The sequence below is a fragment of the Oncorhynchus nerka genome, linkage group LG4, assembly GCF_034236695.1.
Source record: "Oncorhynchus nerka isolate Pitt River linkage group LG4, Oner_Uvic_2.0, whole genome shotgun sequence".
Lineage (NCBI taxonomy): Eukaryota > Metazoa > Chordata > Actinopteri > Salmoniformes > Salmonidae > Oncorhynchus > Oncorhynchus nerka.
This window is the reverse complement of record NC_088399.1, coordinates 88,441,497-88,513,585: the sequence shown is the minus strand read 5'-3', so window position 1 is coordinate 88,513,585 and position 72,089 is coordinate 88,441,497. Positions and strand designations below refer to the sequence as shown.

The 72,089-nt window shown below is 43.5% G+C and overlaps 4 protein-coding genes and 1 long non-coding RNA gene across 14 annotated transcripts in view; 4 read left to right on the top strand and 1 right to left on the bottom strand.

Annotated features, from left to right (window-relative positions):
- LOC115128828 (CUB and sushi domain-containing protein 3-like) overlaps window positions 1–3,305 on the top strand; it is a 997,580-nt gene extending 994,275 nt beyond the window's left edge. The window contains exons 68-70 of the mRNA XM_065018010.1: window positions 104–191; window positions 315–450; window positions 1,725–3,305. Of these exons, the coding sequence (XP_064874082.1) occupies window positions 104–191; window positions 315–450; window positions 1,725–1,884 (384 nt within the window). The 3' untranslated portion in view covers window positions 1,885–3,305. The remainder of the gene's footprint in view (window positions 1–103; window positions 192–314; window positions 451–1,724) is intronic.
- A 29,567-nt stretch (window positions 3,306–32,872) lies between these two features.
- LOC115128733 (lipid scramblase CLPTM1L-like) lies at window positions 32,873–48,701 on the top strand. 2 transcript variants are annotated; one of them, XM_029658863.2, is made up of 16 exons: window positions 32,873–33,449; window positions 33,569–33,663; window positions 34,167–34,356; window positions 34,763–34,917; window positions 35,635–35,831; window positions 39,053–39,147; window positions 39,447–39,531; window positions 41,889–41,992; window positions 45,319–45,384; window positions 45,493–45,543; window positions 45,691–45,773; window positions 46,110–46,144; window positions 46,385–46,440; window positions 46,556–46,600; window positions 46,823–46,938; window positions 47,854–48,701. In XM_029658863.2, the coding sequence occupies exons 1-16, from the start codon at window positions 33,267–33,269 to the stop codon at window positions 47,942–47,944; spliced, it is 1,647 nt and encodes a 548-aa protein (XP_029514723.1). In that variant the 5' UTR covers window positions 32,873–33,266; the 3' UTR covers window positions 47,945–48,701. The 2 variants fall into 2 exon arrangements, with proteins under 2 accessions (XP_029514723.1, XP_029514722.1); XM_029658862.2 differs by having other exon boundaries at window positions 45,493–45,773.
- A 2,418-nt stretch (window positions 48,702–51,119) lies between these two features.
- Window positions 51,120–52,212, top strand: LOC115129067 (uncharacterized). The gene is made up of 3 exons (XR_010463722.1): window positions 51,120–51,229; window positions 51,396–51,512; window positions 51,779–52,212. It is a non-coding gene; the product is annotated as an uncharacterized LOC115129067 (long non-coding RNA).
- Window positions 52,213–54,816: 2,604 nt separating this feature from the next.
- On the top strand, window positions 54,817–58,191 carry LOC115128732 (large ribosomal subunit protein P1-like). The gene is made up of 4 exons (XM_029658861.2): window positions 54,817–55,036; window positions 56,041–56,115; window positions 56,368–56,473; window positions 58,067–58,191. The coding sequence occupies exons 1-4, from the start codon at window positions 54,965–54,967 to the stop codon at window positions 58,144–58,146; spliced, it is 333 nt and encodes a 110-aa protein (XP_029514721.2). The 5' UTR covers window positions 54,817–54,964; the 3' UTR covers window positions 58,147–58,191.
- A 4,010-nt stretch (window positions 58,192–62,201) lies between these two features.
- Window positions 62,202–72,089, bottom strand: part of LOC115128731 (focal adhesion kinase 1-like) — a 302,242-nt gene continuing 292,354 nt past the window's right edge. For all 9 annotated transcript variants that reach the window (XM_029658857.2, XM_065018005.1, XM_029658858.2 and 6 more), the window contains 3 exons: window positions 63,491–63,646; window positions 63,254–63,334; window positions 62,202–63,118 (listed from right to left, as the gene is read on the bottom strand). In XM_029658857.2, the coding sequence (XP_029514717.2) occupies window positions 62,900–63,118; window positions 63,254–63,334; window positions 63,491–63,646 (456 nt within the window). In that variant the 3' untranslated portion in view covers window positions 62,202–62,899. The remainder of the gene's footprint in view (window positions 63,119–63,253; window positions 63,335–63,490; window positions 63,647–72,089) is intronic.

Here is a 72,089-nt window from a genome sequence, read left to right as displayed (position 1 = left end):
TGATTGACTGACTGATTGACTGACTGACTGATTGACAGACTGACTGACTGATTGATTGACTCACTGACTGACTGATCATATCTGTCTCCCTGTATTCTCCTAGGTGTCTGCAGAACCTGACGGTGCCACCTATGTCTTTCAAGGCTTCATACAGGGTAAAGACTACGGTCAGTTTGGACTGCAGAGGCTAGGTAAACATCACCACATATCCACTGTCATTTCAAAACATAGAAATAAAAAGTGTATGTCAGAAATATTTGATATAGACTGAAAGGTTACTGTGAGAATATTGATGTTGTTCCTCTCCCACACAGGTCTGAACATGTCAGAGAGTAACAACTCCTCCAATCCACCTCATGGTACAAACAGTAGCTCTGTGGCCATAGCAATCCTTGTGCCTTTTTTCGCCCTGATATTTGCAGGCTTCGGGTTTTATCTTTACAAACAGAGGTAAGTGTACCTACCTACCTACCTACCAGCTATTATTACCTACCTACCTACCAGCTATTATTACTGACCGACCTACCACCAGCTATTATTACTGACCTACCACCAGCTAGTATTACCGGTCTACCACCAGCTAGTATTACCGACCTACCACCAGCTAGTATTACCGACCTACCACCAGCTATTATTACCTACCTACCAGCTATTATTACCGACCTACCACCAGCTATTATTACCGACCTACCACCAGCTATTATTACCGACCTACCACCAGCTATTATTACCTACCTACCTACCAGCTATTATTACCGACCTACCACCAGCTATTATTTACCGACCTACCACCAGCTATTATTACCGACCGACCTACCACCAGCTATTATTACTGACCGACCTACCACCAGCTAGTATTACCGACCTACCACCTGCTATTATTACTGACCGACCTACCACCAGCTAGTATTACCGACCTACCACCAGCTAGTATTACCGACCTACCACCAGCTAGTATTACCGACCGACCTACCACCAGCTATTATTACCGACCGACCTACCACCAGCTAGTATTACCGACCTACCACCAGCTATTATTACCGACCTACCACCAGCTAGTATTACCGACCTACCACCAGCTATTATTACCGACCTACCACCAGCTAGTATTACCGACCGACCTACCACCAGCTATTATTACCTACCTACCACCAGCTAGTATTACCGACCTACCACCAGCTATTATTACCGACCTACCACCAGCTATTATTACCGACCTACCACCAGCTATTATTACCGACCTACCACCAGCTAGTATTACCGACCTACCACCAGCTATTATTACCGACCTACCACCAGCTAGTATTACCGACCGACCTACCACCAGCTATTATTACCTACCTACCACCAGCTAGTATTACCGACCTACCACCAGCTAGTATTACCGACCTACCACCAGCTATTATTACCGACCCGACCTACCACCAGCTATTATTACCTACCTACCACCAGCTAGTATTACCGACCTACCACCAGCTAGTATTACCGACCTACCACCAGCTAGTATTACCTACACAGTATACTGTGCTACTGTGTCAGGAGCTACAGCATTTGTGTTACATACTGGTTGTTGTTATTCACATATAGGACCATGAACCATTCCTGTGTTCCTCCACAGGACTGCCCCTTAAACGCAATACATATTCTTAGAAAAGCTACATGTTGACTTCATACTGACTTCGTCTCTTCCACTGAGTCTGAACAATGTGTTGTTCCTTCTCTAGGACTACTCCTAAAGCCCAGTACACAGGCTGCTCCGTCCACGAGAACAACAACGGCCAGGCGGCCTTCGAGAACCCCATGTACAACACCAGCGCCAAGTCGGTGGAAGGCAAAGCTGTCCGGTTCGATCCTAACCTGAACACAGTCTGCACAATGGTATAATGAAGTCCGCTTGGCGACTGCATCGTTTTTTTTCTTATTTTTGTATCGGGGTAAAAAAAAAGAACAGGAAAATGCTTTTGCGAAACGAGCGGATTTCATTGAGATTTAGACTGGCGATAAGAGATGGAAGACAGTCCAGTCTAGGTGTGTTGGCCATGGTGGAGACAGAGGTAGAAGAAACAAATCCTCTGGTACTTAAAGCACACTCTTCAGGAACTTTGACTGGTCATGTGTGTCGAGAAGGACACCTATTGGAGACTGAACTGAGAACTGAGAAACATAAAAACCCAAATGTTCACAGTGGTCGACGAGTGACTTGGAGTTCTGACGTTACCTTATTATATTGCACTCTGCGAGTGTTTCTTCTTCACAGTCGACTGGGTCTTTTTTATCAATTGAAAAGGATCTGTAAATCTTCTTCTTGCATATATGAGAAGCATTCACCACCTATATTTTTGTGCTATATATTATCACGTGGGAGGGGCCAATGGCAGTGAGATTATATGAAGCGTTTATAGAAAAGAGAAGAAGAAAATAAAATATTTCAAAAATAATTCTGTTCACAACAACAAAAAAACACAGAAGTATTTTGGGGTTAATTTTTAAAGTGTTAAATCGTTTTTTTAAACAACGGTTTTGACCGTAACTCCTCTAGCTTCAGTCCCACGTTCTGTGTTTTTTCCCAACTGAGCCAATCAGAAGTGTTTGAAGTACTGATGTTAACTGTGAGGTGTGAATAGAAGGGGTTTTCTGGATTATTTAACTCTTATTTGCCATTTTGGATCATGACCCAAAGATCGAACTTTCCAGACAACATTTTCATTTGGACTTTTCATTATATTGCACTTCTTTTGTTAAGATTTTCTTTTGTTTCAATAGTTGTTGCTCTATTCGTTGATGTATCCAAGTGGGTCATTTTTACACAGTGCCTACCAAACACCATGTGAATCAGGTCTGCTGCTCTTTCCTCTTCTCCTCATCCCCCCCTGTTCCTGTCTTTCACTTTTCTAATCTACGGCCTCATTCCCTCTCTCCTTCACCTCACATGACTTTATGTGTTGCTGAACACTTAACACTGACACACCACAGCTCCATTCCACTCATTAGGTGCCGTGTTCTTTTTAGCCTTCAATCTATTTTGCCACTTAGTTTCTCCTATAAAATTTACTGCAATAAAGAACCCATACAATTCTAGGATTGGACTGTAAAATTGAACTACTATTTGCAGTACAGTACAACTGGGTACTCCTATATTAAATGCATTGAAAATATATAACAAAAAAAATAGAAAAAATGTGATTTAAAAAAGTGTTTTATAAAGAAATATATTTTTATGAACAAATTATTTGTAAAATGTATGAATCTATTATGTACATTTTCAATGCAATGTAAGATTAAAAAAGGCAAATTGCTTTTGTAAAGTGTTGTCTCTTTCTTAACTGCTATTTGTTTAGTTTAGATTTGTTATATATAGATATATATTTAAGTGATAATGCCCTCGAAGCCGTTGTTTGGAGCATATATTGGCATGGGTGTTGTTAACCGTGACAATATATCCTCTAAACACCAGCTTCACTTTTTATACAACGGTTTACCAACATACTCAATAATGACAGTGGATTGCGCAGTCCGATGGAACGAAGTAAATAGGCATTTTAACGACAAATGAAATGTTATTGGTCAAGTACACATTTTTAGCAGATGTTATTCCAGTGCATAGATTTAGCTGGTGGTAACTTGTGGAATAGACATGGCTGGAATATGGTTTTTCTATCATTTCCCTCTGGTTACAGTTAACCTTTGCATGGATTGGCTTCCATGATGAATATAGCCAGTCAACCAACACAATCCAAACAATCCCTCAACACAGACAGAGATCCAGAAATAGCCTTAAGCCACTGAACAAATATCTGTTGCACTAATTCTCCTTCCAATGGAGTCATTACAGCCTTGTTTGTTTGACCACTGTCATTGTTTGGTTCATTGAAGGCTGTATGAAAAAACCCAGGAATCCCTGCTGGGTATAATAGTTACGTTCTTTCCTTTGCCACCGCCTAAAAGAGGGTCAGTGCTACCTGGCATCCTTGGGATGTCCCTACCCCTAAACCCTAGTCATAAACCCTGTTAAATTTCAACTTCAATGGGGGTAGGGTCGTCCCAAGGATTGCACAGAGCCCCTAATGAGGTAGCATGGCCGTCAGTAATACAATGTAACAGTGAGCTCTGCCCATGACAGCTGGGATTCCCACTCACTTTCTTTCTCGCTCTGTCTCTCTCATTAGTGGCCAATTTCTTTCTCTTCCCTCATTAGTGAGCCAATACTAGGCGGGTGGGCTGATTTTCTATACAGTATACCCACACAAGAATAGGCATGTCGAACAGTGACAGTTGAATGGAGGGCTTATCTATCCATGTAGAGCATTCTAGTGTTACTATCACATTAAAGGTAAGACCCAGATGCAGACAACATTGAAGTAACAACAGTTTATTAATCAAACAGGGGCAGGCAAAAGATGGTCAAGGGCAGGCAGAGGTCAGTAATCCAGAAAGATGGTGCAAAGGCACAGGACGGCAGTTAGGGTCAGGGCAGGCTGAATGGTCAACACTGGGGAAACAGGAACAATCGAGAGATAGGAGCAGAGGGAAAAACACTGGTAGGCTTGACGAATCCCCTCTCCCTCCGTCGTTCCCGTAGTCGCCCATTGATCTTGATGGTCAAGGCGATGAGGGAATCGAGATCTATCGGTAATTTCCGGGCTACAAGCTCGTCCTTGACCTCCGAGATTCCGTGTAGGAACATGTCGACCAGCGCTTCCGGGTTCCAGGCTGCCAACGTCTGGAAATCCACCGCATGGTCTGCCACACTGCAGGAGTCCTGCCGAAGCTGGAGTAGCTTTCGGGCAACCTCACTCCCGGAGAATGGGGCATCAAAAACCTTTACTTCTCCCATGAACTCCTCCAGACTGACGCATACGGCCGGCTGTTGCTTCCATACGGCTGTAGCCCGGGCGAGCGCCCTCCCGGACTTCAGCGTGATGAGGTACGCTATCTTCGAGCGGTCCGAGGGGAAGGAGGAGGGCTGCAGCTCGATGATGAGAGAACACTGAGCTAGAAATGCCCGACAGGTGCTCAGCTCTTAATTGAAGCGTTCCGGGGGAGGTAAGCGGGGCTCACGGGAAGGTGGAGTGACCGGTGAGGCGGCACTGCTAACAGCTGAGTTACTGAGTGGCTGTGAGGTTACTGTTGTAGCAGGCTGCCTCCCAGCCAACCCACAGAATTGCTCCAGCAAGATGTCCAACGCCCGGTCATGGCATTCGGCCAAGATGTGGACCCCCTCCATAAGGTCACGAAGCAATTCCTTGTGCCTACCAATGGTGGCTCCAAGGGAGGAGGTGGTGTTGCGCAGCTGATCCGAGTCTGCTGGGCCAGTCAGGGCCAGTTCGTACTATCACGTTTCAGGTAAGACCCAGATGCAGACAATGTCGAAGTAATAACAGTTTATTAATCGAACAGGGGAAGGTAAAATATGGGTCAAGGGCAGGCAGAGGTCAGTAATCCAGAAAGGTGGGGTAAAGGTACAGGATGGCAGGCAGGGTCAGGGTCAGGGGCAAAGGTACAGGATGGCAGGCAGGGTCAGGGGGGCAAAGGTACAGGATGGCAGGCAGGGTCAGGGTCAGGGGCAAAGGTACAGGATGGCAGGCAGGGTCAGGGGCAGGCTCAGGGGCAAAGGTACAGGATGGCAGGGGCAGGGGCAAAGGTACAGGATGGCAGGCAGGGTCAGGCTCAGGGGCAGGCTCAGGGGCAAAGGTACAGGATGGCAGGGGCAGGGTCAGGGGCAAAGGTACAGGATGGCAGGGTCAGGGGCAAAGGTACAGGATGGCAGGCAGGGTCAGGGGCAAAGGTACAGGATGGCAGGCAGGGTCAGGCTCAGGGTCAGGCTCAGGGTCAAAGGTACAGGATGGCAGGCAGGGTCAGGCTCAGGGGCAGGCTCAGGGGCAAAGGTACAGGATGGCAGGGTCAGGGTCAGGGGCAAAGGTACAGGATGGCAGGCAGGGTCAGGGGCAAAGGTACAGGATGGCAGGCAGGGTCAGGGTCAGGGGCAGGCTCAGGGTCAAAGGTACAGGATGGCAGGGTCAGGGTCAGGGGCAAAGGTACAGGATGGCAGGGGCAGGGTCAGGGGCAAAGGTACAGGATGGCAGGCAGGGGCAGGCTCAGGGTCAGGGCAGGCAGAATGGTCAACACGGGAAACAAGGAACAATCAAGAGCCAGGAGCAGTGGGAAAACTGCTGGTAGGATTGCCGAAACAAAACAAACTGGCAAAAGACAAAAAGAGAACACAGGGGATAATAGGGAAGATGGGTGACACCTGGAGGGGGGTGGAGACAATCACAAAAGACAGGTGAAACCAATCAGGGTGCTGCAGTTACTGTGTCTGTGTATGTCAATTAGGTGTGGAGAAGCTAGTCAATAGATCAATACACTCCCTATTGACTTAATTGATTTACTGTTAAGACTTCTAAGTGGATATTGACAGTACCTTTCAGTTACTCATCTAATTATTTCACATGGTTTTACTATGGCAAATCCATGTCAAGCTATTGTACCTTGTCTTTTATTTAGCTGTTCTCTGATCCCATATACAGAAATAGGAGAGTAAAGGTAGGGTATCATGGGGGCATAGGTCATGATGTTTAACCCCAAAATAACATTGAAATATACAGTGTATGTCAAGCAACAAAGCGAGCATGCTGTGTAATAGCCATCATTAATCTGTGTAGGCACCTGACAGTCTGACGCTACAGGTTGTGTTTATAATAAACATGACCACGGCGCAATACATAGCACTGGATCAAAGCACTGGAACATAGCACTGGAACACAGCACTGGAACATAGCAGGGGAACATAGCACTGGAACACAGCACTGGAACATAGCACTGGAACATAGCAGGGGAACATAGCACTGGAACACAGCAGGGGAACATAGCACTGGAACACAGCACTGGAACATAGCAGGGGAACATAGCACTGGAACATAGCAGGGGAACATAGCACTGGAACACAGCAGGGGAACATAGCACTGGAACATAGCAGGGGAACATAGCACTGGAATGTAGAACTGGATCATAGCACTGGAACATAGCAGGGGAACATAGCACTGGATCATAGCACTGGAACGTAGAACTGGAACATAGCAGTGGAACATAGCAGGGGAACATAGCACTGGAACATAGCACTGGAACACAGCACTGGAACATAGCAGGGGAACATAGCAGGGGAACGTAGAACTGGAACATAGAACTGGATCATAGCAGGGGAACATAGCAGGGGAACATAGCACTGGAACATAGCACTGAAACATAGCAGGGGAACACAGCACTGAAACATAGCAGGGGAACATAGCACTGGAACACAGCAGGGGAACATAGCACTGGAACATAGCAGGGGAACATAGCACTGGAACATAGCACTGGAATGTAGAACTGGATCATAGCACTGGAACATAGCAGGGGAACATAGCACTGGAACACAGCACTGGAACATAGCAGGGGAACATAGCACTGGAACATAGAACTGGATCATAGCACTGGAACATAGCAGGGGAACATATCACTGGAACATAGCACTGGAACACAGCACTGGAACATAGCACTGGAATATAGCAGGGGAACATAGCAGGGGAACGTAGAACTGGAACATAGAACTGGATCATAGCAGGAGAACATAGCACTGGAACATAGCAGGGGAACATAGCACTGGAACATAGCACTGAAACATAGCAGGGGAACACAGCACTGAAACATAGCAGGGGAACATAGCACTGGAACATAGCAGGGGAACATAGCACTGGAACACAGCAGGGGAACATAGCAGGGGAACATAGCACTGGAACATAGCACTGGAATGTAGAACTGGATCATAGCACTGGAACATAGCAGGGGAACATAGCACTGGAACACAGCACTGGAACATAGCACTGGAACATAGAACTGGATCATAGCACTGGAACATAGCAGGGGAACATATCACTGGAACATAGCACTGGAACACAGCACTGGAACATAGCACTGGAACATAGCAGGGGAACATAGCAGGGGAACGTAGAACTGGAACATAGAACTGGATCATAGCACTGGAACACAGCACTGGAACATAGCACTGGAACATAGCAGGGGAACACATCACTGGAACATAGCACTGAAACATAGCAGGGGAACATAGCACTGGAACACAGCAGTGGAACATAGCAGGGGAACATAGCACTGGAACATAGCACTGGAATGTAGAACTGGATCATAGCACTGGAACATAGCACTGGAACATAGCACTGGAATGTAGAACTGGATCATAGCACTGGAACATAGCAGGGGAACATAGCACTGGATCATAGCAGGGGAACATAGCACTGGAACATAGCACTGGAACGTAGAACTGGAACATAGAACTGGATCATAGCACTGGAACATAGCAGGGGAACATAGCACTGGAACATAGAACTGGATCATAGCACTGGAACATAGCAGGGGAACATAGCACTGGAACGTAGAACTGGATCATAGCACTGGAACGTAGAACTGGAACATAGAACTGGATCATAGCACTGGAACATAGCAGGGGAACATAGCACTGGAACATAGCACTGGAACATAGCACTGGATCATAGCACTGGAACATAGCAGGGGAACATATAACTGGAACATAGAACTGGATCATAGCACTGGATCATAGCCCTGGAACATAGCACTGGAACATAGCACTGGAATGTAGAACTTGATCATAGCACTGGAACATAGCAGGGGAACATAGCACTGGATCATAGCAGGGGAACATAGCACTGGAACATAGCACTGGAACGTAGAACTGGAACATAGAACTGGATCATAGCACTGGAACATAGCAGGGGAACATAGCACTGGAACATAGAACTGGATCATAGCACTGGAACATAGCAGGGGAACATAGCACTGGAACGTAGAACTGGATCATAGCACTGGAACGTAGCAGGGGAACATAGCACTGGATCATAGCACTGGAACGTAGAACTGGAACATAGCAGTGGAACGTAGAACTGGAACATAGCAGGGGAACATAGCACTGGAACATAGAACTGGATCATAGCACTGGTGGAACATAGAACTGGATCATAGCACTGGAACATAGCAGGGGAACATATCATTGGAACATAGCACTGGAACACAGCACTGGAACATAGCACTGGAACATAGCAGGGGAACATAGCAGGGGAACGTAGAACTGGAACATAGAACTGGATCATAGCAGGGGAACATAGCAGGGGAACATAGCACTGGAACACAGCACTGGAACATAGCAGGGGAACATAGCAGAACACTGAAACATAGCAGGGGAACATAGCACTGGAACATAGCACTGGAACACAGGGAACATAGCACTGGAACACAGCAGGGGAACATAGCACTGGAACATAGCACTGGAATGTAGAACTGGATCATAGCACTGGAACATAGCAGGGGAACATAGCACTGGAACACAGCACTGGAACATAGCAGGGGAACATAGCACTGGAACATAGAACTGGATCATAGCACTGGAACATAGCAGGGAACATATCACTGGAACATAGCACTGGAACACAGCACTGGAACATAGCACTGGAACATAGCAGTAGGGAACATAGCTGGAACATAGCAGGGGAACATAGCAGGGGAACTGGAACATAGAACTGGATCATAGCACTGGAACATAGCAGGGGAACATAGCACTGGAACATAGCAGGGGAACATAGCACTGGAACATAGCACTGAAACATAGCAGGGGAACACAGCACTGAAACATAGCAGGGGAACATAGCACTGGAACATAGCAGGGGAACATAGCACTGGAACACAGCAGGGGAACATAGCACTGGAACACAGCAGGGGAACATAGCACTGGAACACAGCAGTGGAACATAGCAGGGGAACATAGCACTGGAACATAGCACTGGAATGTAGAACTGGATCATAGCACTGGAACATAGCACTGGAACATAGCACTGGAATGTAGAACTGGATCATAGCACTGGAACATAGCAGGGGAACATAGCACTGGATCATAGCAGGGGAACATAGCACTGGAACATAGCACTGGAACGTAGAACTGGAACATAGAACTGGATCATAGCACTGGAACATAGCAGGGGAACATAGCACTGGAACATAGAACTGGATCATAGCACTGGAACATAGCAGGGGAACATAGCACTGGAACGTAGAACTGGATCATAGCACTGGAACGTAGAACTGGAACATAGAACTGGATCATAGCACTGGAACATAGCAGGGGAACATAGCACTGGAACATAGCACTGGAACATAGCACTGGATCATAGCACTGGAACATAGCAGGGGAACATATAACTGGAACATAGAACTGGATCATAGCACTGGATCATAGCCCTGGAACATAGCAGGGGAACATAGCACTGGAACATAGCACTGGAATGTAGAACTTGATCATAGCACTGGAACATAGCAGGGGAACATAGCACTGGAACATAGCACTGGATCATAGCACTGGAACATAGAACTGGAACATAGAACTGGATCATAGCACTGGATCATAGCCCTGGAACATAGCAGGGGAACATAGCACTGAACATAGCACTGGAACGTAGAACTGGAACATAGAACTGGATCATAGCACTGGAACATAGCAGGGGAACATAGAACTGGAACATAAGCACTGTAACATAGCACTGGATCATAGCACTGGAACATAGCAGGGGAACATAGAACTGGAACATAGAACTGGATCATAGCACTGGATCATAGCACTGGAACATTGCAGGGGAACATAGCACTGGATCATAGCGCTGGAACATAGCAGGGAACATAGCACTGGATCATAGCACTGGAACATAGCAGGGGAACATAGAACTGGAACATAGAACTGGATCATAGCACTGGAACGTAGAACTGGACCATAGCACTGGAACGTAGAACTGGAACATTGAACTGGAACATAGAACTGGATCATAGCACTGGACCATAGCACTGGAACGTAGAACTGGAACATTGAACTGGAACATTGAACTGAATCATAGCACTGGAACGTAGAACTGGAACATAGAACTGGAACAGAGCACATAATAAGAATACATCTGAAGCTGTGGAAGTAGAGAAGTTGTGGAACTATCAACGTTCCATCACGGCTTGAGAAGAGAGATGAAAGGAGAAGGGAGAGGAGATGAAACTAAGCACAAGGTGCTCTGTGAGCGCTGAGAGGTTGAGAACAGACATCTAACCGTACTACAGGCTGAGACAAAATTCAGAAAAGCAAGACAGCCTCCATTATGGATGAGGATATAAGCCAGGGTTTTGGGGAACGAGAAAGGGAGGGAGAAGAGAGCGAAAGAGGGGGGAGAGAGAGATGGAGAGTGAGAGACAGCCCTCTGGTGGGTTCTGAGGACAGCAACTGACACTCGAGCAGATTAGGGGTGATCACACACACACTGAGGTCTGATATAATGAACTAACATACACACACACACACCCACACAGAGTATTGTATAAATAACCTTGTGGGGACACACAATTCAGTCCCATTCAAAATCGTATTTTCCCTAACCCTAAACATAACCCTAACCCTAATCCTAACTCTAATATTAACCATAACCTTACCATTAACCCGAAAACCTAAACTTAACCATAAACCTAACCATAGCTCCTAACCAGAACCCTAAAACTAACCCTAGCTCTTAACCCTAAACCTAATTCTAACCCTGACACTAATTATAACCTTAACCCTAAAACCCCTAGAAATAGCATTTGACCTTGTGGGGGCTAACAAAATGTCTCCAGTTGGTCTAATTTTTGTTTGTTTGCTATTCTTGTGGTGACTTCTGGTCCCCACAAGTAGAGTTAAACACGTACACACACACGCACACGTACACACACACACACACACACACACACACACACACACACACACACACACACACACACACACACACACACACACACACACACACACACACACACACACACACACACACACACACACACACAGGGGTCTGATCTAATAAACTGGGTAGAAGAGTATGAAGAAGAGACAAGAGGGAGTAAGGCGGCTTTCAGACAGCTAGAGAACTGAAGAAATGAATGACCAATGGGAACTAACACAGGTTTTGAAAGGCTTGTAATATGCTGAAACACACAAACAGGCAAATGAAAGGAAAATAATGGAGTTAGATCCAGATTTGTATTGGCAACCTTGATCTGCCTATATACAGTACCACCTGTTACTGGAAGCTGAGCATGACATGAGCAGTAGACAGGCAATGTTGTCGCTTATGCCATAACTAAAGTGTTAGAGCCATACTGCTGAAGATCAGCTTTGATCGTTTTCAAATCAAATCAAATGTTATTGGTCCCATACACATGGTTAGCAGATGTTATTGGTCCCATACACATGGTTAGCAGATGTTATTGGTCACATACACATGGTTAGCAGATGTTATTGGTCACATACACATGGTTAGCAGATGTTATTGGTCACATACACATGGTTAGCAGATGTTATTGGTCACATACACATGGTTAGCAGATGTTATTGGTCACATGGTTAGCAGATGTTATTGGTCACATGGTTAGCAGATGTTATTGGTCACATACACATGGTTAGCAGATGTTATTGGTCACATGGTTAGCAGATGTTATTGGTCACATGGTTAGCAGATGTTATTGGTCACATACACATGGTTAGCAGATGTTATTGGTCACATGGTTAGCAGATGTTATTGGTCACATACACATGGTTAGCAGATGTTATTGGTCACATGGTTAGCAGATGTTATTGGTCACATACACATGGTTAGCAGATGTTATTGGTCACATACACATGGTTAGCAGATGTTATTGGTCACATACACATGGTTAGCAGATGTTATTGGTCCCATACACATGGTTAGCAGATGTTATTGGTCACATGGTTAGCAGATGTTATTGGTCACATACACATGGTTAGCAGATGTTATTGGTCACATACACATGGTTAGCGGATGTTATTGGTCACATACACATGGTTAGCAGATGTTATTGGTCACATACACATGGTTAGCAGATGTTATTGGTCACATACACATGGTTAGCAGATGTTATTGCGAGTGTAGCGAAATGCTTCTGCTTTAAGTTCCGACAGTGCAACAATATCTAACAAGTAATCTAACAATTCCACAACAACTACCTAATACAGACAAATCTAGGTAAAGAATTTGTATAAATAAATATATGGATGAGCAATGACTGAGCGGCATAGGCAAGATGCAATAGATGGTATTAAATACAGGATATACATATGGGATGAGTAATAAAAGATATGTAAACATCATTATTAAAGTGGCATTAATAAAGTGACTAGTGATCCATGTGTTAGAGTGGCCAATGATTTCAAGTCTGTATGTAGGCAGCACATGTGTTAGTGATGGCTGTTTAACAGTCTGATGGCCTTGAGATAGAAGCTATTTTTCAGTCTCTCGGTCCTAGCTTTGATGCACGTACTGACCTCGCTTTCTGGATGGTAGTAGGGTGAACAGGCCGTGGCCTTCCTGTGACATCGGGTGCTGTAGGTGTCCTGGAGGACAGGTAGTTTGCCCCCGGTGATGCGTTGTGCAGACCACACCACCCTCTGGAGACCCCTGCAGTTGTGGGTGGTGTGGTTGCCATACCAGGTGGTGCTACAGCCCGACAGGATGCTCTCAATTGTGTATCTGTAAAAGTTTGTGAGGGTTTTAGGTGACACGCCACATTTCTTCAGCCTCCTTGGTTTGAAGATGCGCTGCTGCACCTTCTTCACCACACTGTCTGTGTGGGTGGATCATTTCAGTTTGTCCGTGATGTGTATGCCGAGGAACTTAAAACTTTCTACCTTCTCCACTGCTGTCCCGTCGATGTGGATAGGGGGGTGCTCCCTCTGCTGTTTCCTAAAGTCCACTATCATCCCCTTGGTTTTGTTGATGTTGAGTGAGAGATTGTATACCTGACACCACATTCCGAGTGCCCTCACCTCCTCCCTATAGGCTGTCTCGTCATTGTTGGTAATCAGACCTCCTACTGTTGTGTCGTCTGCAAACTTGGTGATTGAGTTGGAGGTGTGCATGGCCACGCAGTCATGGGTGAACAGGGAGTACAGGAGGGGGTTGAGCATGCACCCTTGTGGGGCCCCAGTGTTGAGGATCAGCGAAGTGGAGATGTTGTTTCCTACCTTCACCACCTGGGGGCGGCCCATCAGGAAGTCCCAGGGCCTCAAGCTTAGTGATGAGCTTGGAGGGTACTATGGTGTTGAATGCTAAGCTGTAGTCAATGAACAGCATTCTTACATAGGTATTCCTCTTGTCCAAATGGGATAGGGCAGTGTGCAGTGTGATGGCAATTGCATTGTCTGTGGACCTATTGGGGCGGTATGCAAATTACAGGTAGCCTAGGGTGACAGGTAAGGTGGAGATGATATGATCCATGACTAGTCTCTCAAAGCACTTGTATGCATCGCAGAAGTTAGAGTAGCAGTGATCCAGTGTTTTGCCAGCCCGGCTACTACAATCAATATGCTGACAGAATTTAGGTAGCCTTGTTCTCAAATTTGCTTTGTTAAAATCCCCAGCTACAATAAATACAGCCTCAGGATATATGGTTTCCAGTTTGCATAGAGTCCAGTGAACTTCCTTGAGGGCCGTCGTGGTATCGTCTTGAGGGGGGATACACACGGCTGGGACAATAACCACCCAGAATTCTCTTGGGAGATAATACGGGAGCTTTGGGTGGTTCGAACAAAGGATCCGCTTCGGGAAAGTCGTATTCCTCGCCGTAGTGCTGGAAAGTTGATGTCGCTCTGATATCCAATAGTTATTCCCGGCTGTATGTAACACTTAAGATTTTCTGGGCTAACAATGTTAGAAATAATACATTTTTAAAAAACGAAATACTGCAAACTTTCAAAAAGACTAGAAGCGAGGCGACCTTCTCTGTCAGCACCACCTTGCTACTTTAATGAACTGTTCTCATTTAGAGTCAACGCTTAGGATACATTAGAGATTTGTTGTGCCTAATTAGGCTGTCATTTGAATCCAATAGAAAGTGCAGTGATCACCATTAGACATTATTTGTATTGAAGCGCCTTCCTCAGAACAGGATCACTATAGTGGACGGTATGCTGCTCACACATCCTTTTCAACAGCGCTACAATCAAAGGTATAGCTTGCAAGTGTGTTCATTTCCTGGTGAAGTACCTGTTTACAGCTGCATCCAAAATGGCACCCTATTCACTATGTAGTGCACTACTTTTTACCAGGGCCATAGGGTTAGTGCACTATTTTGACCAGGGCTATAGGGTAGTAGTGCACTACTTTTGACCAGGGCTATAGGGTTAGCGCACTACTTCATAAAAACGAGAAATAAGAAGAAGATGAGTGAGTAAGAAGCTATATACAGGGTCATATTTATGTGCAGGGATGGAGGTAGATACAGTTGAAGTCGGACATTTACATACACCTTAGCCAAATACATTTAAACTCAGCTTTTCACATTTACTAACATTTAATCCTAGTAACAATTCCCTGTCTTAGGTCAGTTAGGATCACCACTTTATTTTAAGAATGTGAAATGTCAGAATAATAGTAGAGAGAATTATTTATTTCAGCTTGTATTTCTTTCATCACATTCCCAGTGGGTCAGAATTTTACATACACTCAATTCTTGGTAGCATTGCCTTTAAATTGCTTAACTTGGGTCAAACTGTTTTGGTAGCCCTCCACAAGCTTCCCACAATAAGTTGGGTGAATTGTGGCCCATTCCTCCTGGCAGAGCTGGTGTAACTGAGTCAGGTTTGTAGGCCTCCGTGCTCGCACATGCTTTTTCAGTTCTGTCCACAAATTTTCTATGGGATTGAGGTCAGAGCTTTGTGATGGCCACTCCAATACCTTGACCTTGTTTTCCTTAAGCCATTTTGCCACAACTTTGGAAGTATGCTTGGGGTCATTGTCCATTTGGAAGACCCATTTACGACCAAGCTTTAACTTCCTGACTGATGTCTTGAGATGTTGCTTCAATATATCCACATACATGTTCTGCCTCATGATGCCATCTATTTTGTGAAGTGCACCAGTCCTTCCTGCAGCACAGCAACCCCACAACATGATGCTGCCACCCCCGTGCTTCACGTTCGGGATGGTGTTCTCCGGCTTGCAAGCCTCCCCCTTTTTCCTCCAAACATAACGATGGTCATTATGGCCAAACAGTTCAATTTGTTTCATCAGACCAGAAGACATTTCTCCAAATGTACGATCTTTGTCCCCATGTGCAGTTGCAAACCATAGTCTGGCTTTTTTATGGCGGGTTTGAAGCAGTGGCTTCTTCCTTGCTGAGAGACCTTTCAGGTTATGTCGATATAGGTCTTGTTTTACTGTGGATATAGATACTTTTGTACCTGTTTCCTCCAGCATCTTCACAAGGTCCTGTGCTGTTGTTCTGGGATTGATTTGCAATTTTCGCACCAAAATACGTTCATCTCTAGGAGACAAAATGCATCTCCTTCCTGAGTGGTATGACAGCTGCGTGGTTCCATGGTGTTTATACTTGCGGACTATTGTTTGTACAGATGAACGTGGTAGCTTCAGGCGTTTGGAAATTGCTCCCAAGGATGAACCAGACTTGTGGAGGTCTACATTTTTTTCTGAGATCTTGGCTGATTTATTTAGATTTTTCCGATGATGTCAAGCAAAGAGGCACTGAGTTTGAAGGTGGGCCTTTAAATACATACACAGGTACACCTCCAATTGACTCAAATGATGTCAATTAGCCTATCAGAAGCTTCTAAAGCCATGACATAATTTTCTGGAATTTTCCGAGCTGTTTAAAGGCACAGTCAACTTAATGTATGTAAACTTCTGACCCACTGGAATACAATGATACAATGAATTATAAGTGAAATAATCTGTCTGTAAACAGTTGTTGGAAAAATGACTTGTGTCATACACAAAGTAGATGACCTCACTGACTTCCCAAAACTATAGTTTGTTAACAAGAAATTTGTGGAGTGGTTGAAAAACTAAGTGTAAGTAAACTTCCGACTTCAACTGTATGTACAGGGGTAAGGTAACTAGGCATCAGAATATATGAATATATATGTGAGTGTTCATAGAGACAGCACAAAAAATATGAATAAAACAAGGGTCAACTCAGACAGTCTGTGTAGCCATTTTGTTAGCTATTTATTTAGCAGTGTTATGGCTTGGGGATGGAAGCTGTTCAGGGACAAGTTACAAACTTCGTTTCGAAGTGCATCAATGTAAATATTCAATGCGTTGCATCTGCTATGTTACTTAACGATGACAGCTTCTTGAATCTCTCCATCAATCAGAGACAATTATTACTGGTAGGCAGCACTGCTGCTGTAAAAACAGATGTAACTTAGATGGCAGTTACTCCCAAACCACCAGTAGATGCAGGGGATACAGTGGATACAGTGGATCCAGTAGATCCAGTGGATCCAGTAGATGCAGGGGATACAGTGGATACAGTAGATCCAGTGGATCCAGTAGATACAGTGGATCCAGTAGATACAGTAGATACAATAGATACAGTAGATACAGTGGATACAGTAGATACAATAGATACAGTAGATACAGTGGATACAGTAGATACAATACAGTGGATACAGTGGATACAGTAGATCCAGTGGATCCAGTAGATACAATAGATACAGTAGATACAGTGGATCCAGTAGATACAGTGGATCCAGTAGATACAGTAGATACAGTGGATACAGTAGATACAACAGTAGATACAATAGATACAGTAGATCCAGTGGATCCAGTAGATACAATAGATACAGTAGATACAGGGGATACAGTGGATACAGTAGATACAATAGATACAGTAGATACAGTAGATACAATAGATACAGTGGATACAGTAGATACAATAGATACAGTAGATACGGGGGATACAGTAGATACAGTGGATCCAGTAGATACAGTGGATCCAGTAGATACAGTAGATACAGGGGATACAGTAGATACAGCGGATACAGTGGATACAGTAGATACAGGGGATACAGTAGATACAGTGGATACAGGGGATACAGTAGATACAGTAGATACAGGGGATACAGGGGATACAGGGGATACAGTAGATACAGGGGATACAGTGGATACAGGGGATACAGTAGATACAGGGGATACAGTAGATACAGGGGATACAGTAGATACAGGGGATACAGTAGATACAGTAGATACAGGGGATACAGTAGATACAGGGGATACAGTAGATACAATAGATACAGTAGATACCGGGGATACAGTAGATACCGGGGATACAGTAGATAGAATAGATACAGTAGATACCGGGGATACAGTAGATACCGGGGATACAGTAGATACCGGGGATACAGTAGATACAGGAGATACGGGGGATACAGTAGATACAGTAGATACAGGGGATACAGTAGATACAGTAGATACAGGGGATACAGTAGATACAGTAGATACAGTAGATACAATAGATACAGGGGATACAGTAGATACAGTGGATACAGTAGATACAGGGGATACAGTAGATACAGTGGATACAGTAGATACAGGGGATACAGTAGATACAGGGGATACAGTAGATACAGGGGATACAGTAGATACAGTAGATACAGGGGATACAGTAGATACAGTGGATACAGTAGATACAGTGGATACAGTGGATACAGTGGATACAGGGGATACAATAGATACAGTAGATACAGTAGATACAGGGGATACATGGGATACAGTAGATACAGGGGATACAGTAGATACAGTAGATACAGGGAATACAGTAGATACAGTGGATACAGTAGATACAGTAGATACAGTGGATACAGTGGATACAGGGGATACAGTGGATACAGTAGATACAGTGGATACAGGGGATACAGTAGATACAGGGGATACAGTAGATACAGTGGATACAGTAGATACAGGGGATACAGTAGATACAGGGGATACAGTAGATACAGGGGATACAGGGGATACAGTAGATACAGGGGATACAGTAGATACAGTAGATACAGTAGATACAGGGGATACAGTAGATACAGTGGATACAGGGGATACAGTAGATACAGTAGATACAGGGGATACAGTAGATACAGTAGATACTATTACAAGCTCTAACATCAGAACTATCAACAGAGAAAATGAATGGTACTAGTCAAGGAACAATTGAGGCCTGGACAAATATACTTGACTCTGTAAAGAATCATTTTAGCTAAACCATAACACATAACAATAAACAATCTATAAAGCCCAACACATATATAGAAATATATATATATATACAGTAACAGTCAAAAGTTTGGACACACCTACTCATTCAAGTGTTTTTCTTTATTTTTTACTATTTTCTACAAGCAACGTGTGGTTACTTTGAAGAATATCAAATGTAAAATATATGTTGATTTGTTTAACACTTTTTTGGTTAGTACATGATTCCATATGTGTTATTTCATAGTGTTGATGTCTTAACTATTATTATACAATGTAGAAAATAGTACAAATAAAGAAAAACCCTTGAATGAGTAGGTGTGGGTGGGAATAGGATGCCCTTTGGGAATAGTGTTCCCTTTGGGAATAGGGTGCCATTTGGGAATAGGTTAACATTTGGGAATAGTGTTCCCTTTTGGAATAGGGTGCACAGACATTTTCCAGCGGTCTTAGTGTGAGATGAGTTCCTTTCCACCCTTTTATCTCCATGGTAGCATGCCTCAGCGCTGGACAGCTCCAAGCTTTTCGTCTGAGGCACAAGGGCAATAGATTTCTCTCTGTTTGGACACTCTGCCATGCCGACTCCCAAGATCAAACACAGAAGTGATCATCTTGTTTTGCCACCGTGAACTCCACGCTGACACCCAAAGGCTTTATAGTGGTGCTTGGATAGAAGAAGAAACATTTTAAATCAAATGCATGGCCATTGCAGGGAAGGAAGGAGAAAAGAGAGCGAGAGAGAGAGCGAGAGAGAGAGAGAGAGAGAGAGAGAGTGAGAGAGAGTGAGAGAGAGAGAGAGAGAGATCGAGAGACAGGTGCGCTCGAGAGAGACAGGCGTGCGAGAGAGAGAGAGACAGGCGTGCACTCGAGAGAGAGACAGGCACGCGAGAGAGAGAGAGACAGGCGCGAGTGAGAGAAATGCAGGCACGGTGCGCTCGAGAGAAAAGGAAACGGTGACCCAACAGAAATATCAGAGGTGATAGTAATGAGAAGAAAAGTAGGTGGAACATGAATTATGTTGCAGTGCAAGGTAATGGCAATGGTAGCCATGGAGGGTGGGTGTCCAGCAGTGGAGGCTGCTCAGGGGAGAACGGCTCATAATAATGGTTGGAATGGAGTAGAATGGAATGAAAACCATGTTGTTGATAACATGTCATTTACTGCATTCCAGCCATTATTATGAGCCGTCCTCCCCTCAGCAGCCTCCACTGGTGTCCAGTCTGATGAAATGGGACAAAGGATGGATAGCTAGCTAGCTGAGCATACATGTGCACAATCACCAGATAAAATAAGTAAGAAGACAACCTGTTGTTGTGAGACACATTCTGATGACAAGACAAGAATTGAAACAGGAGTTACTACATGTAGAATTGATATTCTCAATGTTGTTATCTGTTATCATCGTTTGATCCTGAGATTATGGTTTTTCTCCTAGGACTACAACTGAGATGATGGTTTTTCTCCTAGGACTACAACTGAGATGATGGTTTTTCTCCTAGGACTACAACTGAGATGATGATTTTTCTCCTAGGACTACAACTGAGATGATGGTTTTTCTCCTAGGACTACAACTGAGATGATGGTTTTTTCTACAACTGAGATTAGGACTACAACTGAGATGATGATTTTCTCCTAGGACTACAACTGAGATGATGGTTTTTCTCCTAGGACTACAACTGAGATGATGGTTTTTCTCCTAGGACTACAACTGAGATGATGGTTTTTCTCCTAGGACTACAACTGAGATGATGGTTTTTCTCCTAGGACTACAACTGAGATGATGGTTTTTCTCCTAGGACAACAACTGAGATGATGGTTTTTCTCCTAGGACTAAACAAAATTTAATTAAATTGTATTTGTCACATGCGCTGAATACAACAGACCTGACAGTGAAATGTAACCAACAACGCAGTTCTAAGAAAAAAAAGTGTTAAGAATGTACTTACTAAAATAAGCTGAAGTAAAAAATAAATTAAATAAAAAATAAGAAAAATAACCAATAATTAAGGAGCAAAAATAAAATAACAATAGCAAGGCTATATACAGAGGGTACCAGTACAGAGTCAGTCTGCGGGGGCACCGGTTAGTTAAGATAATTGAGGTAATTTGTACATGTAGGTAGAGGTAAAGTGACTATACATGGATAATAAACAGAGTAGCAGCAGCGTACAAATGGGGGTGGGGAGGTACAATGCAAATAGTCCGGGTAGCCATTTGACTAGATGTTCAGGAGTCTTATGGCTTGGGGGTAGAAGCTGTTAAGAAGCCTCTTGGACTTAGACTTGGTGCTCCAGTACCGCTTGCCATGCGGTAGCAGAGAGAACAGTCTATGACTAGGGTGGCTGGAATCTTTGCCATTTTTTGGGGCTTTCCTCTGACACCACCTGGTATAGGGGCGGCAGGGTAGCCTAGTGGTTAGAGCGTTGGACTAGTAACCGGAACGTTGCAAGTTCAAACCCCCGAGCTGACAAGGTACAAATCTGTCGTTCTTCCCCAGAACAGGCAGTTAACCCACTGTTCCTAGGCCGTCATTGAAAATAAGAATTTGTTCTTAACTGACTTGCCTAGTTAAATAAAGGTAAAAAAATAGAGGTCCTGGATGGCAGGAAGCTTGGCCCCAGTGATGTACTGAGTCGTACACATTACCCTCTGTAGTGCCTTGCGGTTGGAGACCAAGCAGTTGCCATACCGGGTGGTGATGCAACCAGGCAGAATGCTCTCGATGATGCAGCTGTATAACATTTGGAGGATCTGACGGCCCATGACTAATCTTTTCAGTCTCCTGAGGGGGAATAGGTTTTGTCTGCCCTCTTTATGACAGTCTTGGTGTGCTTGGACCATGTTAGTTTGTTGGTGATGTGGACACCAAGAAACTTGAAGCTCTCAACCTGCTCCACTACAGCTCCGTCGATGAGAATGGGGGCATCCTCCTTTTCCTGTAGTCCACAATCATCTCCTTTGTCTTGATCACGTGGGAGAGGTTGTTATCCTGGCACCACATTGCCAGGTCTCTGTCTAATCGTTGTCGGTGATCTGTTGTGTCATCAGCAAACTTAATGATGGTGTAGGAGTCTTGCAGTCATGGGTGAACAGAGAGTACAGGAGGGGACTGAGCATGCACCCTGAGTTGCCCCCATGTTGAGGATCATCATGGCAGATGTGTTGTTACCTACCCTTACCACCTGGGAGCGGACCGTCAGGAAGTCCAGGATCCAGTTGCAGAGTGCTTTGAGGGCACTATGGTGTTGAGCGATGAGCTGTAGTCAATGAATAGCATTCTCACGTAGGTGTTCCTTTTGTCTAGGTGGGAAAGGGCAGTGTAGAGGACAATACAGACTGCATCATCTGTGGATCTGTTGGGGCGGTATGCAAATTGGAGTGGGTCTAGGGTTTCTGGAATAATGGTGTTGATGTAAGCCATGACCAGCCTTTCAAAGCACTTCATGGCTGCAGATGTGAATGCTACAGTTCAGTAGTCATTTAGGCAGGCTACCTTGGTGTTCTTGGGAACAGGGACTATGGTGGTCTGCTTGAAACATGTTGATATTACAGACTCTGTCAGGGATAGGTTGAAAATGTCAGTTGGTCAATCTCAGTTTGTGGTGGTAAATAGATAGCTACGAAAGATATAGATGAAAACTCTCTTGATAAATAGCGTGGTTTACAGCTTATCATGAGATACTCTACCTCTGGCGAGCAAAACCTTGAGACTTGCTTAATATTAGATTTCATGGACCAGCTGTTATTTACAAATAGACAAATAGATCTTGCCGATGGACCGAAAACCCAGCCAGCTGTATGTTACTCATGTCGTTGTTCAACCACGACTCGGTGAAACATAAGATATTACAGTTTTTAATGACCCGTTGGTTGGATAGTGATGATCGGAGCTCATCCATTTCATTATCAAATGAATGCACGTTGGCTAAAAGGACTGATGGTAGAGGGGGATTACACACTCGCCGTCAGATCCTTACAAGACACCCAGATCTACGTCCCCGATATCTCCGTCTCTTTCTCATGTGAATGACAGGGATGTTGGCCTTGTCAGGTGTCTGAAGTAAATCCCTCACATCCTACTCGTTAAAGAAAAAATCTTTGTCCAGTACAAGGTGAGTAATCGCTGTCCTGATATCCAGAAGCTCTTTTCGGTCATAAGAGACAATGGCAGAAATATTATGTACAAAATAAGTTACAAATAACACAAAAAAACACAATAGCACAATTGGATAGGAGCCCGTAAAATGGCAGCCATCTCCTCCGGCACCATCAAGACTATAACTGAGATTGTTTTTTTCTCCTTGGACCACAACTGAGATGGTGAATTGTCTCCTAGGACTGCAAGTTTTTTCTCCTAGGACTGCAACTGAGATCATGTTTTTTCTCATAGTACTACAACTGAGATGAATGGCAAAGACTTCTATGTCTGAACCCGACCACGTCTTGCCAACAGTCTCTTGTTTTAACAACCCCATCCTTCTTTTCCTCAAGCCAGACATCAGTTTCCACTGTATGTATCTCCAGCCATGCTGTTCTGTACATGTTTCCCTTGCTTAAACTACACATTTCAAATCCACCCATGGCTACACAAGAGAAGCAGCTGCACATGAGTCCATTGTTTCTCTCTGCTTCTGCATCTGACCGGTGCTCTGGCCTTGATGAGATTCTCACCAGCCGGATGGAGACACTGTCTGGCCTTGATGAGATTCTCACCAGCCGGATGGAGACACTGTCTGGCCTTGATGAGATTCTTACCAGCCGGATGAGGACACTGTCTGGCCTTGATGAGATTCTAACCAGCCGGATGGAGACACTGTCTGTCCTTGATGAGATTCTCACCAGCCGGACTGTCTGGCCTTGTTGAGATTCTAACCAGCTGGATGGACACACTGTCTGGCCTTGATGAGATTCTCACCAGCTGGATGGAAACACTGTCTGGCCTTGATGAGATTTTCACCAACTGGATGGAAACACTGTCTGGCCTTGATGAGATTCTCACCAGCCGGGTGGAGACACTGTCTGGCCTTGATGAGATTCTCACCAGCTGGATGGAAACACTGTCTGGCCTTGATGAGATTCTCACCAGCCGGGTGGAGACACTGTCTGGCCTTGATGAGATTCTCACCAGCTGGATGGAAACACTGTCTGGCCTTGATGAGATTCTCACGAGCCGGATGGAGAAACTCTCTCTCCTTGATGAGATTCTCACCAGCTGGATGGAAACACTGTCTAGTTTGAACTTCAGCCGTGATGACAGCAAGATTTGAAAGAGAGAGAGAGAGAGAGAGAGAGAGAGAGAGGCAGACCTGGGAAAATAAAAGCATACTTTGGCTGACAGGACGAGAAGCAGGCAGCCGTAAAGGAAAAGGGCAATCTAAACGACAGTGCGCTTTGTAGGGAAGAGGGAGTTCAATGAAGAGTGAGAAAGAAAAGAGAAGATGAGTAGTCTGGTGCTGTGAAGATTCCCTCCATTGTTTCTCCTCAGTCAAGGTCACTTTACTTTCCGCATTGTGGAGCCCAAGTGTCTCCTCTGTCAGGGATTTGATGAATGTCTCATTCTGGTCAGACGTTGTGGGTGCCATATGAGAATGAATGTTTGCCAGACTCCTCTGCACTACCTTCCTCATGTGAGAGTTGTGTTCTTTTCCAATTAAAAGTAAAGTAATTCAGTTGTCAGTGAGTAGTAATGGAAATTCATATGCTTCCCAATTCTATTTGCTCCACAAGTCCACTCACCACACCCTAAAGGTAATATGATGGAAATGGATGACCCCGTACATTAAACCAATCACCTTCTGATTAATGTTAAATACTCAGAGAGGAGGTACTGATGTCATTCAAATCTTAAGAGCAACGGACAACTAAAGAATTCCAAACAGGTCCAATGTTTATGGCAGAGAATGGAGGGAGGTATGAAGGGAAGTGGTCCCTTTGGAGAGGTTTAGGCAGATAAAGGGGTTACATTGGGAATTCAGGTGGGGTAGTACTATATGGGGGGGTTAGATTAGGGTTGAGCCAGGGTTAAACCTAAGGGTTAGGGTTATCGCTAGAGATGCTAGGGTTGAGCCGGGGTGTGGACATGAAGCTAGGGTTGAGCCGGGGTGTGGACATGAAGCTAGGGTTATGGTTATCACTAGAGATGCTAGGGTTGGGCCGGGGTGTGGACATGAAGCTAGGGTTATGGTTATCACTAGAGATGCTAGGGTTAGGGTTATCACTAGAGATGCTAGGGTTAGGGTTATCACTAGAGATGCTAGGGTTAGGGTTATCACTAGAGATGCTAGGGTTAGGGTTATCACTAGAGATGCTAGGGTTAGGGTTATCACTAGAGATGCTAGGGTTAGGGTTATCACTAGAGATGCTAGGGTTAGGGTTATCACTAGAGATGCTAGGGTTAGGGTTATCACTAGAGATGCTAGGGTTAGGGTTATCACTAGAGATGCTAGGGTTAGGGTTATCACTAGAGATGCTAGGGTTAGGGTTATCACTAGAGATGCTAGGGTTAGGGTTATCACTAGAGATGCTAGGGTTAGGGTTATCACTAGAGATGCTAGGGTTAGGGTTATCACTAGAGATGCTAGGGTTAGGGTTATCACTAGAGATGCTAGGGTTAGGGTTATCACTAGAGATGCTAGGGTTAGGGTTATCACTAGAGATGCTAGGGTTAGGGTTATCACTAGAGATGCTAGGGTTAGGGTTATCACTAGAGATGCTAGGGTTAGGGTTATCACTAGAGATGCTAGGGTTAGGGTTATCACTAGAGATGCTAGGGTTAGGGTTATCACTAGAGATGCTAGGGTTAGGGTTATCACTAGAGATGCTAGGGTTAGGGTTATCACTAGAGATGCTAGGGTTAGGGTTATCACTAGAGATGCTAGGGTTAGGGTTATCACTAGAGATGCTAGGGTTAGGGTTATCACTAGAGATGCTAGGGTTAGGGTTATCACTAGAGATGCTAGGGTTAGGGTTATCACTAGAGATGCTAGGGTTAGGGTTATCACTAGAGATGCTAGGGTTAGGGTTATCACTAGAGATGCTAGGGTTAGGGTTATCACTAGAGATGCTAGGGTTAGGGTTATCACTAGAGATGCTAGGGTTAGGGTTATCACTAGAGATGCTAGGGTTAGGGTTATCACTAGAGATGCTAGGGTTAGGGTTATCACTAGAGATGCTAGGGTTAGGGTTATCACTAGAGATGCTAGGGTTAGGGTTATCACTAGAGATGCTAGGGTTATGGTTATCACTAGAGATGCTAGGGTTAGGGTTATCACTAGAGATGCTAGGGTTAGGGTTATCACTAGAGATGCTAGGGTTAGGGTTATCACTAGAGATGCTAGGGTTAGGGTTACATGTGTGTCTGTGGTAACTCTATTTATTTGTCTTTTTTTAGAATGAATTGTTTTCATGACAAGATGCCACATATTTGCAGTTCATAACATGCAATTCAGTACGTGGGATGTGCCAATATTTATTTTCTGAGTGCAATAAAAAAAATGATGTACTGTGCATTATGTATATCTAGCTGTCACTGAAGTAGTTCAAACCCTGACCATAAATATCTGAATCATGTACAGTGGGGCAAAAAAGTATTTAGTCAGCCATTAACTAAAGTTTTCAGATCAATGTTCCAGTGATGTGCAAGGACTGTTTCCAAGAGACCATCCCCTTAATGTCAAACGGAACTTGACCAGAAGATAGCTACCATAGAAGACAGCCAAAAGTTAGTTGAATTTCCATGTTATCGCGATGCTTTCAACAATCTAAAAGCACAATTTCTATAGTTGAAAAAACATGTATTTTGCAAGTAGTAGGCATTTAGAATTAATGACATCACATGCCCCAGGTACATTCAAAATCAATTGGCAATTGCCTAGAGCGTTGGGCCAGTAACCAAAAGTTTGCTTGATCGAATCCCTGAGCTGACAAGGTCAAAATCTGGCATTCTGCACCTGAACAAGGCAAGGCAATTTACAGTTGAATTCGGAAGTTTACATACACCTTAGCCAAATACATTTAAACTCAGTTTTTCACAATTCCTGACATTTAATCCTAGTAAAATTCCCTGTCTTAGTTCAGTTAGGATCACCACTTTATTTTAAGAATGTGAAATTGTCCACTTGGAAGACCGATTTGTGACCAAGCTTTAACTTTCCTGACTGATGTCTTGAGATGTTGCTTCAATATATCCACATAATTTTCCTGCCTCGTGAAGCCATCTATTTTGTATAGTACACCAGTCCCTCCTGCAGCAAAGCACCCCCACAAGATGGTGCTGCCACCCCCATGCTTCACGGTTGGGATGGCGTTCTTCGGCTTGCAAGCCCACCCTTTTCCTCCAAACATAACGATGGACATTATGGCCAAACAGTTCTATTTTTGTTTCATCAGACCAGAGGACATTTCTCCCAAAACTACGATCTTTGTCCCCATGTGCAGTTGCAAACTGTAGTCTGGCTTTTTTATGGCGGTTTTGGAGCAGTGGCTTCTTCCTTGCTGAGCGGCCTTTCAGGTTATGTCAATATAGGACTCTGTGGATGTACAGATGTACAGTATGTAAGCACTTTACTGTATTTGAGCACAGTGTTGTGAAGATCCAACCTTTCATCCATATCTGTCCCTGATTACGCGTAGGCCTACTTACTGTCAGAAATCATTTGTTGTCAGGTAAATACTTCATCATGAAAAAGGACGAACAGATTTCTCATAGGAGGAGCTTCTGGCAAATAAAGACAGTGTGTCATTTAGCTGCTGCTTATTGGATTCGCTCCTCGTCGTTAGTTTTCCTCTCAGGGCGAGCGGCTTTAAGAAGGCAGTACATTCCCTACCGAGGTTGTTTGTTCATTCAGGAAGAACCCTCCTGCTTCTGCTGTTGGCCTCCAAATGAGTGTTTTAAGCAGAAAATCAATAAAGGGGGCACAGTGTGGTCTTCATTCCCTCCCTGCTCTACTTTTTCTGTCCTCACTTATCATCACAACTCTCTCTTTCTCTCCTCCTCCATCTTTTCTCTGTGCCCATTTCCCTCTGAAACTGCTGTGCTGCTTGAACACAAACAAGCAAAAACAGACATTTATGGAGCATGCAGACACATACAGACACAAATACATAAAATAATTCACCATACAACCTGTATGTTTAAGGATAATAGCAGTGTATTAGCTAGTAACCAAACCTTTGGGTGAAACACTTGTTTCCACCCTTGTCCTATTGCTCACTGATGATAGAACTGATGGATTGTCTGAGAATGACCATGGACATTCTAGAAGCTCAGTGATGCTGACAAGAGAATGACCATGGACATTCTAGAAGCTCAGTGATGCTGACAGGAGAATGACCATGGACATTCTAGAAGCTCAGTGATGCTGACAAGAGAATGACCATGGACATTCTAGAAGCTCAGTGATGCTGACAGGAGAATGACCATGGACGTTCTAGAAGGTCAGTGATGCTGACAAGAGAATGACCATGGACGTTCTAGAAGGTCAGTGATGCTGACAAGATAATGACCATGGACGTTCTAGAAGGTCAGTGATGCTGACAAGAGAATGACCATGGACATTCTAGAAGCTCAGTGATGCTGACAAGAGAATGACCATGGACGTTCTAGAAGGTCAGTGATGCTGACAGGAGTTCTAGACGTTCTAGAAGGTCAGTGATGCTGACAAGAGAATGACCATGGACGTTCTAGAAGGTCAGTGATGCTGACAGGAGAATGACCATGGACGTTCTAGAAGGTCAGTGATGCTGACAGGAAAATGACCATGGACGTTCTAGAAGGTCAGAGATGCTGACAGGAGAAGAAAGAGTAAATCTGGGTAGTTTGATCTCGAGGCCAGACAAGTGACTAAAACTGACCATTCACCATGCCTCCCTTTTCATAACAGTTTCTTTCTAAGCACCATCTTTCTAAGACTGCCCTTAGCACGGCTACACAAAGTTTTGGGTAGTTGTTCAATGTCTTCTCAGGGGATTAAGCCATCTATAGAAGTTGCATTTCTCCCTCACTGGCACTTCTTGGTCTAAGTAAGTCTAATAACTGAGCAACTTTGCACAAACGGCATGAGACAAATTGGGAGCAACACCAATATACAGTTGAAGTCGGAAGTTTACATACACCTTAGCCAAATACATTTAAACTCAGTTTTTCACAATTCCTGACATTTAATCTTAGTAAAAATGTCCTGTCTTAAATCAGTTAGGATCACCACTTTATATTAAGAATGTGAAATGTCAGAATAATAGCAGAGATAATGATTTATTTCAGCTTTTATTTCATTCTTTCATCACATTCCCAGTGGGTCAAAAGTTGAAATCCACTCAATTAGTATTTGGTAGCATTGCCTTTAAATTGTTTAACTCGGGTCAAATGTTTCGGGTAGCCTTCCACAAGCTTCCCACAATAAGTTGGGTGAATTTTGGCCCATTCCTCCTCATAACTGAGTCAGGATTGTAGGCCTCCTTGCTCGCACATGCTTTTTCAGTTCTGCCCACAAATTTTCTATAGGACTGAGGTCAGGGCTTCGTGATGGTCACTCCAATACCTTGACTTTGTTGTCCTTAAGCCATTTTGACACAACTTTGGAAGTATGCTTGGGGTCATTGTCCATTTGGAAGACCCATTTGCTACCAAGCTTTACCTTCCTGACACGCCTCTCTATTTTGGTTAGGCCAGGGTGTGACTAGGGTGGGCATTTTAGTTTCTTTATTTCTATGTTTTGTATTTCTTTGTTTTGGCTGGGTATGGTTCTCAATCAGGGACAGCTGTCTATCGTTGTCTCTGATTGGGAACCATACTTAGGTAGCCTTTTCCCACCTGTGTTTTGTGGGTAGTTGTTTTCTGTTTTGTGTTTCTGCACCTGACAGAACTGTTCATTTTGTTCCACTTTGTTATTTTGTTTCAGTGTTCAGTTTTAATAAATATCATGAACACGTACAGCGCTGCACTTTGGTCCACTCCTTCCTCAGACAAGCGTTAACCTTCCTGACTGATGTCTTGATATGTTGCTTCAATATATCCAAATAATTCTCCATCCTCATGATGCCCTCTATTTGGTGAAGTGCACCAGTCCCTCCTGCAGCAAAGCACCCCCACAACATGATGCTGCCACCCCCGTGCTTCACGATTGCGATGGTGTTCTTCGGCTTGCAAGCCTCCCCCTTTTTCCTGCAAACATAATGATGGTCATTATGGCCAAACAGTTTTATTTTTGTTTCATCAGACCAGAGGACATTTCTCCTAAAAGTATGATCTTTGTCCCCATGTGCAGTTGCAAACCGTAGTCTGGCTTTTATTTATGGCGGTTCTGGAGCAGTGGCTTCTTCCTTGCAGAGCGGCCTTTTGGGTTATGTCGATATATGACTCGTTTTACTGTGGATATAGATACTTTTGTACCTGTTTCCTCCAGCATCTTCACAAGGTCCTCCCCTGTTGTTCTGGGATTGATTTGCACTTTTCACACCAAAGTACGTTCATCTCTAGGAGACAGAACGCATCTCCTTCCTCAGTGGTATGACAGCTGCGTGGTCCCATGGTGTTTATACTTGCGTACTATTGTTTGTACAGATGAACGTGGTACCTTCAGGCGTTAGGAAATTGGTCCCAAGGATGAACCTGACTCATGGAGGTCTACAATTTTTTTCTGAGGTCTTGACTGATTTCTTTTGATTTTCCCATGAGGTCAAGCAAAGAGGCACTGAATTTGGAGGCAGGCCTTGAAATACATCCACAGACTCAAATGATGTCAATTAGCCAATCAGTTTCTAAAGCCATGACATTTTCTGGAATTTTCCAAGTTGTTTAAAGGCAGAGTCAATTTAGTGTATGTAAACTTCTGACCCACTGGAATTGTGATACAGTGAATTATAAGTGAAATAATCTGTCTGGAGACAATTGTTGAAAAAATAACTTGTGTCATACACAAAGTAGATGTTCTAACAAACAAGAAATTTGTGGAGTGGTTGAAAAACGAGTTTTAATGACTCCAACCTAAGTCTATGTAAACTTCCAACTGCAACTGTATGTACTACAAATAGGCTATGCCTTTAATAGTAGACCTAATAGCCCGTGGTTAATTTGTCAATTTGGAGGCGCTGGAACAAAAAGTGAGCCCGAGAGAGGGGAGACCATGGGTAATCTGAGGTACCGGTACACATGAAGAGAAAAACTCCTTTATAATATAGCATTGCGTGCATTATCATGCTTTAGCATTCTGGCATAGATCAGTAGGCGCTTGCAGAAGTTGCACACATGGGAGAGAAAAATATTGTAGCCTAGGGTTCAGGAAAGCTTTGGACTTTATAAACCCATTTCATGCAATTCTACATCATTTTAGATGACTGGAGACTTTAGCACAATATTTCTTAATACCTCACAAATGATCAAAATGACAGGCTACTTTGACGCTGACAAACTGAGAATCTGAGATCAATAAAAACGATATTGTCTTCAATCCATCAACTGCCTAGACCTAGGTGTGTGGAGACACATATTGTACAATATGAGGAGGAAATTACAGTCCTAAAAAAAGATTTCCGGTTTCACTGACTCACCCAATGATGCTAGGCTCACTCACCGGGATGCTCTCGTGCCAAATGTGTTTCTCTCTTGTTTTACTTGGTAAAACAATGCTGTTCCCTCAATAGACCTATTTGGAAGTTGATAACTGTCGTCTACAGACAGACTAGTCTTCTCTTTTCAGCAGGATGCATTGTATTTGAAATATTGGGAAAGGTCTATTTTGGCTGCATGCTGTGCACCAACACTTTCACCCTGCTCCCGACTGTTGACATGGCTCGTGATTGGGCTACACACAATCCACAGCTAGGCAATTTTTTAAAATAAACTATTGATCATATGTGGCACAATTATAGGCCTACTCCTGGTGTATTATTCGGATTTGTTTCATTTATTTCTGAACAGACAGCAGTAATTCAATGACTTTGGCAAATGTATTTCAATTTATCAGGCGTGCTGCTTCGCGCAGCCATGATTCTATAAGGAAATAAATGATGAAGTGTAACGCTGGAGAGATGAGAGTTGCAGGCTCATGTCTATCAGAGTAGAGAGGGAGAGAGATCATAGAAAGTGAATCTCATTCTAGTTATGTGTGAGATACAGGCGCGCTTCTCTCTGTCACCACAGCAATGGCCACGCGTTGGTCTATATAGGCTACAATGTCGTGCAAATCATAAACCCGGGCCGACCCAAAACGCATCAATTATCAGGCCGTTTTAACGTGACAAATTTTAGGCGATAGCCAAGAGAATTACAGAGGAGTCAACCTGAATTAGTCTAACTGATTGCTTTTATTATAATTTTACATTACAAGTATTTTTCAAGCCACGAGAGTTACCCGATCCTAGGAAATGGATTCAGGAACGAAACGGTCCAGAAATGACAGGTGTCGGATCCTGCTCATATTAAACACTGCTAATAGCTACATATATTGTATTTATTCAAGTGCAGAGGTTTGTGTTAATTGTTTTTCAAAACCAAGACATTCAACATATTTTAATTCGTTTCTACAATACATGTACAAATCTACGGGGGAAAATTACAAATAATAATGCTTCTATTGTTGACGTAGACCTGGCACTGACAGTGTAAAGGTGACTTGGAAAAACCGACATTATAATCAAGAGTCCACTGCATGGAGCATGGATGACATCTAGTGGCCAAGATATATTCAGGTGGTATGCAGATTGTTGGATTTGCGCAGCCGCAGTTTGATACTTTCCTGACTATCGTAACCAGGAAATAAATCACGGAAGTAGCTAGCTGACACATCCATGCTTCTTTAAAATAGCCGTGATATTGCAATTTCGAGATGCAAAGTGACGAGCAGAATTCGGGGATTTTATAATGCACAAAATATGAACCAATAGCCATTACATTTGATTGGTAAAAGACATGAGACTTACAGTGTGGCCAACGATATCTAGCCATGGTTAGCCTAGCACCAGCCGACACCTGTGACCTTAATGACCAGTCCATAAACTACACTAACGTTGCAGTATGAGCAATTCATCAACCGATGTTAATCTGCCTCAGCTAAATTCTCTCTGAGTTTCGCATCTGTCCTTGGCTCGGTTTCAGAAGAGGATAGAGTCGCTACGGTATCTGCCATTACATTTCGTATTTGAATGATGGGAGTCCGGAGCATGTTTCAGAAAACCTCTTTCACGACGCTGATAGTCGGGGTGTTCGTTGTGTATGTTTTGCACACTTGCTGGGTGATGTATGGCATCGTTTACACCAAACCTTGTGAGAACCCCAAATTCGAAAACTGCATCAACCCATATTTGGCAGGAAAACCAAGATTGCAGGTTTGTATGCATCATTGCAAGCTAGCTAGATGGAATGAAAACTTGCCAGTCAGACAGTTGTTTTGGGTGTGGAAACTGATTAGTGAACATCTGCTGTGTTCTTTATTCCCCAATCCCAGCTGAGTATCTACACAGCCTTGAGACCCAATGCTGATGGGGGACACACCCTCATTCACGAGGAGGAGGACTTTGATGTTGAGACCAAGTTTGAAAGGTGCAACATTTCTTACGGTGACAGGATATGGTGGTATCTATCAGTCAGTCAGTTGTAATAAGCACAATGATGACCTATGGAAACTTTGTGGTAGACACAGTCCTGGGTATTTGCAGGATGACTAGGACTCCATATTAGTAAGTCATCTGGAACCAAAACGAGTGCAGATATCTGACCACATTCATAGCAACTGATTAACATTGAACAAACCGCATATAGAGACTATTTCAACCTGCAAAGATTGACCTCTCCCTGCTATATCTACGCAATAAGGCACACGACACAACTTAGTGCCTGGATAGAGCCCTTTGCCTTGGTATATTTCCCATATACCGCAAACCCCAGAGGTGCCTTATTGCTATTATGAACTGGTTATCAACGTAATTAGAGCAGTAAAAATAACTGTTTTGTCATATCCGTGATATACCACGACTGTCAGCTAATCAGCATGCAGGGCTTGAACCAACCAGTTCATATTCACCTATGTATCCCTTTTCCTAAAGGATAGTGAATGTGTCTCTCCCAAAGAAGACCTGTAAGAATGGGACGCTGTATGCCATGGTGTTTCTTCACCAGGCAGGTATGTCCCCGTGGCAGGACCCCAGACAGGTGCATCTGGTGTCCCAGCTCACCACCTACATGATACCCAAACCACCAGAGGTCAGCCTGATCTCAGGGGAGGAAGCAACACAGGTCAGACTACGATTACACCGCACAATGGCTGCGTTCTAAATAGCACCATATTCCCTTTTTAGTTCACTACTATGGGCTCTGGTGAAAAGTAGTGCACTATAAAGGGAGTAAAGTGATATTTGGGATGTAACCAACATTTACAAGATCCAAAGCAAGGCATTCATATGTCTCTTTATTATTAGGGTATGTCTGTATGCGCGGACAGTGTCTTGCCTTGGAATCAACTGTTCTGAATTGTCCCTTTATAGCATCTTTTTTTTAATCAGTCTGGTACATTTGAATACCTTTCGCATTGGAATGCATTTTCTGTGGAGTACATCTTTAAAACTGTCATGCTGATTGTGATGTTCAGTTTTTCCCTGGTCTTTTTCTCTCCGATCTGCTGTGGTCATTGTGCCCAGGGCAGGCGGAGCAGCTGAAACGGAAGCCCAAAGGAGGTGACCCTGCAGTGGATCGGCCCGTGTCTCACTGGCGCTCCCGTCTCACCCTCAATGTGGTGTCAGAGGACTTTATCTTCGACAGGGACTTCCTGCCCAGCGACGTGCACCGCTACCTGCGAGTGTAAGAACGCACTTATGATACAATTCATCATACACTCATAAATGGACAGCTGGAACTAATGATACAATACACAACACCTTCTTCGGGGTGAATAAGTCACGGTGATGCTGAAACATTGGTGATTCACCCAATCAATTACTGGGAGCTTGTATGTAGAGTGTGACTCTTCATTTATTTTCATAGCCTACAGTTTACTCGCCGTTAGTCAGCACCTCTACCAACTTTTTGGGGGTGTGCCAACTCATGCTTTGTATTACAATGCAACGATTCTAAATTAAAGTTCCAGAGCCTTTATTTAAAGATGATCATCACTTCATTTATATGGAACAGTAAGACTTCACATTCTTACATGAAAGGCAGCCACGAAGAAGGTGAGGGCTAAGAAGTACAGGTTGGTTTCCACACTAATGCCCTTGATTTCATCAGCATCTTTCTCAGTGAAGCCTGAAATCACAACAAATCAACTCATTAAAAGGCTCCCACAAGAGTGCAGAGCCGACCCCATTTTGACGTAATTCCTTGCCTTCGAGCGGAAATGCTTGTTTAGGTTCCACCTCTTATACATAATCACGAAATGGGGATGGGAAAGAATGTCCTGGAGATTTCCACATGGGACCGGGAAAGCATAAACAAATAGAGAACTGACAGCTGTCAGAGCCTCTTCCACTCAGACTTCATTAATGACATAACAGTAGCAATTGTTTTACTGTGTTCCAGATTTCAAAATGGAAAGAAGAGGGTGTACCTTCCACTGCTGTTTGTGGATGAGCTGAGCAACAGAGTGAAGGACTTGATGGAGATCAACAGCACCAGCACGGAACTCCCTCTCACTATCTCCTATGACACTATCTCCCTCGGGAAACTCCGCTTCTGGATTCACATGCAAGATGCCGTCTACTCTCTTCAACAATTCGGTGAGTAGTGCTATAGAAATAGCATTATAATTCAATATCTCTATGGCTAGTACTATGACCAAACTCATTGGGACGGTTTACCGGACACAGATCAAGCCTTGGCCTTGGCCCTGGACAAAACATTATTTTCCATGTAGATTCTTCATTGAGATTGCTTTTTAGTCGTGACTAGGCGTAATCTGTCCGGGAAACAACACCCATTATGCTAGTTGATACTAGTGTACGGAATTGACACTAATCTGCATGAGTCATACTACCTACCGCCAGAGGATCACAAACTGAACGACCGCATCACGAGAGTGACTTCTGTCCTATAGTTGCTACTGTTCTGTCATTAATGAAGTCTGAGGGGAAGAGGTTCAATAACCTAAAAATCCTTTGTTTTGTCTGTTTGAACATGCAAACTGATGTTTGATAAAGGGAGGGAATAAAAATGTTTCAACTGAAAGACAATGACCAGAGCTTACCCATGATGTTGCACAACAATTTGAAGTAAATAAGTCATAGTTTAAGTCGAAGTTTGATATATTTGGGCTTGGAAGTGGGAAATCCAAAGTGGGGATTTTTATTTTTTTCTGTGGCAATGCGGTGTGTTTAGGATGTGCTAATACTTTTGTCTGTTTCTTTTCAGCGCTGGGTTTTATTTGAACGTTACTATCCACCAGCATGGCATTGTTTATTCATCAGAAACACCTGCAAAGTTGGCCACCATAGTCTACATTTGGCCACCATAGCCTAGACTTGGCCACCATAGTCTAGACTTGGCCACCATAGTCTAGACTTGGCCACCATAGTCTACACTTGGCCACCATAGTCTAGACTTGGCCACCATAGTCTAGACTTGGCCACCATAGTCTAGACTTGGCCACCATAGTCTAGACTTGGCCACCATAGTCTAGACTTGGCCACCATAGTCTACACTTGGCCACCATAGTCTACACTTGGCCACCATAGTCCACCATAGTCTACACTTGGCCACCATAGTCTACACTTGGCCACCGTAGTCTACACTTGGCCACCGTAGTCTACACTTGGCCACCGTAGTCTACACTTGACCACCGTAGTCTACACTTGGCCACCGTAGTCTACACTTGGCCACCGTAGTCTACACTTGGCCACCGTAGTCTACACTTGGCCACCGTAGTCTAGACTTGGCCACCGTAGTCTACACTTGGCCACCGTAGTCTAGACTTGGCCACCGTAGTCTAGACTTGGCCACCGTAGTCTAGACTTGGCCACCGTAGTCTACACTTGGCCACCATAGTCTACACTTGGCCACCATAGTCTACACTTGGCCACCATAGTCTACACTTGGCCACCATAGTCTACACTTGGCTACCATAGTCTAGACTTGGCCACCATTTTTGCACCTACCCTTTTTACCAGAAAATTAACATAATAAAATGTAGAATTTGTCATTTTTCACAAATTGTTGAGCTAGTCTTTATAGAACATGACCATTTTTATAAATGGTATAATTGTGTGTTATGATTGCATTTTGGGACCCTGCCCCCCCCCCCCGTCGCCCCTAAAGTCTTGCTTCGCTTCACTGCTTTGATTAGTGCAGCTAAACCACAAGTGTCTATCCTATAATGAACAGTCACCCACGAAAGAACATTTATTTTGTTGTGCAATTGTATTGGTGTTTCGTGACCGATGCGCTCAGGGTGTTGTGACGTGTCATTTACCACGTGCATCATGAGCAAAGTCATTGTAGCGTAGCCTATCATTTAACTGAGAACCATGAGCACGGGCTGACTTGGATTTGCTGTACAGCAGCTGAAGTCTGCTAAATTATATGGATATATTGAAGCAACATCTCAAGACATCAGTCAGGAAGTTAAAGCTTGGTCACGAATAGGTCTTCCAAATGGACAATGACCCCAAACATACTTCCAAAATTGTGACAAAATGGCTTAACCTCTCTGGGATATATAGCGTCCCACCGGCCAAGATCCAGTGAAAATGCAGAGCGCCAAATTCAAATAAATTACTATAAAAATTCAACTTTCATGAAATCACACATGCAATACACCAAATTAAAGCTACACTTGTTGTTAATCCAGCCAACATGTCAAATTTCAAGAAGGCTTTACGGCGAAAGTAAACGATGCTATTATCTGAGGACAGCACTAAAGTAAACAAACAATCCTATTTCAACCCTCCAGGCGCGACACAAAACGCAGAAATAAAGATATAATTCATGCTTTGACGAGCTTCTTCTGTTGGCACTCCAATATGTCCCATAAACATCACAAATGGTCCTTTTGTTCGATTAATTCCGTCGATATATATCCAAAATGTCCATTTATTTGGCGGGTTTGATCCAGAAAAACACCGGTTTCAACTTGCGCAACGTGACATTAAAATATCTCATGTTACCTGTAAGCTTTGTCCAAACATTTCAAACTACTTTTGTAATACAACTTTAGGTATTTTTTTATGTAATTAATATAAGACGGGATGATCTGTGTTCAATACCGGAGGAAAACAAAGTGTAGCTAGCTTTCAGGTCACGCGCCTCTAACAAAGAGTACACTTCCCTCAAGCCTCATTCTGAACAGTGCTGCTTCTTCATTTCTCAAAGGAAAAACCTCAACCAATTTCTAAATAGTGTTGACATCCAGTAGAAGCGATAGGAAGAAGGTCCCTTAGAAATCTGGATTCCCAATGAAAACTCATTGAAAAGAGAGTGACCTCAAAAACAAACAAAAAAAATCTTAATCCTTAATCCTCCTCGGGGTTTCACCTGCCAAATAAGTTCTGTTATACTCACAGACATGATTCAACCAGTTTTAGAAACTTCAGAGTGTTTTCTATCCAAATCTACTAATAATATGCATATCTTAGCTTCTGGGCCTGAGTAGCAGGCAGTTTACTTTGGACACGCTTTTCATCTGGACGTGAAAATACTGCCCCCTATCCCAAAGAAATTAAGGACAACAAAGTCAAGGTATTGGAGTGGCCATCACATAGGCCTTACCTCAATCCTATAGAAAATGTGTGGGCAGAACTGAAAAAGCGTGTGCGAGCAAGGAGACCTACAAACCTGAGGTGTATGTAAACTTCTGACTTCAACTGTATAAGAAGCTTGCGTCATTCTTCAGAGATGGAACCTAAAACAAGCATTTCCACTCAACGGCAAGGAATTACGTCAAAATGGGGTCAGCTGTGCACTCTGGTGGGAGCCTTTTTAATAATTTGGTTTGTTGTGATTTCAGGCTTCACTGAGAAAGATGCTGATGAAATCAAGGGCATTTTCGTGGAAACCAACCTGTACTTCTTAGCCCTCACCTTCTTCGTGGCTGCCTTTCATGTAAGAATGTGAAGTCTTACTGTTCCATATAAATGAAGTGATGATCATCTTTTAATGTTTATATTTTAAAATGTTTACTAACTTAGCAGTCGCTCTTATCCAGAGCGACTTACAGGAGTGCACATAGACAGATTTTTTTTTCACCTAGTCGGCTCGAGGATTCGAACCAGCTAACTTTGAGGCTGTTACTGGCCCAATGGTCTTAACCGCTAGATCTACTTGCCACACACATGCATGACTGAGATTCACTAAATTATTCCTTCGTCACATTGCAACTTAAAAGCATGTTTCATTTCCAGCTCCTGTTTGATTTCCTGGCCTTCAAACATGACATCAGCTTCTGGAAGCAGAAGAAAAGCATGGTGGGAATGTCCAGCAAAGCAGGTGGGTGGACTTCTTACGAAGATGCTGTTAGGCAGGGTTGGGGTCTATTCCAATTAAAGTAATTCAGGACATGGATTTTGAATTTAAAACTTTTGAAATTAATACAAACTGCTGTTCCTGGCACTTACTACAATACTCCGTTCAAAGGCACTTAAATCATTTGTCTTGCACATTCACACTGAATGGCACACATACACAATCCATGTCTCAAGGATTAATAATCCTTCTTTAACCTGTCTCTAGAGGTCGATCGATTAATTGGCATGGCCGATTAATTAGGGCCGATTTCAAGTTTTCATAACAATCTAGGGCTCTGATCAGGCCCTACACCCAAACAAGGGCACTGCGTTCATCCACCTCTGGCCTGCTCGCCTCCCTACCACTGAGGAAGTACAGTTCCCGCTCAGCCCAGTCAAAACTGTTCGCTGCTCTGGCCCCCCAATGGTGGAACAAACTCCCTTACGACGCCAGGACAGCGGAGTCAATCACCACCTTCCGGAGACACCTGAAACCCCACCTCTTTAAGGAATACCTAGGATAGGATAAAGTAATCCCTCTCACCCCCCCCCCCCCCCCCTTAAAAGATTTAGATGCACTACTGTTCCACTGGATGTCATAAGGTGAATGCACCAATTTGTAAGTCGCTCTGGATAAGAGCGTCTGCTAAATGACTTAAATGTAAATGCAAAGGAGCAAAATAAATAAAATAAATACAGTAGGGAAAGAGGTAGTTGTTTGGGCTAAATTATAGGTAAATGTAATCTATAATCTGCATTTTTGGATGCTGATTTCATTGCACTCCATGCGGAGGCTGTGTGGCAGGCTGACCACCTGTTACGTGAGTGCAGCAAGGAGCCAAGGTAAATTGCTTGCTAGCTAGCATTAAACTTATCTTGTAAAAAAAAAACTATCAATCTTAACATAATCACTAGTTAACTACACATGAGTGATGATATTACTAGTTTAACTAGCTTGTCCTGCGTTGCAAATAATCAATGCAGTGCCTGTTAATTTATCATCGAATCACAGCCTACTTAACCAAACGGGTGATGATTTAACAAGCGCATTTGTGGGAAAAAAGCACTGTCGTTGCATCAATGTACCTAACCATAAACATCAATGCCTTTCTTAAAATCAACACACAGGTATATATTTTTAAACCTGCATAATTAGTTAAAAGAAATTCATGTTAGCAGGCAATATTAACTAGGGAAATTGTGTCACTTCTCTTGCGTTCTTTGCAAGCAGAGTCAGGGTATATTCAACAGTTTGGGCCGCCTGGCTCGTTGCGAACTGTGTGAAGACCATTTCTTCCTAACAAAGACCGTAATTAATTTGCCAGAATTTTACATAATTATGTACATAACATTGAAGGTTGTGCAATGTAACAGCAATATTTAGACTTATGGATGCCACCCGTTCGATAAAATACAGAACGGTTCCGTATTTCACTGAAAGAAAAAACGTCTTGTTTTTTTAAATGATAGTTTCCGGATTTGGCCATATTAATGAGCTACGGCTCGTATTTCTGTGTGTTTATTATAATTAAGTCTATGATTTGATATTTGATAGAGCAGTCTGACTAAGCGATGGTAGGCAGCAGGAGGCTCGTAAGCATTCATTCAAACAGCACTTTTCTACGTTTGCCAGCAGCTCTTCGCAATGCTTGAAGCACAGCTCTGTTTATGACTTCAAGCCTATCAACTCCCGAGATTAGGTTGGCAATACTATAGTGCATATAAGAACATCCAATAGTCAAAGGTATATGAAATACAAATGGTATAGAGAGAAATAGTCCTATAATAATTACAACCTAAAACCTCTTAATAACTGGGAATATTGAAGATTCATTATTGAAGACTATGAATATTGAAGATGATGAAAGCTGGAACCACCAGCTTTCATATGTTCTCATGTTCTGAGCAAGGAACTTTAAACGTTAGCTTTTTTTTCTGGCACATATTGCACTTTTACAACACTGTGTTTTTACATTATTTAAACCAAATTGAACATGTTTCATTATTTATTTGAGACTAAATAGATTTTTATTGATGTATTATATTAAGTTAAAATAAGTGTTCATTCAGTATTGTTGTAATTGTCATTATTACAAATATATATATAAAAATCGACCGATTTAATGGGTATCGGCCTTTTTTGGTCCTCCAATAATCGGTATCGACGTTGAAAAATCATAATCGGTCTCCTCTCCTCCCTCTACACTGATTGAAGTGCATTTAGCAAGTGACATCAATGACGGATCATAACTTGCACCTGGTCAGTCTAATGTTTTGTCTGCTCAGTGTATTTGCAGTTTTTGACTATTCCCCTTGTGTTTATCTTGTGGTCCTTTCCAGTACTGTGGAGGTGTTTCAGCACCATTGTGATTTTCATGTACCTGTTTGATGAGCAGACCAGCCTGCTGGTCCTCATTCCTGCTGGAGTAGGCTCCATGATCGAGGTACGTCTCCTCACAAGCATTTAGTGGTTTTATCCCAAATGGCTCCCTATGTAGTGCACTACTTCTGACTAGGGCTATTTACAGTTTAAGTCATAAGTTTACATATACCTTATCCAAATACATTTCAACTCAGTTTTACACAATTCCTGACATTTAATCCTAGTAAAAATTCCCTGTCTTATGTCAGTTAGGATCCCCACTTTTTTTTTAAGAATGTGAAATGTCAGAATAATAGTAGAGAGTGATTTATTTCTGCTTTTATTTCTTTCATCACATTCCCAGTGGATCAGAAGTTTACATACAATCAATTAGTATTTGGTAGCATTGCCTTTTAAATTGTTTAACTTCGGTCAAATGTTTCGGGTAGCCTTCCACAAGCTTCCCACAATAAGTTGGGTGAATTGTGGCCCATTCCTCCTGACAGAGCTGGTGTAACTGAGTCTGGTTTGTAGGCGTCCTTGCTCGCACACGCTTTTTCAGTTCTGCCCACAAATGTTTGATATGGTTGAGGTCAGGGCTTTGTGATGGCCACTCCAATACCTTGACTTTGTTGTCCTTAAGCCATTTTGCCTTCCTGACTGATGTCTTGAGATGTTGCTTCAATATATCCACATAATTTTTCTGACTCATGATGCCATCTATTTTATGAAGTGCACCATTCCCTCGTGCAGCAAAGCACCCCCACAAAATGATGCTGCCACCCCTGTGCTTCACGGTTGGGATGGTGTTCTTTGGCTTGCAAGCCTCCCCCTTTTTCCTCCAAACATAACGATGGTCATTATGGCCAAACAGTTCTATTTTTGTTTCATCAGACCAGAAGACATTTCTCCAAAAAGTACAATCTTTGTCCCCATGTGCAGTTGCAAACCGTAATCTGTCTTTTTTTTATGGCGGTTTTGGAGCAGTGGCTTCTTCCTTACTGAGCGGCCTTTCAGGTTCTGTCGATATAGGACTCGTTTTACTGTGGATGTAGATACTTTTATACATGTTTCCTCCAGCATCTTCACAAGGTCCTTTGTTGTTCTGGGATTGATTTGCACTTTTTGCACCAAAGTACGTTCATCTCTAGGAGACAGAACGCATCTCCTTCCCTATTTAACTGTCCTTCCTCACAAAGTTTGCACTTGTTTAATAATTCACATTTGAAATGAAATGATTGGTATATAGATTTGTGGGAAGTAGTAAATGAGTGCACACTTCAGGAGAATGCCGATATTATTGGGACGCGGGAGAATGGTGATATTATTGGGACGCGGGAGAATGGCGATATTATTGGGACGCGGGAGAATGACGATATTAATGACGATATTACGCGGGAGAAAGGAGTTATTATTGGGACGCAGGAGAAAGGAGTTATTATTGGGACGCGGGAGAATGACGATATTATTGGGACGCAGGAGAAAGGAGTTATTATTGGGACGCAGGAGAATGACGATATTATTGGGACGCAGGAGAAAGGAGTTATTATTGGGACGCAGGAGACAGGAGTTATTATTGGGACGCGGGAGAATGACGATATTATTGGGACGCGGGAGAAAGGAGTTATTATTGGGACGCAGGAGACAGGAGTTATTATTGGGACGCGGGAGAATGACGATATTATTGGGACGCGGGAGAATGACGATATTAATGACGATATTACGCGGGAGAAAGGAGTTATTATTGGGACGCAGGAGAAAGGAGTTATTATTGGGACGCAGGAGAAAGGAGTTATTATTGGGACGCAGGAGAATGACGATATTATTGGGACGCAGGAGACAGGAGTTATTATTGGGACGCGGGAGAATGACGATATTATTGGGACGCAGGAGACAGGAGTTATTATTGGGACGCAGGAGAAAGGAGTTATTATTGGGACGCAGGAGACGAGTTATTATTGGGACGCGGGAGAAAGGAGTTATTATTGGGACGCGGGAGAAAGGAGTTATTATTGGGACGCAGGAGAAAGGAGTTATTATTGGGACAGGAGAAAGGAGTTATTATTGGGACGCAGGAGAAAGGAGTTATTATTGGGACGCAGGAGAAAGGAGTTATTATTGGGACGCAGGAGAAAGGAGTTATTATTGGGACGCAGGAGAAAGGAGTTATTATTGGGACGCAGGAGAAAGGAGTTATTATTGGGACGCAGGAGAAAGGAGTTATTATTGGGACGCAGGAGAAAGGAGTTATTATTGGGACGTGTGAGAAAGGAGTTATTATTGGGACGCAGGAGAAAGGAGTTATTATTGGGACGCAGGAGAAAGGAGTTATTATTGGGATGTGTGAGAAAGGAGTTATTATTGGGACGTGTGAGAAAGGAGTTATTATTGGGACGCAGGAGAAAGGAGTTATTATTGGGACGCGGGAGAAAGGAGTTGTTATTGGGACGCAGGAGAAAGGAGTTATTATTGGGACGCGGGAGAATGACGATATTATTGGGACGCAGGAGAATGGAGTTATTATTGGGACGCGGGAGAATGACAATATTATTGGGACGCGGGAGAAAGGAGTTATTATTGGGACGTGTGAGAAAGGAGTTATTATTGGGACGCAGGAGAAAGGAGTTATTATTGGGACGCGGGAGAAAGGAGTTGTTATTGGGACGCAGGAGAAAGGAGTTATTATTGGGACGCGGGAGAATGACGATATTATTGGGACGCAGGAGAATGGAGTTATTATTGGGACGCGGGAGAATGACGATATTATTGGGACGCGGGAGAATGACGATATTATTGGGACGCAGGAGAAAGGAGTTATTATTGGGACGCAGGAGAAAGGAGTTATTATTTGGACGCAGGAGAAAGGAGTTATTATTGGGACACAGGAGAATGGAGTTATTATTGGGACGCGGGAGAAAGGAGTTATTATTGGGACGCGGGAGAATGACGATATTATTGGGACGCAGGAGAAAGGAGTTATTATTGGGACGTAACTCAGGGTCTGGCAATAGGGTGCCATTTGGGACACACAGTGTTTCCCTAAAGTTCACTATTTGCACAGTTACTGTTGTTCACGTTAGTAAAATGTCTGGGTGCCATTTGGGACACACAGTGTTTCCCTAAAGTTCTCTATTTGCACAGTTACTGTTGTTCACGTTAGTAAAATGTCTGACCCCATTGACTTTTGTCAGATTGAGTTGATCATCTTGGGACACAAGATGATCAAATTTGCTGCCCAATTCAGTGACTATCAGTGTGGTCCTCTTTTGTAGGTTTGGTAATTCCATCATCCTGTGTCCTGGTTTCTCTTAATCCCCTATGTTTTAGATCCTTGTGGATGATTGTGTTCTTGTAGTTGATTGCACTATGTCCTCTCGACGCCTGACTGGTTTATCTGTCCCTCTACAGGTGTGGAAGGTGAAGAAAGCCTTTAAAATACAGGTTATCTGGAAAGGTGTAAAACCCACATTTATTGTAAGTTTGTTTGTAAAGATATCAGTTTATCGGAGTTAATTTCCTCAGGATTACGTTTGGTCTCTGTTTGTTCTACATTGATATCAGTGTGTGTTTGTCTCCCCACAGTTTGGAAAGTCTGACGAATCAGAGAGGAGGACTGTAGAGTATGATACTCTTGTGAGACTTGACACATATACCTTTTTTTTATGTCCATTTCAAAAAGCACCAAAAATGACGTGTTCCTTTTGTCCTCAATTTGTATACAGTAGCGTTGTCATAAATAGCAACCGTTTGATTTTCCTTGCAACGTTCTTCTCTTCCCAGGCAATGAAGTACCTGTCGTATTTACTCTACCCAATGTGTATTGGAGGAGCGGTTTATGCCTTAGTGTTTTTGAGATACAAAAGGTAGGCTATAACTCTGGAAAATAACAGTAGGGTCTACTACAGTGATGGACAACTGTAGTAGTTTTTTGGGAGCGAGAAATTATTATTTTGGATTTAAAAAAGACCCCAGACTACACTTGAAATTACAATGGACTTCTGTCTTCTGGCAATAACGTCCCTTTTTATTGCCTGCAAATAGAGTTTGACTAACAAATCAACTTCCCCAAAAAATCTGTGCGGCCATCGGTGGCATTTAGAAATCTCAATGTGGCCCTGGAGCCTGGAGATGTTGCCCAGACCCAGTCTACTATGTGTTTTGAATGTGTAATAATGTCTCACCTGCTTTCTGCTTGGCAGTTGGTTCTCCTGGATCATCAACAGTTTAGTGAATGGTATGTTCTCTGACACTATCCTGAAGCCAGCATGATTTGTTTTAATTCACTTTTAAAAGCCAGATTTACCTTAAGTGTTGTTGTTTTGTTTTTTTTTGATCAAATGTTTTATTGTATGTTCAGTCAATAGGCAGAATCATTGGACAAATAAGAAATGCTTTGTCGGTGCACGTCCATGATCACATGATAATTAATACTAGAAGCATTGATATTGTCATTGATGGTCTCTTTTTTTGACAGGAGTGTACGCTTTTGGATTCCTCTTCATGCTACCTCAACTCTTTGTTAACTACAAGGTCAGTTACATTATACTGTGCGTTAGTGCACATGTCTTCTGTTCTATGTTATCTTTAGCATGCCGCTAAAAGCCAGATGCTGGTGTCCATATCGATTCTTTTCTTGTTTCAACAGTTCAAATCTGTGGCACATCTACCCTGGAAAGCATTCATGTATAAAGTGAGTGAATTATATAAGATCTCATTTGAGAGATTGCCAGGTTTTACACTGTTAGATGTCTCAGAAAGGGTTTTATCATTGAAGGACAGTAAGAGTATGGCTACTGGAATGTGTCGTAATTGTTACAATGAAACATCCATAAATCTATCAGAAAGAAAAACTACATAAAGTGATGAAACTGAAGGACGTTAATGATAGTAGTTTATATTTGTCCATCCCCAGGCGTTCAACACCTTTATCGACGACATATTTGCCTTCATCATCACAATGCCCACCTCCCACCGGTTAGCCTGCTTCAGGGATGATGTGGTCTTCCTCGTCTACTTGTACCAGAGATGGTAAGCCACACGGCAGATACGCACACGGGGGTAGGAACACGGCAGATACGCACACGGGGTTAGGATCACGGCAGATACGCACACGGGGTTAGGATCACGGCAGATACGCACACGGGGGTAGGAACACGGCACATACGAACACGGCAGATACGCACACGGGGTTAGGATCACGGCAGATACGCACACGGGGGTAGGAACACGGCACATACGAACACGGCAGATACGCACACGGGGTTAGGAACACGGCAGATACGCACACGGGGGTAGGATCACGGCAGATACGCACACGGGGGTAGGATCACGGCAGATACGCACACGGGGGTAGGATCACGGCAGATACGCACACGGGGGTAGGATCACGGCAGATACGCACACGGGGGTAGGATCACGGCAGATACGCACACGGGGGTAGGATCACGGCAGATACGCACATGGGGGTAGGATCACGGCAGATACGAACACGGGGGTAGGAACACGGCAGATACGCACACGGGGGTAGGAACACGGCAGATACGCACACGGGGGTAGGAACACGGCAGATACGCACACAGGGGTAGGATCTTAATTTGAGAATTTGCTGAGAATTTCCCTACGCTGCGGAAAATGTCGATGAGCTTTGTGATTTACATAAATTCACTGAAAACTCAAACTAACACAAGGTTATATTAATATATATTTACAGCTGATAGACTAACCACTGATCAAACAACATTGTAGACTAAACATTCAAATTCTGTTACTGCAAGATTATTTATCTGCAACAATACTGGTCAAATGAAGATCCTATACACACACTGCACTAAATTGACTGTCACTTGTAAGTAACAATATCTCCAATGCTACAACAGAATATCCTCACATTGAACACATCAATTTGTTTACTACAACTTTTTTCCACTGTTTTTCTATCGTAAGGCTGTATCCTGTTGATAAGACCAGAATGAACGAATACGGACTGTCTTACAATGAGGAGGAGAAACCCAAAGGAAAGGCCCACAAAGACTAAAACTGATCACAGACACACATGCAGGTCCTGAGAGCCATATGTAGAATATGGACCTACACGTTGCTGTGTTGGGATTGGGTACAATGCCTATAAAACACATTGGTGTTATTTGTCAGAAGGTGGATTTGCCTAGGGAAGGTTCAGCTATCCTTACTGCCCTGCTAAGCCCCTCACTCCCAGCCAGTCACCACCCACCCACCTTATACCTACCCAGACCATTGAAGACTTGAGTGGGCTTTCCTAAGCAATGCGATGCCTAGCACAGCACTGGTTGAAATGACCGCAGCTGCCTCCAGTTGAAGGAGCATGGACCAACCCATTATGTATACCATGATTGGTGAATGTGTTTGTCTATGGAATGAGACCAACTCAGTCCCACACACCCCTTGCCTGCCTACACCTGTCGTCACCCCCCCATCCAACTTATAAAAAAGAACACCTGGTGTTTCATATCATGTCATCATCATCAGGAGACGCTGAATGATGTCACCATGTTTTGTTCTCTTGGTCAAAACGTCCAGAATCCTGTTTGATCATTCAGGAGAAGATATGTGCATTGGTTTGTACTTGACCTTGTATTAGAACATGAAGACCATGAGATGATGGTGCCAAATATGGGAAATTATATTTGATGTGCTTTGAATGTGACATTTTGTGATGTTACATTTTGTTAATTGTTATTAAAGCATTTGATAATGTTTGATTGTTTTGGTGGAGTTTTGAGTAAATTAATAAATTGACTTCAGTGTTACAAGGACCAATTGGGTGGAAATTATATTTACTTTTGTCAAAATATGATTTAAGACTCATATGATATGTGATGTCTGGTCTTTTTAAAAATGTTTATTGATCAAGTTCTATCAGATGTTGCAGGGTTGTTTGACTCTGACCCTACGACTTCCTGCTGCTTTTCTGTTCTACATGATCATTAATTGCACCCGCCTGGTGTTCCAGCTCTAAATCAGTACCTGATTAGAGGGGAATCACCCGCCTGGTGTTCTAGCTCTAAATCAGCACCTGATTAGAGGGGAATCACCCGCCTGGTGTTCCAGCTCTAAATCAGTACCTGATTAGAGGGGAATCACCCGCCTGGTGTTCCAGCTCTAAATCACTACCTGATTAGAGGGGAATCACCCGCCTGGTGTTCCAGCTCTAAATCAGTACTTGATTAGAGGGGAATCACCCGCCTGGTGTTCCAGCTCTAAATCAGTACCTGATTAGAGGGGAATCACCCGCGTGGTGTCAGGTGTTATCTTCTGATAACGAAGATAAAGGAAATTCTTTCCTACTTCACACATTTTAAATGTTATTTTTGCAACAACAAAAAAAGTTGTGTGTGGTTCCAGTAGCTAGCTACACCGCTACTGAAAACACTACCAAGATTTGAATTTAGTTCAACTACCACCAAGCTACAGAAAACTAGTATTACTGATGGATGAAGCATAGGTATATATAATTGTGTGTAAGAGATCCTTTGTGATCTTGAAAATCTTATCTAATAATATTTTGAATGTCAAATGTTCATAATACTTACTGGTATTTGTGTGTACACATACCCTTATATTCATTTGACCTTTTGAGGTTACATCATTAATCAATTCTATGTGAAGCTAGTATGACCTCCCCTACACCAATTTCTATCTAACTTACCCACTCATGTCCATTAGGATAAGTGGGCAGACCCAGACTTGACCAGACTACCACTGACAGTTAAAATGACTGACATAAGGGTACTGGGGGTAAAGTCTGACCGGGAGGGAGGAGGAAGCGGCAACTGGGATGGGATCCTGGGGACTACGACAGAGACAGGGTTTTTGGGGACTTCGATAGCTGACTTACGAGGGCAAGGTTTAAATCATTAAAGCTGTGCAGGAGCGGGAACCAGTGTGTCCAGTGTGCAGGCTTGCTACTGTCGAGCCCACAGCGGTTTGGATGGTTGCCCACGAGATCCTCCCAGTCAGGGCCATTATGCACTCCCGGGGCATGGCGAGGACACCCGCGTGCCCCTGACCAGGCTGTGGCCAAGATGAGTCGGTGGGGCACTTGCTCTGGGAGTGCAGAGCCACCAGGGACCTGTGGAAGGAAGCAGGCCCCCTGATCTCCCCGTGTCTGCCAGCAGGGGAGAACCTAACGTCCCAGCTCGTGCTGTATGGGGTGGGCCGAAGGCCTATTCCACCAAAGGCCTTCACCAAGCTCTGGCCCACCCTCACGTGTCTGAAGGATGCACTGTGGTCCTCCCGCAACCTGCTGGTAGCGAAACGAGTAGAGACCACCCCCCAGGCAGTGGCCATGGTAGCCACAGAAGCCCTGGGGTGGTACAGAGGAAAGGGAGCCTCGACCCCAGAGGAAGGTCCCCCACAACACCCAAGGTCCCAGCGGCCACGGCCTGACAGCGCCGCTGGGCTTCTGTGGCTACCATGGCAAAAGATCTTCAATGAGATTACAAATATAATCTAATAATATTATATGTTACATATGTTAATATGTAAAATAATATTGTAAGTACAAATACCATTCTATAGAAATCAGTCCCTAATCACAGATCTGATATAAGTCATGACTCCTGGGTCAGGTTCTACCCAACATCATATGATCTAAACAGACATCAATCACAGACAACACCCACACAAACCTAATGCACTCTAATGTATAGTCTTAATTAACATAACTAAAGCTAAAGCCCACTGCCACAAGAGAACACACCCATACCTAATTACCAACTCCCCAAATCAGTCCCCCACAAACTGGATGTTTACAGCCATGAGTGAAACCACTTGGTTATCTAATTTAATGAGCTAATTTGGTTATTTTCAGACTCCTAAAACCCAAGGTGTGACATCCAGTTTGACTGAAGCCACTCTACATCCACTAATCTTTACACAGGAGGCTGGTCTCAGGGTAGTGGATAGAGTGGAATGGCATCCATGTGTTTGGTGCTGTTCCGTTTCACCTCCGTTCCAGACATTATTATGAGCCGTTCTCCCCTCAGCAGCCTCCAATGTTTGAGTATTTTTTTGTTTGTTGGTAACTGTGGTATACAGTAATTATAGGGAGTAAATGAAACAAGATATCACAAATCTTTCATGCTACACAATGGTTCTGAATATTGTTGTGGATTCTGCTTGGTAACAATCTGTAGACTTTCACAAACACACCTGGCTATTTAAACCCCCAGCAGGACGAGACAACGTTATTACAGCAGGATAAAATCGTCAGAACTCACATTATCAGTCATGAAGACCATTCTTGTGTTACTAATGCCCATTTTGTTTGGGAACGTTGCAGGTATGTATTTTGGAATTAATTATCTATCATCATGGTATATTACCTAAATCATGTGTGTTGTGTGCGTGACTTTCACTGTGTGGTTCGAATTGTGTGTTCTGTCAATATCTAAAGAATTTCAGTGATGTTTTACACGTGTCCTGTATGTTTCATTGTGGTGTTTCAGTGGAGGCACTGCGGTGTTATGCCTGTGATGACACACACAGCAATGCTCAATGCAACCAGAACATAGAGAACTGCTATGTCTCAAAAGACACCTGCATGACCGCCGTCGGCCAAATCTGTAAGAGCACAGATACTCTGTAAATCAATAGATACATTAATACATCTCTTTGTAGGTAGGGTTTTGGACAGGGGTACCAGTCACTTTGCCTATGTAGGTTAGTGAAAACTGAAATAAATAGTGTCAATAATTCTGTCATGTCAGTATATAAAATAAATTATACCTCACTGTTTCTCTTATCAGTTATAGACTCAATCAATCAATTTGCCAGCCCTTTAACCAGTTCATCTTAACCAGTTCATCTATCTTCCACTGTCTGTCACCAGTGGGGATCCAGTACATTTCTAAGACCTGTACCAACAGCTTGTCATGTAGAACAGCCGCCTCCATCAACACCATTCCAGGAGCCTTATGGGGGATCCAGGTCAGCTGCTGTCAGACTGACCTCTGTAACGTCAACGGTTCATCAGTCTCTGGACTCAACTTCATGTTGCTCAGCTTGTCTTTTCTCTTATCTGGCCTGATTTTGTCTCTGTGAAACTCTGTGAAGTTTTTGAAATGAATGAATGAACAACTGAAATCCATATGTGGGTTCATATTTGCTGTTTTTTTTTGTTTGTTCTTGTTGCTCATCCTCAGGATCTATGTTGGATAGGAAAGAAATACAACGTTTTCCTATCTGTGCTGGTTACTGTGTCTCTGAATCAAGTTTTCGAAATGAATGAATATGAACAACTGAAATAAATATGTGTTAATCTCTGCTGGTGTTTTTATTTTTTGTTTAACCTCTATGGCTGTCAAGTTATATGCTGAAGAAAGGCAGTAGGCCTAGTATCGTTGTCAAAAGGCAAGACTGAAATGTGTACAAATATGTTCTGGCAAAAATAAGATGCAAGATTTCATCATAAAAACACACCCGATCATTAGTTTGACGTGTCTCCATCCACCAGTTTTTAAAGTAGTGGTGATGATGGCCTTGTAACAAAGAACTGAACCACAAACGATGGTATTGGAGTTTTACCCTGCCTGGTGTCGGTTGATGTCACATACCTGTGTATAGGATGACAGGCAGACAACAGGACATCCTTTTCACTATAAGGGTTAAGGGATCCATTCAATCAAACCTGCATTACAGTATTTAGGCAGTATCTCTTTTTCCCATGCTCAGATTTACTCAAAGACTGGTCTTGGGTACTGTATAAAAACCTACTATCAGGGTGACCCCATACACAGGTATATGTTCACTTTTCACAATTAGATGTGTGTTGGCACAGAATGATTATTGTAAATAAAGACACCGTGCAGGCCTAAACTTTGCTAGCAATGGTTGAGTTCGTTTTGCATGGCCCGGTGTCCTGGTTGAGTGGAGTTTGCTCATTTTAGACCCATAGGTCCTTAAGGGAAACATCCACCTACTTGGGGTACCTGGCATCATCCGCATCATGGAACTTCAGTTTAACAGCATTAATAACATTTAAAGGAGATGATCCTGCTTTTAGCAGAGTGTTACGGATACAGTTATCCTGTGTGTGTGTGTATCCTGTGTGTGTTTCTTTTCTCTCCTTCTCCCCTCACAGGTGAAAATCATCACTCCCCAATCAGTCAACAATCAATCATCAATCAGAAGACACACCTCCTCCTATTTCCTACCCTATCACAGTTCCTTCCCCATGGTTTAAAAACCCCATCATTTGTTTGCTCTGGAGCAATCTCTAGCTCAATCTCTCTGTAAATGCCATGTCTGTAGGTCGCTGTGTTTCACTCTCGCTTTGTGTCTTAACCTCTCTTTTGTTTAAAGCACCTTCATAGCACTTTGTCATCACCTGTGAGTATTGTTTTTGGTTATGGTGTTTGTTTGTTGCTGGTGGGAAAAGGGGAAACCAAGACAAGTCGCCCATGGGCATACACTACCCGTAGGTGAACTTTGTTAAATACACTAGTTAGAACTGGGCGGACCACCCACTGTATTTTTGGTTAGTTAGTTAGCTGTTGTTAAAGTAGGCTAGTCTAGCTTAGGGGTGTTTTTGAATACTTATTGTTTCTTTCCTTGGGTCCAGCTCAGCCCCTTTTCCTGCTCCCCCATAACCGTGTGTTTATAAATAAACCTAGAGTTTGACGGTAGATTTCTGTTGTCGTGGTTATTTCGTGCACACTTACTTTGTCACCATAATAATTTGCATGAGTTATGTTACGGGTCTCATTACCATCCCCCCCTAGACTGTCGGGCCAAAAGGGATTCGTAACAAGAGACTGCATTCACAGTAAACGCTGCCTATGTCGGCTCAATCTGAAATAACCTTTACATTTCTATTGGGGAATCTGTAACCCTTCAGCTATAAAGACTGAATAGAGCCCATGTATAAAATGTGACTCCGTGCTGCCAATGGCAATGTCTGCTTTAGGTATAATGCCTGGAGCCGCTTGTGGATTGAACAACTTTAACACAGTTCAACCTCTGACACAGCCAAAACAACCGCTATGGAGATGTCAGCTAAAGGAGATCTGATTGAATAGAGGCATTCGGTTACAAAAATGATTTATAAAGCTACAGAGGGTTATAGTTACAAATCGCAACTAGTAAAATACAAAACATAATCGCTCCAGTGCTTGAAAATATAAGAAAAAGGCTATATTTGACCTGAATCACAAATACTTGTATCTCTGCTATTTTCTTGTTTATTAAACTCTTCTGAGACTGTTCTGAACCAGTTCTCATGTAGATTAACTTCCTGGTTGTTGTTCTGAACCAGGTCTCATGTAGAATAACTTCCTGGTTGTTGTTCTGAACCAGTTCTCATGTAGAATAACTTCCTGGTTGTTGTTCTGAACCAGTTCTCACGTAGAATAACTTTCTGGTTGTTCTGAACCAGTTCTCACGTAGAATAACTTCCTGGTTGTTGTTCTGAACCAGTTCTCATGTAGAATAACTTCCTGGTTGCTGTTCTGAACCAGTTCTCATGTAGAATAACTTCCTGGTTGCTGAACCAGGACATTGTATTACATTTACATTCTAGTCCTTTAACAGAAGCTCCAGAGCGACTTACAGTAGTGAGTGCATACGATTTTGGCTCTCATATCCGATACATTTACATATACGATACAGCTCTCATATATATTGTTATGTACAGTATTGTTAATATTGTGAGTGTGTATATATATATATATAATGGGTTTGATCCTATGTGAATGGGTTTGATCCTATGTGAAGTGTAAAACGAAGATACATCTGTGGTATATTTTAAATTGCTTTGTGGTCTTTGTTCATTCTTCAAGTCATCCAAATAAGTTTTAGTCGGTAGTCATTTGCATTGACTCCTCCCATAGAAGTGACGTTATTTAGTATATACACCCTTGTCCCGCCCTTTCTCATTCTCTTTCCGCTAAAATCCAAGTTGGAAGTAAACGTGCCTAAGGTGCTTGGTTCTTCTCTTGAAGCTAAGGCCCAGAATCCGGCGACTAGCACCACTAAATTTAGGCATCCGACCCCAAAACTCTAAAACCTACGCAGAAAGATGGCATCTGTATCTGAGCTCGCTTGTATTTACTCTGCCCTCATCCTCCACGACGATGAAGTCACCGTCACAGTAAGTCCCGCTTAAAATGGTGCCCTGGCCGGCCTCTTGTGTCGCTAACCAGCCTTACTTGGTACGCTGGTTCTTGTCTACTTCCGGGGTAGTGTCTAGCTGAGTCTGAATAAATATGAAGGGATTGTAGCAACGCCAACTATATTATCGCCTTAGCTGTCCAAAATGACAGCTAATTAGCCGTCAATGTCACTAGCTAACTAACACGCTATCAGTTCTCTAACGTTAGTTACCTTCACAGACATGTGTGTCTTCTAGTCTGTGTAGCCAGCAATGTGTTGATGCTATATGCATCGCTACGATACCCTGCTAGTTAACCCTGGCGCCATGGTCAGATCTATGGAAAATTGCTAGCCAAATGGAACTATTTGAAACATTCTTCCTAGCCTAGTAAACTGGTGAATGCGATCAAAGTTGGCTTACTCATACAGTGGGTTTCCCCCCCTTCTTGGCATTGGCCAACTACTTACTAACCTGGTCCAAGGCTAACCCTCACTAGCTTTAAGCACCAACTGTCAGAGCAGCTCACAGATTACTGAACCTGTACATAGCCTACCTATAATTTAGCCCAAACTACCTCTTTCCCTACTGTATTTATTTTACTCCTTTGCATACCATTATTTTTTATTTCACTGTGCACATTCTTCCACTGCAAATCTACCATTCCAGTGTTTTACTTGCATTGTATTTACTTTGCCACCATGGCCTTTTTTGCCTTTACCTCCCTTATCTCACCTCATTTGCTCACATTGTATATAGACTTGTTTATACTGTATTATTGACTGTATGTTTGTTTTACTCCATGTGTAACTCTGTTGTTGTATGTGTCAAACTGCTTTACTTTATCTTGGCCAGATCGCAATTGTAAATGAACTTGTTCTCAACTTGCCTACCTGGTTAAATAAAGGTGAAATAAAAAAATACCAACAGCCAAATACTGTTAGTGGTTTTGTCTTCATGCTTCTACAGTAGAGGTCTGTAATGTGTAATATAATCATTTGCAGGAGGACAAGTTGATGGCTCTCATCAAGGCTGCCAATGTGACTATTGAGCCTTTCTGGCCCAGTCTGTTCTCCAAGGTGAGTCAAGCCCTTTTCTCCATCACCTTAAACACATGCAGGAGTTCATTGAGAAATACTCTGTGTAACTTCTGATTTATTCCTTCATATCTATGGTGTAAAACCTTCAATCTCACTGTTTTGTGTGAACCTTGTTTAATGTCGAATGGTGACAGTACTTAGTTGCTGTCTGTAAACCATGATGCTACGACATGGTACTAATTAATGTGTAAAGGCAGCATCATGTCTGACCCTATCCTGTTTGTGTTACAGGCTCTGGCCAGCGTGGACATTGGCAGCCTGATCTGCAACGTGGGTGCTGGTGGTGGAGCTGCTCCTGCTGCTGCTGGAGGCGCCGCCCCTGCAGCAGACGCACCAGGTAACTAAAGGACACCAGGGTTTCACCCCCCTTTACCAGGGGCATGGGGCCACGGTCCTAGAGGGCCATTGTGTTGTTCAGTAGGCCAGGGTTTCACCTGCAGGGCCACAGTAACATGGGTTTCACCTGCAGGGCCACAGTAACATGGGTTCCACCTGCAGGGCCACAGTAACATGGGTTCTACCTGCAGGGCCACAGTAACATGGGTTCCACCTGCAGGGCCACAGTAACATGGGTTCCACCTGCAGGGCCACAGTAACATGGGTTCCACCTGCAGGGCCACAGTAACATGGGTTCCACCTGCAGGGCCACAGTAACATGGGTTCCACCTGCAGGGCCACAGTAACATGGGTTCCACCTGCAGGGCCACAGTAACATGGGTTCCACCTGCAGGGCCACCGTAACATGGGTTCCACCTGCAGGGCCACCGTAACATGGGTTCCACCTGCAGGGCCACCGTAACATGGGTTCCACCTGCAGGGCCACCGTAACATGGGTTCCACCTGCAGGGCCACAGTAACATGGGTTCCACCTGCAGGGCCACAGTAACATGGGTTCCACCTGCAGGGCCACAGTAACATGGGTTCCACCTGCAGGGCCACAGTAACATGGGTTCCACCTGCAGGGCCACAGTAACATGGGTTCCATGTGAGCCAGTGCTTATTACCGTCAGTGATTTTAAAAACAAACTACATGCTTTTACTTTTTGTAACACCCACAGCGAAGTTAGATATGATGCCCTCGCCCCACTTGTTAGATGTGATGCACAATGACAGCAAATGTCCTCGCCGTGTGATTTATCATAGAAGGCAAATGATCAGACCGAAAACATGCGAGAAAGTGTATGTGGAATGATCCGAGCCCGACCAGCAGGATCAACGTGCAGTCCGCCCATCTCTTTACAGACAGGAAAACTATCCCGTCTAGTTATTAAGCCACGCACATGACTGACTCGGACAGTATGGTTTAGAAACTCTGAGATGCTTGCTGGCACCTGAAAACAACTTAACGATCACTGATATATTTTTTTTGCTCTGATCATAATCGTATCCAGAAAATTGCCCAAATCTGTTACGATGCTAGTTTTGTCCGACTACAAGGTGCATCCCTAGTGGTATGGTTTCCACTGCCGCTCTGAATCAGGGCAAGGGTTGCATCATCATCATGTCTGTTTCTGAACCATACTGTACTGTCTTTGAGCTTCATAAACTCAGCGTCTGTTTATCCATAGCTCTTATTGAGCCAGTTCGTCACTAATGGATACGTTTTAATTTATTGGCCTAATCGGTGCTTTTAAGACTCCAAGATAATAATAAAAAAGACTAGGTCAAAAAGTCAGAGCTCTAGAAAGATCCCAGAATTTCTGGATTTGGAATTCCGAGTTGGATGGCCGTTGAAACCGATTTCCCTCAGGCCGAACATGTTTTGAATGCTCGTAAGTCAGGAGTTCCTGGTTTTGAACGAGTCATGAATCAGACGTTTTGGTAGAAAGGTCTGTTTAGTCATTTGTGATTATTGTTCTGATTTGACAACTGTAAGGATATTTATTTCACTATACATGTACTGATGCCATACCTTGTTTTCCTGTATTAGTCAAGGAGAAGAAGGAGGAGAAAAAGGAGGAATCCGAGGAGGGTTCTGATGACGACATGGGCTTCGGTCTTTTTGACTAAACCATTTTTTTGTAAATAATAAAATCAAAGAAACAGAAATGGCAACATGTGGTTTCATTTAAACTCCTTGGGTACAAGTGAAATACATTATGGGATAAAGACATTGGATTAAACCTGTGAACAATGTATCATCTCCAATAGGTGGAATAGTAGATTATGAACGAGGTATGAATATAAGGGAGGTTTTTCTAATCAGTAATCCTGCTATTATGACATCCTATTTGTCATTGAAATTGTCTCAAACCTTTTTGTACGGTCTTGTCTTGATGGCAAAGGTGAGATTTTGACCTACATCACGTTGTGGTTTTTGGATAGTCTCGATCACATGACTAGGGCTATATATACCGTAACACCTTTAAGAAAGTCAATCCGCATCACGGAAGTTCATCCTTACAGCATGATTGAAGTGTAAAGGAAATGCTGCATGTCGGCTCAATCTGAAATAACCTTCCCATTTGAATAGAGCTCTAGAACCTGTGACCTGGTCTATACCCCAGTACCTAGTCCACTGCACCTGTTATATACTCACATCTGTTCAGTCAGTCATTTAGAATGCAGATTACATATGATTTGTTGGAGAACAGGCCGCATTGGGATTCAAACTGGTGACCTTGTTGCATAATTCCTCATAAAAAAATGAATGGGTTTAGATGTCAAATCACCTGCTATCTCACAGCACAAGGAAAACAAACAAAAGGTGTTCTTGGTCTTCAGAATTATTATTTTAAGGAACTACAGGTTATTCTTCCTGAGAATAATTTATACCCAATAGTGGTTTGGAGATTGGGCACCCAACTCCGGTCCTCCGGTATCCACAACGGCACGCATTTTTGTTGTAGCCCCGGATTCAACTTATCAAGGGCTTGATGATTAGTTAAATAGAATAGGGTGTGCTTGTCTGGGGCCACAAAAAACATGTACTGTTGGGGGTACTGGAGGACCGGAGTTGGCCACCACTGATGGGAGAGAATAACGTTGTCTACGGTCTATATATCAGGGGTGTCAAACTCATTCCATGGAGTGCCTGTTTTTTCCCCCTTTCAATAAGACCCGAGACAACCAGTTGAGGGGAGTTTTTTACTAATAAGTGACCTTCATTCATCAATGAAGTATACTGAACAAAAATATATAGTGTTGGTTCCATAAGCTGAAATAAAAGATCCCAGAAATGTGATATACGCACAAAAAGTTTCTCTCAAATATTGTGTACAAATGTATTTACATCCCTGTTAGTGAGCATTTGTCCTTTGCTAAAATAATCCATCCACCTGACAGGTGTGGCATATCACAAAACTGATTAAAAAGGATGATCATTAAACAGGTAGAACTTGTTCTGTGGACAAAAAGCCACTAAAATGTGCAGTTTTGTCACACAACACGATGCCAACGATGTGTCAAGTTTTGAGGGAGTGTGCAATTGGAATGCTGACCGAAGGAATGTCCACCAGAGTTGTTGCCAGAGAATTTAATGTTAATTTCTTTACCATATGCCGCCTTTAACTTTGTTTTAGAGAATTTGTCAGTACATCCAACTGGCCTCACAAACTCAGACAAATACTCAGCTTCGATGGCCACTAGCACGTTGGAGAAGTGTGCTCGTCATGGATGAATCCTGGTTTCAACTACCGGGCAGATGGTGTGTATGGCGTTGTGTGGGTGAGCGCTTTGCTGATGTCAACATTGTGAACAGAGAGCCCCATGATGGCAGTGGGGTTATGGTATGGGCAGGCAGGCATAAACTACAGACAACACAATTGCATTTTATCAATGGCAATTTGAGATACAGTGACGAGATCCCAAGGCCCATTGTTGTGCCATTCATCCACCGCCATCACATCAAGTTTCAGCATGATAATGCACGGTCCCATGTCACAAGGATCTGTACACCATTCCTGGAAGCTGAACATGTCCCAGTTCTTCCATGGCCTGCATACTCACCAGACATGTCACACATTTGGGATGTTTTCGATCGATGTGTACAACAGCGTGTTCCAGTTCCCGCCAATATCCAGTAACTTCGCACAAGCACTGAAGAGGTGGGGGACAACATTCCACAAGCTATAATCAACAGCCTGATCAACTCTATGTGAAGGAGATGTGTTGTGCTGCAGGAGGCAAGTAGTGGTCACATCAGATACTGACTGGTTTTCTGATCCACGCCTTTTTAAACCTATTTGTGGCCAACAGATGTATAACTGTATTCCCAGTCATGAAATCCATAGATTAGGACCTAATGAATGTATTTAAATTGACTTATTCAAATCTTTGAAATTGTTGCATGTTGCGTTTATATTTTTGTTCAGTGTTCAAGGGAGGAGCGAAAACCTGCAGATACTCAGCCCTTGGTGGAATGAGTTTGACACGTGGACTAAAGCAGGGTTTTTCCCAAACTCGGTCCTGGGGCTGAGTGCACATTCAGATCTTTAGCACTACACCGCTGATTCCAATAACCAACTCATCATCAAGCTTGGAATCAGCAGTGTAGTGCCTGGGCAAAAACCTGAATGGTCAACTCATCAAGCGGTGTAGTGCCTGGGCAAAAACCTGAATGGTCAACTCATCATCAAGCGGTGTAGTGCCTGAGCAAAAACCTGAATGGTCAACTCAACATCAAGCGGTGTAGTGCCTGGGCAAAAACCTGAATGGTCAACTCATCATCAAGCGGTGTAGTGCCTGGGCAAAAACCTGAATGGTCAACTCAAGTGCCTGGGCAAAAACCTGAATGGTCAACTCATCATCAAGCGGTGTAGTGCCTGGGCAAAAACCTGAATGGTCAACTCAACATCAAGCGGTGTAGTGCCTGGGCAAAAACCTGAATGGTCAACTCATCATCAAGCGGTGTAGTGCCTGGGCAAAAACCTGAATGGTCAACTCATCATCAAGCGGTGTAGTGCCTGGGCAAAAACCTGAATGGTCAACTCATCATCACGCGGTGTAGTGCCTGGGCAAAAACCTGAATGGTCAACTCAACATCAAGCGGTGTAGTGCCTGGGCAAAAACCTGAATGGTCAACTCATCATCAAGCGGTGTAGTGCCTGGGCAAAACCTGAATGGTCAACTCATCATCAAGCGGTGTAGTGCCTGGGCAAAAACCTGAATGGTCAACTCATCATCAAGCGGTGTAGTGCCTGGGCAAAAACCTGAATGGTCAACTCATCATCACGCGGTGTAGTGCCTGGGCAAAAACCTGAATGGTCAACTCAACATCAAGCGGTGTAGTGCCTGGGCAAAAACCTGAATGGTCAACTCATCATCACGCGGTGTAGTGCCTGGGCAAAAACCTGAATGGTCAACTCATCATCACGCGGTGTAGTGCCTGGGCAAAAACCTGAATAGTCAATTCATCATCAAGCGGTGTAGTGCCTGGGCAAAAACCTGAATGGTCAACTCATCATCAAGCGGTGTAGTGCCTGGGAAAAAAACTGAATGGTCAACTCATCATCAAGCGGTGTAGTGCCTGGGCAAAAACCTGAATGGTCAACTCATCATCAAGCGGTGTAGTGCCTGGGCAAAATCCCTAAATGGTCAACCAGGTGGGTGCTCAGGACCGAGTTAAGAAACCCTGGTCTAAAGGAAGGGCAGAATCCGCGTAAACCATGGTCATATTCATTTGGCACCAAACAAGAAAATGTACTGGAACAGGGAGGGACTACCTGAAGTTGTCCAATAAGAGATGCTTGTTTTTGTTTTCTGTTGCAAAATGTTTTGCTACGGTGTGCACTAATGAATACGAACAACCCAAGAAAATCAGAAGAAGGTTTGTGTAACACCAGACTTGGTTAAATATACAAAAACAGTTTCAGTTGATAAGGAAATGAGTAGCAATGGGACAGGGGTTTTAACTTCCAAACTATTAGATGATTCAAATCACATGATCGTTCATCTCCACTGTGGAACTTAAATGCGCTGGAAGTTTACAATGACGAAAATAAGCCTCTCATAACATTTAAATCCCAGAAATGCTGAATGCTTAAAAATATATATCTTTCTATATTAACTATTAGTTAACTTAAAAAGTGGCATGTGACATTTGTGTTTAATAAAAAGAAATATCATTCATTTTGTGATATTTTATTATTCACTGTGCCGAGTCCGTGTGTCAGAGAATGGACAAGAAAATACACATGATCAGCATTCAAAACAGTCGTAATATGCTTTGATTCTGTAGCACACCTTAGGTAATAGTGTTAAACACAGACATCCCAACCACTGAGATCTCTCCGTAATAAAATGTTCATCAAATATAGCTTGTAGTTCTTCAATGGTTCAAATCTTCCAGTTGGAATTGTATTCAGATCAGATCTGTGATTATTACCAGCCACCTGGAAGAACGTCTGATGATGTGAGCTGAAATTAATCTCTGGATAAAAAAATAAAAACTCTGAAATTAATCTCTGGATAAAACAATCGACACATCGAATAAAACAGAAGAGATTGTATGTAACTGACCTCCAAACATTCTGGAGAGCAGCGACAGACAGAACATAAGCCTATAAAACAGTTTTCAGGAAGGGGGTGGAAGGGTACGATTGAGTCGAGTGACCAGTTCTGTCTCTATCCTGTAGTATCAGGAGCTCTGATCGAGGTGCGAGCTGAGCAGTCTTGACTTGTGACTTATTGTGCGGTCTATGATTGCTATGGGAGCTGAAACCAACCAGCCCCATTTCCACAGCACCAGACCCCCTTCCCTCTTATATCCCTCTCCCTCCCCTCAAAGGTCTTCCATGCCCAAGGAGCTAGGAGTCGGAGGGGGCTAGTGTGACCCCCGGGACTGGGTGTGGATCATCTTGAGCCGGGCCTGGTCGATGACGTCCAGCAGGTTCTTGGCGTCTACGGCAAGGGCGTGGGCCGCCGTCAGCATCTGTTTCTTGTAGTCCTGCTGCAGACTGGTGAGGACGTACTGCTGGGCCAGCTTCATCTTGTTAATCAGCTCGGCCAGGTCAGAGTTCAACAGCTTCTGGGCCATCTCAATCTGCAGAGGAAGACAGTCAGAACACATAAGAGAAATAAGCCGGTTAGTTTGTTGTCAGACACAATAGGAAAACAGTCAGAGTATCAACAGAGTCAGAAGCAATATGTTGACTTGTAATGAGGAGTTGTTTCTCACCTCTCTGTGTGTGCTTGCTGGTAACACTGGTATGGTCTCGTCCACTGTGGCCAATAGGGTTCTCAACGCTAGTCCCACCTCCTGTAAAACAACCAGTATATCACTGTAATAGAAGAACAAAGCTAGAACGGCTTACAAACCAGTATCACTCGACAATAATATCCTCTTAATCAGCATATAATGATGATTCAACAACAATTGTTGTCTTTTATCGCCATTGATTGAAGCTAGCTTTACCTTGACCATTGGGACGTACTCCTCTGGAGGGGCTGGCTGGATCTTACTGGACATCTCTATAACAGCCTTGACCAGGCCTGTCACGTTCTCATACACCTTGTCGTTGGAGCGGTCCAAGTTGGCCGTGGGGGGAGGGCTGATCTCCTGAGGCTGGATCTACACACCACAGAGATGGGGGTGAGTTGGTTCACATACAACATACTGAGGGAAGTGAATCGATCTCCTAGAAATCATTTTAGTTATCATATTTCTATTATGATGAAATGTGTGATTGTAAAAAAATATCTTCACATTTTTAAACAGTCCATTTATATTTTCCAACGGGGGCTATACATTTTGGTGAGGTTTTTTTCTCGCCTGAGTAGCCTCGTTTCACTGCCAAAAATAAAATCTGCGAAATAACAATACAATGTCAAATACAGGTAGCCTAGTCAAATAATTAACATCCAATCACATTAACCATTACTCTCGTGAGAATTCCACTCACAGTCCGTATGTAGCCAAACGTAGCTGCTGCTCATTCCGTTTGCTCTAAAATTATTTTAAAAAGTAAGGCCCGCGTCCATAGACACATACCAGCTCTACTGGTAGTCGTCCTACTACCAGCAGTACTACACCTGCACCTGTTGAAGACACAAGTTGTTCTGCTTCCACAGCACATCCAATGCTAGCATCAGTAATTCTACATTTGTTGTTATCCCAGCTAGCATGGACACTGACAGTTGTGAATATGATGCAGCCGAAGAGCTACTGCCCCCTTCCCCGGGAAAGCACCGAACTACAGACAGGGACGTTGGACCATCGAAGATGAGCATTACATTGATTTGGGGTTCAATTATATTGGGAGTAGTGCCTTTCATCAGCCACAGTGTGTTATATGTGCAAAAATACTATCTCACAACCTGATGAAACCTTCACTCTTGCACAGACATTTAGATACAAAACATTCCAATTTAAAAAATAAGCCACATTAGTTTTTGAGTGAGAATTAAGGCGACTTTTGAGTAGTACGACATGTATAAAAGCAACAGATACCATTAATAAGAAGGGGCTAGAAGTGTCTTATATCGTGGCTAGGACAGGCAAGCCTCATACTATAGTGGAGGACTTAATTCTTCCTGCTACCATGGACATGGCTGGGACAATACTGGGGGAAAAGGCCAAAAAAAAACTATACAGACAATTACTTCATCAAACACTGTTTCACAACGCATCAGTGACATGGCAGGAGATGTTTTGAAACAATTACTGCTTCGCATACAAGCCAGTGAATTATATGCGTTACAGCTGGATGAGTCCACAGACGTGGCGGACCTGGCACAGCTCCTGGTATATGTCCGTTACATTTATGGGGGGTCAATTAAGGAAGACATCCTCTTCTGCAAACCAGGACAATATGAGAGGATATTTTTAAAGTACTGGATAGCTTTGTGACATCAAATGGACTTTGGTGGTCAAGATGTGTTTGTATATGTACTGATGGTGCAAAAGCCATGACAGGGAGACATGGTGGAGTGGTAACGCGAGTGCAAGCAGTTGCTCCCGACGCCACTTGGGTACACTGCAGCATCCACCCAGAGGCTCTTGCTGCCAAGAGAATGCCTGACAACTTGAAATACGTTTTAGACTCCAGAAAAATGGTTAAATTTGTTAAAGCAAGGCCCCTGAACTCATGTATTTTCTGCACTATGCAATGATATGGGCAGCGACCATGTAACGCTTTTACAACATACAGAAGTTGGTTGTCATGGGGCAAAGTACTGACACAGTTTTTTTTTTAATTGAGAGAAGAGCTTAAAGTTTTCTTTACTGACCATAATTTTCACTTGTCTGACCTCTTGCATGATGACGAGTTTCGCACACGACTGGCCTATCTGGGTGATGTATTTTCTCGCCTGAATGATCTGAATCTAGGATTACAGGAACTCTTTGCAGCTATATTCAATGTGAGGGACAAAATTGAGTCTATGATTAAGAAATTTGAGCTCTTCTCTGTCTGCATTAACAAGGACAACACACAGGTCTTTCCATCATTGTATGATTTTTTGTGTGCAAATGAACTCAAGCTTACGGACAATGTCATATGTAATATAGCAAAGCACCTGAGTGAGTTGGGTGCCCAGTTACGCAGGTACTTTCCCGAATCAGTTGACACTAACAACTGGATTCGTTATCCATTTCATACCCTGCCTCCAGTCAATTTGCCAATATCTGAACAAGAGAGCCTCATCGAAATTGCAACAAGCGGTTCTGTGAAAATGTAATTTAATCAGAAGTCACTGTCAGATTTCTGTATTAGGCTGCGCTCAGAGTATCCTGCCTTGGCAAATCCCGCTGTTAAGACACTGATGCCCTTTGCAACCACGTACCTATGTGAGAGTAGATTCTCGGCCCTCACTAGCATGAAAACTAAATACAGGCACAGACTGTGTGTGGAAAATGATTTAAGAGTGAGACTCTCTCCGATACAACCCAACATTGCAGAGTTATGTGCATCCTTTCAAGCACACCCTTCTCATTAACCTGTGGTGACTTATTCACCATCTTCGATGAACAAATAAGGTTTTATATCTACAATGGTTAAATAAAGAGCAAAATGATTGATTATTATGGTATTATTATTTGTGCCCTGGTCCTATAAGAGCTCTTTGTCACTTCCCATGAGCCATATGGGACAAAAACTCACACTCATTCTTATGTTTAATAAATGTATCGTATAGTGTGTGTGTGTAGCAGGCTTACAATGATGTCAAAAAACAACATTTGAGAGTGCGCTGACCCTGGTGCAAGAGGGGGTACGCAGCTGGAGGTTGAATGTTGTGTCCTCCCAGCTGCCCTCCCAGCTGTCCTTTTCACTTGAACCACCAGGTGGTATAAAGCTAAAAGGGATTTCTTTCTGTAACCACTTGAAGACAGTCATTTATAGATTCATCATGTTGTTACAGAGTGAACATTAGATGACAGTATTTGCCAGAATTACTTTTAGCTCGAGTCACAAGTCATGTAGATCATACAATCTCAGAACATGGTTGTGAACGACGTGTGATGTATTTGACCCCCAATACACCGAAACAAACATGTAGACAAACATACACTCTCACACACCACGGTCCAAACAGGAGGCAGAACCCACTGGTGAGTCAGATTGTACATGATATACTATAATCTACTAGACCACAGTTAGTGAAGGTAACTATGACAACACAACCCTACATACATCATGCCATACCACAGGGAAGAGAGTCATCAATGAAGGCCCACATTTATCTGTTATTACTCCCACGAAATGATTAGACATCGTTAGTATGACTGCCAAAATAACCATTACAGTCATTACTGAAATGACTGCCACTGAATACTAGGATGACTTGCTTTGGTTATGTCTTTCTTGCCAAGCTTCCATGGTTGTAGAACATAAACCTCGATGAAGTGGCCTCATCCGGAGTATTTTTATTATTTAACCTTTATTTAACTAGGCAAGTTAGTTAAAAACAAATTCTTATTTACAATGACGGCCTACCCCGGCCAAACCCTCCCCTAACCCGGATGACGTTGGGCCAATTGTGCGCCGCCCTATGGGACTCCCGATCACGGCCGGTTGTGAGTTCGGGATCAAACCAGGGTCTGTAGTGATGCCTCAAGCACTGAGGTGCAGTGCATTAGGCCGCTGCGCCACTCGGGAGTAGTCGCATCCAGAAACTGATCTATTGTATGTTCTAATGGTTACAGTTAGGATTCAGGCAGAGGAAACTGATCTTAGATCTGTGCCTAAGGGCCAATGCCACTATTCACTGGGCTAAGAAGGTTTGATGACTCCCCCTGTACAGTGGTAGAGAATGTTTTATTAGAGTGCTCCCCAGTGGTCAGACAGTGACTGACACAAACACAAGACGTCTTAACCTCTAGGGCTAAAGGGCCACAACAGTAGGGTGAGGCACAGAGACAAAACAAGGGAGTGTGATCGGGAGGGAGAGGGGGATGCAGGAGAAACAGAACAGAAGAGGGAGAAAGGATTAATACTGTAGAACCCGAAGACAGAAGACAACATGCAATGCATCAACACAATCAGACACGTTTTAAAATACTACCCTACCAAGCAAGAAGGCGGAAACTGCTCATAGTGTGGAACTGGAAAAAAAGGGCTTTTATTTACCTTGGTTTCACAGTAACTTTATACAGTTACTGCTAACATGACCACCATTTTCTCCAAAACACACTACAATAGAAGCAGGATACTTGTCCACCTGATTAAGCATGTATTTAATGAATGAGTTCATTTTCGACCAAATGAGCAGTTACTGCCTTTTTGCATGGTAGGGCAAAATAGTACCTCCGTGTTTCACTCCGTTTTGAGCCAGAAAGAGAAAGATCTGAGTACTAACTGGACGTTGAACTGACAGGAAGATCTAAAGGCCTGCACTATTGTATCTGGAGGTAATGTATGGTAATGTATGGTATGGTATTCTATTGTATCTGGAGGTATTGTATGGTATGGTATTCCATTGTATCTGGAGGTAATGTATGGTAATGTATGGTATGGCATTCCATTGTATCTGGAGGTAATGTATGGTAATGTATGGTATGGTATTCCATTGTACCTGGAGGTAATGTATGGTAAATGTATGGTATTCCATTGTATCTGGAGGTAATGTATGGTATGGTATTCCATTGTATCTGGAGGTAATGTATGGTAATGTATGGTATGGTATTCCATTGTATCTGGAGGTAATGTATGGTATTCTATTGTATCTGGAGGTGATGTATGGTAAGTTATTCTATTGTATTTGGAGGTATTGTATGGTATTGTATTGTTCATAATGTTAGCTTTCACTGGAGGAAGTGAGAAATGAGTCTAAAACCTTTAACTGTTGAGATCAAAGGAAGGTGAGAAGGGAGCTTTGGACTGGACATGGCTGGGTTCTATCTAGTTAGGAACCACTACTTTCCTTGGGCACTTCTGTCCTCCACTGTATTAAAAGCCTTAGAGCTTTAACAGGGTTTTATTCTCAGAGCTAGAAGAAGAGAGATCTCTCTAAGAGTCTCCCTTCAAACTGCCTGCCTTGAAAGTTACAAGAAAAAGAACACTTTGAAAACAGTCTTCATTTCACCGGCTCCTTTCTAAATGGATGGTAGTTGGCATTGCAAAACTAGGGCCCAAAATAAAGCCCAGAAAGGGTGGTTTTCCCTGGGGCTTTTTCTGGGCCTGCTTGTCAGCATCTGTATGGAGCCTGTGTAGAGGTGGATGGTGGGTTGACCCTGGCTGTGTGTAGGGGTGGATGGTGGGTTGACCCTGGCTGTGTAGGGGTGGATGGTGGGTTGACCCTGGCTGTGTAGGGGTGGATGGTGGGTTGACCCTGGCTGTGTAGGGGTGGATGGTGGGTTGACCCTGGCTGTGTAGGGGTGGATGGTGGGTTGACCCTGGCTGTGTAGGGGTGGATGGTGGGTTGACCCTGGGTGGATGGTGGGTTGACCCTGGCTGTGTAGGGGTGGATGGTGGGTTGACCCTGGCTGTGTAGGGGTGGATGGTGGGTTGACCCTGGCTGTGTAGGGGTGGATGGTGGGTTGACCCTGGCTGTGTAGGGGTGGATGGTGGGTTGACCCTGGGGTGGATGGTGGGTTGACCCTGGCTGTGTAGGGGTGGATGGTGGGTTGACCCTGGCTGTATAGGGGTGGATGGTGGGTTGATCCTGGCTGTGTAGGGGTGGATGGTGGGTTGACCCTGGCTGTGTAGGGGTGGATGGTGGGTTGACCCTGGCTGTATAGGGGTGGATGGTGGGTTGTTCCTGGCTGTGTAGGGGTGGATGGTGGGTTGATCCTGGCTGTATAGGGGTGGATGGTGGGTTGTTCCTGGCTGTGTAGGGGTGGATGGTGGGTTGATCCTGGCTGTGTAGGGGTGGATGGTGGGTTGACCCTGGCTGTGTAGGGGTCAACATTTTTGCAAGTGCAGTTGCAAAAACCACCAATCGCTATGATGAAACTGGCTCTCATGAGGACCGCCACAGGAAAGACCCAGAGTTACCAGTTCATTAGAGTTAACTGGCTCTCATGAGGACTGCTACAGGAAAGACCCAGAGTTACCTCTGCTGCAGAGGATCAGTTCATTAGAGTTAACTGGCTCTCATGAGGACCGCCACAGGAAAGACCCAGAGTTACCAGTTCATTAGAGTTAACTGGCTCTCATGAGGACCGCCACAGGAAAGACCCAGAGTTACAGAGGATCAGTTCATTAGAGTTAACTGGCTCTCATGAGGACCGCCACAGGAAAGACCCAGAGTTACCAGTTCATTAGAGTTAACTGGCTCTCATGAGGACCGCCACAGGAAAGACCCAGAGTTACCAGTTCATTAGAGTTAACTGGCTCTCATGAGGACCGCCACAGGAAAGACCCAGAGTTACCAGTTCATTAGAGTTAACTGGCTCTCATGAGGACCACCACAGGAAAGACCCAGAGTTACCAGTTCATTAGAGTTAACTGGCTCTCATGAGGACCGCCACAGGAAAGACCCAGAGTTACCAGTTCATTAGAGTTAACTGGCTCTCATGAGGACCGCCACAGGAAAGACCCAGAGTTACCAGTTCATTAGAGTTAACTGGCTCTCATGAGGACCGCCACAGGAAAGACCCAGAGTTACCAGTTCATTAGAGTTAACTGGCTCTCATGAGGACCGCCACAGGAAAGGAAGAGGATAAGTTTAGTAGTTACCAGACTCAGAAATTGAAACCCAAATAAATGCTTCTCAGAGTTCAAGTAACAGACAAATCGCAACATCAACTGTTCAGAGGAGACTGCGTGAATCAGGCCTTCATGGTTGAATTGTTGCAAAGAAACCACTACTAAAGGACACCAATAAGAAGAAAAGACTTGCTTGGGCCAAGAAACATGAGCAATGGACATTAGACCGGTGGAAATCTGTCCTTTTGTCTGCTGAGTCCAAATGTGAGATTTTTGGTTCCAACTGTCTTGTCTTTGTGAGAACCAGAGTAGGTGAACGGATGATCTCCATATGTGTGGTTCCCAACAGGACAATGACTCAACACACCTCCAGGCTGTGTAAGGGTTATTTGACCAAGAAGGACAGTGATGGAGTGCTGCATCAGATGACCTGGCCTCCACAATCACCCGACCTCAACCCAATTGGGATGAGTTGGAGCGCAGAGTGAAGGAAAAGCAGCCAACAAGTGCTCATGAGGACCACCACAGGAAAGACCCAGTTACCAGTTCATTAGATTAACTGCTCTCAGAGACCGCCATAGTTATGTTATATGGGAACTCCTTCAAGACTGTTGGAAAAGCATTCCAGGTGAAGCTGGTTGAAAGAATGCCAGAGTGTGCAAAGCTGTCATCAAGGCAAAGGGTGGCTACTTCTCAGGTAGAATCAGGAATGCTCCAGGGTAGCTGTTTAGGCCCCTTACTTTTTTCAATCTTTACTAACGAGATAGGTAAAGCCAGTGTGTCTATGTATGTGCATGACTCAACACTATACATGTCAGCAACTACAGCAACTGAAATGACTGCAACACTTAACATAGAGCTGAAGTTCGTTTCAGAATGGGTAGCAAGAAATAAGTTAGTCATAAATATTTCCAAAACTAAAAGAATTGTATTTGGGACAATTTTACATTTTTATTTATCTGTTATTTTACCAGGTAAGTTAACTGAGAACACATTCTCATTTACAGCAACAACCTGGGGAATAGTTACAGTGGAGAGGAGGGGGATGAATGAGCCAATTGTAAACTGGGGATTATTAGGTGACCGTGATGGTTTCAGGGCCAGATTGGGAATTTAGCCAGGACACCAGGGTTAACACCCCTACTCTTACAATAAGTGCCATGGGATCTTTTAATGACCGCAGAGAGTCAGGACGCCCGTTTAACGTCCCTTCCAAAAGACGGCACCCTACACAGGGCAGTGTCCCCAATCACTGGCCTGGGGCATTGGGATATTATTTAGACGAGAGGAAAGAGTGCCTCCTACTGGCCCTCCAACACCATCTGATCTCCCATCCAGGGACTGACCAGGACCAACCCTACTTAGCTTCAGAAACAAGCCAGCAGTGGTATGCAGGGTGGTATTCACTAAACTCTTAACCTCAACTACATCTCGTAATGAATAATGTGGAAATTGAGCAAGTTGAGGAGACTAAACTGCTTGGTGTAACCCTGTATTGTAAACTGTCATGATCAAAACATATTGATACAACAGTAGTTAAGATGGGGAGAAGTCTATCCATAATTAAGCACTGCTCTGCCTTCTTCACAACACTATCAACAGGGCAGGTCCTACATGCTACTGTTCAGTAGTGTGGTCATGTGCCACAAAGAGGGATTTGGGAAAATTGCAGTTGGCTCAGATTAGGGAAGCACGGCTGGCCCTTAAAAGTACACATTAATGACATACATGTTAATCTCTCATGGTTTAAAGTGGAAGAGAGATTGACTTCATCACTACTTGTTTTTGTAAGAGGTGTTAACAAGCTGAATGCACCGAACTGTCTGTTTAAAATACTAGCATACAGCTCAGACAGCTCAGACAACCATTCCACAAGAAGTCTCTTCCCAAGTCCAGAACAGACTATGGGAGGCACACAGTACTACA

Bases quoted from the DNA above. Each gene is read 5' to 3' on its own strand.
- LOC115128733 (XM_029658862.2), top strand. From the start codon at position 33,267: ATGATGGGAGTCCGGAGCATGTTTCAGAAAACCTCTTTCACGACGCTG. The intron at 41,993-45,318 runs GTACGTCTCCTC...GTCCCTCTACAG, and splicing joins GAGTAGGCTCCATGATCGAG to GTGTGGAAGGTGAAGAAAGC. The intron at 46,601-46,822 runs GTGAGTGAATTA...GTCCATCCCCAG, and splicing joins GGAAAGCATTCATGTATAAA to GCGTTCAACACCTTTATCGA.
- LOC115128732 (XM_029658861.2), top strand. From the start codon at position 54,965: ATGGCATCTGTATCTGAGCTCGCTTGTATTTACTCTGCCCTCATCCTC. The intron at 55,037-56,040 runs GTAAGTCCCGCT...AATCATTTGCAG, and splicing joins ACGATGAAGTCACCGTCACA to GAGGACAAGTTGATGGCTCT. The intron at 56,116-56,367 runs GTGAGTCAAGCC...TTTGTGTTACAG, and splicing joins GGCCCAGTCTGTTCTCCAAG to GCTCTGGCCAGCGTGGACAT.